Source organism: Lontra canadensis, unplaced genomic scaffold (genome assembly GCF_010015895.1).
Source record: "Lontra canadensis isolate GAN:19392208 unplaced genomic scaffold, GSC_riverotter_1.0 scaffold177, whole genome shotgun sequence".
In the NCBI taxonomy this organism is placed as follows: domain Eukaryota; kingdom Metazoa; phylum Chordata; class Mammalia; order Carnivora; family Mustelidae; genus Lontra; species Lontra canadensis.
The window spans coordinates 290,930-363,018 of NW_022631171.1; positions in this window are offsets into that span (position 1 = coordinate 290,930).

The following is a 72,089-nucleotide window of genomic DNA, read 5'->3' on the forward strand; positions in this document are numbered from 1 at the left end:
CTTATAAATGCAGGGTTTGCATATTTTAGCGCTTATTCATTCCTCATCAGAGATGAAGGAAATGTTCCCCCCTACCACTTTCTTCAGTCAGCAGAGGGCAGAAACAAATATTATTGCAAGAGCCAGATCTTATGCCAGTGACGTTTTAATCTTACATCATCTTTAGACTGACCCAGGGAAGCTAATTTAACTCTTCCCATTCTGCATATGGGAAATGGGCTCAGGGAAGTTAAGGTGGGCAGACGGGATAGTCATAAAGGGCAGAGCCTGCGCCTGTACTTGAATGTCTTTGACTCAACTTAGGCTTTTAGGTCCATCACATATCCTCCCAGTGAGCTTGTGACAGCCTGGCCTCTCATGACTTGACCATGTGGTTTAGGTATTAATTAGGGTAACAATTTAGTCTATTATTTTAAGGGCTACCTACATTCTAATAATAATAATTGTATGGAATTATTTTCAGTCAAATGCTTATATATTATATAGTTACTGTTACTTAGAAATCTTACTGAAAATTTGGTTTTAACTATAAACAATATTTTGTGGGCACAAATTGCTATGAGGTTCACATCTTTTGGTTATATGAAGTACTTTCTGAAGGAAATAAATTTAGGGCAAAACCTGTCATGCCTCTATGGATAACATGAACTTCTCCTTGTTAAGATTTTATTAATCAAAATGAATATAAAATGACATTCTTATATGATTACACATTACAATTGTTACATTTTCTAGTTATGAAATACCAGAAAATGCATAAAAGGAAGTGTTATAGCTTTTGCCCCATTAAATAAATAAAGCTTTGTGCATTAGAAAGGATATTATTTATGTACTAATTTTGAATAAGCAGTGTATCAACTCTTTTTCAGATCGGGTGGTGGTGGGGTGTGTGTGTAGACCTAACATCTCTCCCTGATCAGTTCTTCCTCTTGTCTATACCACATTTTGTATTTGGATGGTTCTTAATACATTAAAATAATAAAGTGCAGCTAAGCAGATATTCAACATTAATGTTTCAGCCTTGTGAAATTAAGAGAATAAAGAAGAAAAAAATGCAACATACTCATACCTCTCCTTAGCTCTGTGAAGTTTCTTTTACCTTGGCCTTGACTTGGACTCAGTTAACTTTCTATCTTTCTTTTTTTTTTTTCTTACTATTTTGTTTATTTATTTGAGAGAGAGAGAAAGAAAGAGAGCACAAGCTGGGGGGAGGGGCAGAGAGAGAAAAGCAGACTCCCCACTGAGCCGGGAGCCAGATGGGGGATGGATTCCAGGATCCTGGAGCTGTGACCTGAGCTAAAGGCAGATACTTAATCTACTGAGCCACCCAGGCGCCCTCTCAGTTAACCTTCAAACAAGTCACAGTCAAATAGTATAGTGCTGTTCCTAACTAGTTATTGAAATGCTTCCCCATAATGTGTTACAAAGGGAGGCTTTTCATTATGTGCTGTTCAGCTGTCAATGTTATGGTGCCCCAGCCTCTCTCTTTGCTGCACTGTTTTTCCCACTGGGTTTCCTTACCCTCATCTCCCCTCCAGATCCACCCCTTTGGCCCATTGCTTATCAAGGTGGTTGATTCTGACCTCAATTTGAATGTGCTTTTTGACTGTAATTTCAGCAGTTGTTCTAGGTCACTACTTACTTTGGTATCTATCTACTGTCCTGTCTTTGATCCACAAACTTAAGTAAACTCTTCTTCAGCTTCCCCGAAATTTTGTGGGACCAGCAACCAGGCCCATCAAATCAGAGAAATGCAATTTTAGAGACCACTGCACATACAATTTCACCAATGCATTTTGATCTTTCTGATCCTGTCTTGATTTAAAATTTTTATATTTTATTCATCATGAATTTTTTGCATTAATTTTATTTTAAAAATATTGTATTCAAATATTATTTATCTTGACTGAGATTTTGGGACCCCCTTAAGGTTTGTGCCTGGGGTCAGTGCTTTATTCACCAGCCCCCGTCCCAGCTGTGTCTGGAATTATTCTAGATCTAAACCACTGTCCCCCTACTCCTGATCTTAGCCTTTTATGCTTTGTAAGCACTTCCTTGTTTTGATTCTACATGGAAACTCTCAACCCTTAGCTGGTCTGTTGTGGTTTTTCTTCAGTTTGAATTTCCTGCTCTTGTTAACCTGGGCTTTACTTTGACACACCTCCAATGCCTCATTTCTCATGTCCAGCCCCTGGCTGTTCTGGCTATGACCCCAGGAAAGAAGCATCGCTGTCCTATACTCAGTTAGGACCTGTAGAGCCATCAGGGTTCAACCAGAGTAACAGAACCAGTAGGAGACAGATGTATTAAGAGATTTATTGCAAGGAATTGGCTTCCATGATTGTAGGATTGACCAGGCTAGTCTAAAATTCATAGGAGTGCAGGCTGGGACTCGGCTCAGGGTGAAGCTGCAGACCACGCTGGATTTTCTTCTTCCTTAGGGAAGACTCAGTTTGAGTCTTTCAACTGATTGAATCAGGCCTACCTAGATTACCTAAAACAATTTTCCTTACCTATGGTCAACTAATTATGACCTTTAATCACACATGCAACGTACTGTCTGACAGCACTTAGATGAGCATTTGAATCGCTGAGGTTATAACTTAGCCAAATTGACACATAAAGTCTAATTGATTAGGCCACGTCTTGTGTGGGGTTTCCTGTAAAAGCAATCACTCTTAAAGTTTAATATAAGTTATCAAAAAATAAAAAGATAAAAATTTCTCAGGGGCTGTACTATGAACATGCTTTAAGTCTCATGAAAGATACTCACATTTATTACTTGTTTGTTTTCTTAACAGCTGCAGGGATAACAATAGTGTGTCCTGAGACTTAATGCTAATTGTTCAAAATTTGGAACATATTTTCAAACAGAAAGGAAAAATAAATGAGAGTTAGGGTTCATTTCTGGTTCCTTTCTCTGTGTAGGACTTGTCCAAATTTCAAATTGTGTTTTCAGGAATTTCTGCATTTCCTTCTTGGTACCTGGGCCCCATGGCCTAGGAACTTGGGGCTCACATGGAATCTCTCATTTTGGTGGCTGTACCCACTGCCACTACTAGAGGGTAGCCATATGGTGCTGCCTGCAACCCATCTAGGACTCCCATTCTGTAGTTCATCTCACCTCCTGACATCTGCCCATGATTCTGGGACCATGGACTCGTCTCCTTTCTGACCCTTGACTTAACTCTAATTTCTCTTCTGCTGGACCTTGCTCATCTGAGGACTTTAGGGGAGAAAATCTCAGTGACCTGAGTGACCTGCCTGGAAAGGTCACTCCCACCCCAGCCCCCTGACCTCTTGCACTAGGAGAACAAAGTATGACTTATTGAATTTTCTTTGTGAACTGGAGCCATCACAACGACTGTTCACACCAGAGTCAGGTAAATTCTGAGGAGGGCTCCCATCCTATTTCTTTACTGGTGCTGATAACAGGATTTATGTAGACAGCAGGCATCACTCAGTGTCTTGATCTGGGTGAGAGTGAGGTGTGTGTGCTGAAGGTGGGGGGTTGCAAACAAATATACCAACACAAGTTCTTATTCAACATTCCATATAATCCAATAGTACATTTATTTTCAAATAGTAATTTGTATTGGTTAAAGTTTATAACTGCTTTGTTGTGAGTAAGTGATGATATATCATTAGAAACAGGTACAAAATTAAGTCCAGTTTTCAAAGTCTCTATTGGCTATCTTCTCTTTCAAAACTGAGGATGTATATTATTATGTATGTATGTGTTATCCCTGTGGCCTCTGACCTGGCCCCTTGATGATCGGCTGACCATGAACCAGACCCTGGTGGTTTTGAGCAGGGCTAAAATTTCTGGATTACCAGTGTCCTCAGGGAAGACAAAGAGAGCAAGATGGAGTAGGAAGCCTAAGAACAAGACAGAGCACACCAAACCATAAACTGCAAGAATAGAACGAGAGTCAGGAGAGGCTTCTGGAGCTTCAAGGGCCTGTGTTCTAAACCTCAGCTCTACTCAGTGTGTGACTGCAGGAAATGAGCAGAGAGGTTTTCTGGTTGTGGTGGTGGTGATGTTTTTCAATCTATAAAATCAGGATGACATTTTACCTTCTTCGTAAAATGTTCTCATGGGTCCAAAAAGATACACAGGTCAAACATCTGCATCAGGTTGGTGTTTTATAAGTGATATGTTTCATTATTATGACTATTAATATGGGTTATGCATCCTCAGACTATGCAAAGTGCTTACTTTGCAATAAAAAAATGAATAATGGCTGCTGGTTTTATTAGTAGAAATAACCACATTACTACTGTAGTCTCCAAGGGAGAAATTCAAGGACATAATATGTAACCACGTTTATGATGTGTGTTTGTGGAGGAGACAGGGCAGATTTGATTGGAAATGGATTTCACTGGTTTGGGGACATGGCCACTGTGGTGTGTACAGAATGAGGTAGTGAGTCAGGAAGGCATGGGGCTGAGCAAGTAAAGGCTTCTTTTGCAGAGTTCCTAAAAATTCTTATGGACTAGTGTTGTTTCCCCAGTTGGTTTATAAAGCCTCTAAAAAAACTGACAACACACTGACATTTCTAGAATGTTGGGTTAAGCTGAATGATGTCAACATGGTGCCAAGGATTTGAGAAAAACCTTTCAGAGAACAGGATGGTTTGCACCAAATTTGATGCAGGAAAACTTAAAAAATTCATGATTTTGACAAGTTCTAAAATGAACACTGCTGAAATGGATGGCATACATAAAACGATTCAATCTGGAGTGACCTCAGGCAGAACTTGTTCTTTGCAGTAAAGGAAAGTATCTTCCTGCCAATGTGTGTCTGTGTTTATATGGGGTGTTGGACCACTTGGGACAGTTGAGGGAAATCAGTCCCACTCACAAATGAATCTCTCTGGCATATGGGAAGGACACCAAGATATCTCATACGGGGAACAGTGTGGCCAAGTAATGTTTGCTTGAGCCTGAAGTAATGTTCAATTGCTGAGAGAAAGCTTGCTGCAGCAATATGAATTCCTCTTCTAAGACAGTCCTGTCCCTACCATCCCCATTTATATTGGTGCATTTTTGCGAAGAAAATAACGCATAGCAAGTTTGCTTATTTCAGCCATGGATGCAAAAACTGAGACAGATATTAAGAATAACTGTTCTCTGGTAGAAAAAAAAAGAATAATCAAAATGCTATAAAAACAGACACATAGATCAATAGAACAGAATAGAAAACAATAATGAACATACAACTACATGGGCAATTAATCTTTGAAAAAGCAGGAAAGAATATCCAATGGAAAAAAGTTTCTTCAATAAATGGTATTGGGAAAACTGGACATCAACAGGCAAAAAAAAATTATACCGGACCACACCAAACACAAAAATAAATGGATGAAAGACCTAAATGTGAGACAGGAAACCATCAAAGTCCTAGAGGAGAACAGAGGCAACAACTTCTTAATGTTTTTGGTGTATGGAAGTGATGGATCACTAAATTCTACACCTGAAACTAATATTGCACTGTATATTCACTAGCTGGAATATAAATAAAAATTTGGGAAAAAATGCTATCATATTTGACAATGAACCTTGACTCTCTACTGAGGAAAAGCATAAATGCAGTACAGTTTCTCAAGACCTAAAAGTGGGTGAGGACGTCAACATTGAAATAGAATAAGTAGATTTTATCCTTCATATAAATTTTAGTATCATCATTTTAATCAAATCCTCTCTGACACCTACAACATTTGACACTATAAATTATTTAGCAGATTTATTAAGAAAACAAAGCTTTCTATTTGTTTTCTTCTTAATTCACTATCAAGTTAGCTCCATGTTTGTGGGATAGGAAACCAAACACTCAATAATGAAATATGCCTTTAAATTTTTATCATGTAGAATTCATATTAGAAATATTTTTCCTTTTGGAAAAAAGTCCCTTTTCCTCATATTTCCCTGAACATACTTCCTAATAATATGATATACCTAGGTGTTTCAGCTAGAGGCAATGGAGATCAATCTATAGTTCAGAACTCTGGGGGCCAGTGCAGGAGGTGGTGGGAGCATGACCCCTGAGAATCTACCTGTAGCAGTGACAGAAGCATTTCTTGAAAGTTTTGATTTTAAGCAAAGAGAGTAGAACACATAAGCTTGGGATAAGAACAGCTCTGAATGTTCAGCACACTGTTCTGTGATTTAGCTCCATGCACACATGCTTGAGCCCATAGAAAGAGAAGCTGACATCTACATAATGTACAGACTAAATAAGCTGCTATCACAGAAGCGTCTTTTGAGCCAGAGTGACAAAAAAGGACAACACTGCCTTGGAACTTATGTCACTGAGTAAAGAACTTATCACATCATGGATGCACTATGTTGTGAAGACCCACAATATCTTCAATGACCTTTGGCAAAGGGCCACCTCCAAACAGTTCAGGGTTAACTCAGCAAATCTATTCAGTAGATCCGGGAGTGAGGTGGCGGGAGCAGGTGACAGGAGCAGCTGGGCATCTCCATGGCCTTTTTGGGGGACACTGAGTCCTTAGCAACAGAATCACCACAAGGATCAGGACCTGGGAGGTTGACAGGGGCCAGATGGTGGGCAGCACGTGGCAGATGAAGGGATATTGATTTTGGAATTTTTTTAAAAATTTTATTTATTTATTTGACAGAGAGAGATCACAAGTAGGCAGAGAGGCAGGCAGAGAGAGAGGGGGAAGCAGGCTCCCTGCTGAGCAGAGAGCCTGATGTGGGGCTCGATCCCAGGACCCTTAGATCATGACCTGAGCCAAAGGCAGAGGCCTCAACCCACTGAGCCACCCAGGTGCCCCTTGATTTTGGATTTTAAGCTAAGCTATGTAAGGCCTGGACATACATCCTGGATTAAAAGGCAGACAATCTGGCATTCTCTTTTGGACTTAGTAATGATAACCAGGTGCCTGGGACCTGCTACCTACCTATGGCTCCCACAATCCTTTCCTTGAACAATCCCACTTTTGCTTTGCACATGCAACTTTCCAGAGGCATACCCAATAGTGTGCTTTATCAGGAATCATCTTCTTTGCCGTCTCTGTAGAGTTTGGATGTGTTGGCCCTCCTTACTTCTGGAAACTTTCCTATTTGGTTTTTGACTCCTGCATTATACAGATTCTCTACCTCTCTTGGTCTTTCCTTCTATCTGCCCTTCCCTTACCACTTTCAAGACACTTTCTCTTTCAGAATTCTCTATTCAGGCAGCTGGTATCATAGGCATTCAGGCACCCAGTCTTTTTTTTTTTTTAATATTTTATTTATTTGACAGAAATCACAACTAGGCAGAGAGGCAGGCAGAGAGAGAGGAGGAAGCAGGCTCCCCACTGAGCAGAGAGCCCGATGCGGGGCTTGATCCTAGGACCCCGGGATCATGACCTGAGCCAAAGGCAGAGGCTTTAACCCACTGAGCCACCCAGGCACCCCCAGGCACCCAGTCTTAAATCTTAGAGTAGTCTGCTACTTGTCCTTTGCCTCTAGTCCTGCACCCATCGTTTTTCCAATCCGACTCTTCCTCCTTTTATACCTACTAATTTAGCATATTGGCAGCTGATGACTGTGCTTCCTGTTGAGTCTCCCTGACTCTAGGCTCCCTCCCCTCCAAAAAAAGCTTCAGACATGTAGGTAATGTGTACTGTAGTGTTTCTGCCTTACACAGCTCTGCGCTTCCCACTACGCTCAACACAATGCCTATTGAAACATAGGCCCTCAACAAATGTTTGTGTAATAAATGGGTAAAGAGAGGTGTGCTGGGCACTTCTGAAGTATGAGTGGCAGCCCAGATAGGGAAGGATTGCAATTGCAATTTATAAATACTCTTCTGTTGAAAATCAACAAGAAGATTAAGCTATAAATATTCTTTCTGAGTAATTAAACATAACAAAAGGTAATAATAGCATAAAATGCAATCATTTTTTAATAGCTCCTGAAAATTAAACAGGCTTTATGGCAGTAAATCTTAAAACACTTCTATTAGCCATAGTTCTCCATTAGAGAACTATAATTCCTGGAGACTTAGAAATGGCCCAGTCCTTTGAATTGCATTGAAATTATTACTATAGAGTCTGAAAGTTACATCCCTGGTATTAAGGAACCAAAGAGAATCATTTAAATATTAAATGGCATCAGGCCTGTCTTTTGATTTCACCTTACTTACTAAGCTTATACATTATCCTGTTAGTGTTTGATGGAAAAAGGCAGAAGACATAAAACTCCTGGGTCAGAGACAAAGGGCTTTATTACTCACAGCACAGCAATTAGTATGATTTGCATTGGTTCCTTTGCCCTCCAAGTCCCAAAGAGGTGAACCACCCAGTGGATGCCTGGACACCTAGCGAGTTGTGTTACAAGAGAGGAACACTAAGCTTGAGAAGCCTTCCAAAGAGCTTGCTCTTTGAGCTGCAAGGAGCTGCAAGGAAGCCTTATCCATCCCTAAGATTGTTCGCTGTAAATACAACCCAGAGAGATAGCTCAAGAGGGCTTTGCATTCTTGGCATTCTCAGCAAGAACCTGAAGGGACACTCAGGGTACATAGATTGCCTCTCCCTATGTCAGATAAGATTCATATTCAAAGCAACAAGGAGACCAGTCTTGGCTCTCAGAATTTAGAACGTTGACTATTAGGATTTCTTGATGAATGTCCTTAGGAAAAAAGAAAAAGTGAACACAAAATAAATGTTTATTAGTAAGACATACAAATACAAATCAGACCATAAAGAAAGGGAGATGGAAGTTATAACTTAATGCTTTTCTACAAAACAGTATAGTAAGCCAAATAAAATTCTCTAACTTTACCACAAGAATTGAGACTTTTGAAAAAATCTTTTCCTTGCTATGTATTATTCTTAAAAGTGCATGGCTCTTTTACTGCGGTAGAATCTGACATTATCCCAATTATCCTAACATTTGACCTCTTTACTGAGTCATGCGAGTTATGTTAGTGATACATATTCAAAACAGAATTCAAAACTAGTCCTCTTCCTTAAAAGACAGACAATTGAGTTTGGTCACAGGCCCTATCGTTTATTCTAGTATTTGAGCATAAAAAGATGTAGTAAAGCATATTAGTAGCTCATGAAATCCCTGAGAAAGCCTGACAAGCAGCTAGGGGTGCCACACTACCAGAAGACCCGCAACAAGGAGAAACCCAGCCAGGAAAATGCCCAATCTCATGAAAGGCTGTTGGGCAGAAACAAGACAGCAGCCACAGCCCATGGCTTGGCAGCTATGGTGCTCAGATTAGACCCTAGGCCTTTCCCACAGCCGCTCCAGGAAACAACATGCTTGTACCACCCATGGCTGCTAGAGAATCTTCTTTCTGAGACTGCTTCTTCCACATTACCTCTTCTACTTCTAGGTTGTACACTGTGCAACCTGATGGCAGGAGACTGATCTCAGACAGAACTTCACTACAAAGGACTCAGGGGAAATGACATTTTAGCTTTATAGCACTTCAGGAAGACAGGATGGAAGGGTGATTGGAATTAAGTAAGCCAGCCTTTACCCTTCTCCACCAGTATATAGTATATACAAATAGTAAATCACAAGCAGTTATTAATGGTTGGTAAAGAAAGGACTGCAGTAATATATGTAGAAGCTTATTGAATGTGTATAGATCAGTACCATCCATTAGAAGCATGGTATGAGCCACCAGTGTGAGTCTTATATGTGATTTTACATTTTATAGTGCCCATAACAAAAAGGTAAAAAGAAGCAAGTGAAATTAATTTTTTACCATAGTTTAACCCAATAGATCCAGAATATTATCATTTTATCATAGAATCTCAACATAAGATTAAAAATATTTTAATTCTCCTGCACATGCGCTGCTCCTCCATTCTGTGCCAGATTCTCCTGTTCCTCTGTCTTCCAGCCACCTGGGTGACAGGCACCCACCACTGCCAAGACCCAGCCACCACCCACCAAGTGAAGTCCTAGCTGGACGAGGAGAATAAGAAGTACAGTATTTTTAAGACTGTGGAGTTTAAGAGCCATGTGGTCTTGGGAGGACCTCTTCATCCAGGTTCAGGTTGATGAGGACTTCCTGTACCTGTGAGTATTTGAAAGTACCCTATACAAAATCAGGCCACTGGCCTCATCCAGCCATGAGATCCACAAAGCCAAACATGACCAGCTGATTTATTTCTAGGTCCCAGTTTTGAGTAGGGCTTATCACCCATGTGGTATAAATATACCTTTTGTTTTGTTTTGTTTTTGTTTTTTTTGTCTTTATAGATATAAATAAAGAAAGCTGGAAACCTTTAAAGAAAGGATCAAGGAATGCCAGAGTGGTGCAACAGATATTCCTTGAAAACTGGTACTCAAATCTTTGAAATGTTAAAATTACAGAGTTTGAAATTGGAAAATAATATGGAAAGTGTTAAGGTTGGTTATTTTCAAAGGTCTCAGAAGTCTTCACAGACTGGTTGCCCTTGCTGGGTTTGCCAGGGCTGGAAACTGACCCTCAGGAACCTAATCCTGTGAACACAGTGAGTTCTTCTCATAGAGGCAAATGCATAGTAGCCAATCTCACAACACTGATACATGAAATCAAAGCACCAATTTTTAAAATTACACATTTTTTAAAAAGATTATTTATTTATTTATTTGACACACAGAGAGAGATCACAAGTAGGCAGAGAGGCAGGCAGAAAGAGAGGGGGAAGTAGGCTCCCCATTGAGTGGAGACCCCAATGTGGGACTCAATCCCAGGACCCCGAGATCATGACCTGAGCTGAAAGCAGAGTCTTAACCCACTGAGCCACCCAGGCACCCCAAAATTACACATTTTTTGAGATAACTAAAGATTGACATGTAGTTGTGATAAACAAGACAGAGAGATCCCATGTACACTTTTCCCTCTTTCCCTCAATGATAATATCTTGCAAAACCATGGTCCAATATCACTACTAGGATATTGACATTGATACAGTCAAGATATAGAGCATTTTCATCACCACAGGATCCCTCATGTTGCCCCCCCTTTTTTTTAATATTTCTTAATAAGCTCTCCAAGTAATTTTATTTATTTTTAATTTATTTTTCTTCAAGCAATTTTAATACGAAGCTAGAGTCATGAACCAAAGGGTTGGCATACAGTTCTCTCAGAGGCTGTAGGAACAACTAGGATGGAGGAACTTAATAGTATGCTTGCCCACAGCAGGCCTCATGTTGCCCCTTTATAGACCCATCTACCTCCCCTCTGCTACCACAGCCTTGTTTTTTTTTTTTTTAATGCTCAACATCCACTAAACTGCTCTCCATTTTGTAATCTTGCCATTCCAAGTATATCATGCAAATGGAACCTTAAAGTATTATAACTTTGGGGCTGGGTTTTTCACTCTAGAGATACATCCAGGTTGTTGCATGTATCATAGTTTGTTCTTTTTTATTGATAACTAGCATTTCACTTATATGAATGTGCCACTGTTTCATCCATTGAAGAAACTCTGGGTTGTTTATCATATTTTGATTATTGCAAATAAAAGTGCAACAAACATTTATGTACAGGTTTTATAATTACTTGTTTTTGTTTTTGTTTTAAGGAGAGGTCCATTCTAGGAACTACTCCTTTATCTTATCCACTACAATGCAGAAAACCCTTATGTAAAGGCTTTAGCATAAACATAAATTTCCATTTCTGTGGTATTAATACCCAGGTGTTCAATTGCTGGGTTGTATGGCTGTGGTAAGTTTAGTTATTAGTGAAACTGTCAAACTGTAGTCTAGAGTGGCTGTACCATTTTACATTTCCAACAGCAAAGTATGAGCAATCCAGCATCTCCACATCCTCATCAACATTTGGTATTGTCATGATTATTTATTTTAGCCATTCTGTGTGGTGGGTAGTGATATCTCATTGCAGTTTTAATTTGCATTTCCCTAATGGCTAATGATATTGAACACATTTTTATGTGATTATTTGCCATCTGTATATCCTCTTCAGTGAATTGTATCTCCATGTCTTTGAACAATTTTCTATTTTGATTGTCTATTTTTTTACTGTTGAGTTTTGATAGTTCTTTATGTGTTCTAGATACCAGTCCTTTGTTGGATACACAGTATGCAATTATTTCTTCCCCATCTATAGAGGCTTGTCTTTTTATTCTCTTGACAGATCAAAATTATCATTTTGATGAAGTCCAATGTAGTAATTTTTCATGCTTTTGGTATCTAAGATGTCTTTTTTCTACTAGATCCCCAGATGTTTTTCTAGTTTTTTTTCCCCCTTAAAGCTTTATGGTCTTAGGTGTTACATTTAAATTGGTGATACATTTTGAGCTAATTCTGGTATATAGTGTGAAGTATAAGTGAAGGTTCATTTTATTTTGCCTGTGGATGTCCAGTTGTTTCAGCACCATGTGTTGAAGTCTATCTTTACTCCATTGAACTGCTTTTGAACTTTTTCCAAAAAGTTGGTCTTATTTGTGTGGGCCTACTTCTGAGTTCCCCATTTCACTGGTTTATGTGTCTATTGCTCTGCCAACTGGACAGAGAAAAAGAGACATCCTTGCTTTGATCCTGATGTCAAGGGGAATGATTTTAGTCTTTTAGCATAATCCTAGTGATAGGTTTTTTGTAAGTACGATTTTTCTTCAAATTTTTATTTAAACTCTAGTTAGTTGGGAGTCTAGAAGACTCAGTCGGTCATGAACAGGGAGTCCTGGAATGGAGCCCTGAGTCTGGTTCCCCATTCAGCAGGGAGTCTGCTTCTCCCTCCGCCTCTCTCTTGCTCATTCTCTCTCTTTCTCAAATAAATAAATAAAATCTTTTAAAAATTTTAAAATAAACTCTAAGTACTTAACATACATTGCAATATTGGCTTCAGGGGTAGAATTCAGTGATTCATCACTTATATACACTACCCAGTGCTCACCATAACAAGTGCCCCCTTTAATACACATCACCCATCTAGCCCATTCTCTACCTACTTCCCTCCATCAACCCTGTTTGTTCTCTATCATTAAAAGTCTTTTATGGTTTGTTCCCTCTTTCTCTTTTTTCCCCCTTCCTGTATGTTCATCTGTTTTGTTTCTTAAATTCCATATATGACTTGAAATCATATGGTATTTGTCTTTCTCTGCCTGACTTATTTTGCTTAGCATAATACATTCTAGATCCATCCATGTCATTGTAAATGGCAAGATTTTATTCTTTTTGATGTTTGAGTAATATTCCATTGTATATATATACACCATGTCTTCTTTATCCATTCGTCTGTCAATGGACATTGGGCTCTTTCCATAGTTTTGTTATTGTTGATAATGCTGCTATAAACATCAGGATGCATGTACCCCTTTGAATCTGTATTTTTGTATCTTTTGGGTAAATACCTAGTAGTACAACTGCTAGGTCATAGGATAGTCTCCTTTTTAAAATTTTGAGGAATCTCCATACTGTTTTACACAGTGGCTGTTCCAGTTCACATTCCCACCAACAGTGCAAGAGGGTTCCTCTTTCTCTGCATCCTTGCCAACAGCCTTTGTTGTTTCTTGTGTTCATTTTAGCCATTCTTACAGGTGTGAGGTGGTATCTCATCATGGTTTTGATTTTTATTTTCCTGATGATGAGTGATGTTGAGCATCTTTTCATGTGTCTGTTAGCCATCTAGATATCTTTGGAAAAGTGTCTATTCATGTCTTCTGCCCTTTTGGGGGCACCATCTCCACTCGTGTCTTGCCCCCTGTTCTAGTTCCCCACCTAGGGCCCCTGGCCCAGCCCAGGCTGACAGGTGAGGGAAGGGGAGGGGTGGGGCAAATCTCCATCCCCCTTTCCTTTTGACAAGGTCCTAGAGCTGAGGTTTCAAGCCAGGGCTGGAGGGTAAAAGTCATGACCTCATCAGCCACCTGTGAGGTCATGCAACCTGAGACCAGAAGTCACAACCCCCACAAAATCAAGCATCAGGTGGACCTTGGGGTCACTGGGAAGGCAGAGGTTATAAACCTCTAGAGAGAGGGGTATGTGTGAGTGTGTGTGTCTGTATACATGAGAGTTGAGAGTGGGGGTCATGTCAGAGGTCATAATTCATGACTTCCTGAGGTACACCATCACCTCTTCTGAGGGTCCCAAGGCCCTTGGCCTCACTTCCTAAGGGCTTACTAAGCCAGAGGCCAAAGTCCCCCCCTCCTCTTCACCTAGCACCCAAGTTCTCATGCCCTCTCAGGGCTTGGGGAGGAGGGGCTAATAGAAGGGGGATTCCATGTACATATTTATCTCCCCTTCCACATAGCCTCCCAGACCCTTTGTACAATTTTACAGAGGTGCCCCTCCCAATAATCCCCCTTCCTGGTTAATTAAATCCTCAGACTTATGCTGTGAAAAAAATAATTTCTTAACTGAATTATTTGGTTTTTTGGATATTGATTTTGGTAAGTTCTTTACAGATTTTGGATACTATCAGATATGTCATTTGTGAATAACTTCTATTCTGTAGTCTGCCTTTTAATTTTGTTGATTGTTTCTTTTGCTGTGCAGTTGATTGTTTCTTTCACTGTGCAGAAGCTTTGATCTTGATGTAGTCTCAATAGTTTATTTTTGCTTTTGTTTCCCTTGCCTCAGTGATGTGTCTAGTAAGAAGATACTATGGCAGAGGTCAAAGAGGTTGTTGCCCATGTTCTTCTCTAGGAGAGCTGTCTCACAGTTAGATCTTTAATCCATTTTAAATTTACTTTTGTGTATGGTGTGAGAAAATGATCAGTTTCATTTTTAGCATGTTGCTGTCAAGTTTTCCCAACACCATTTGTTGAAGAGACTGTCTTTTGTCCATTGGATGTTCATTCCTGCTTTATCAAAGATTAATTGACTATATAATTGTGGGTTCATTTGTAAATGCTTTGATTAAGTTGAGGAAGTTCTCCTCTATTCTTATTTTTCTGAGAATTTTTATTACGAATGGGTAGTGTTTTATCAAATGCTATTTCTTTACCAATTGATAAGATTATGCATTTTTCTTCTTTAGCTTGTTAATATGGTAGATTACATTATTAGCCATAGTGTATAACTCCTTATAAGTGGATAGTGTAAAATATATTCACATTTACTGTGAAGTAGATCTACAGGCCTTTTTTTCTTCTTGCAAATCTGGAATTCTATATCTATTATATAACTTCCATTTTTTCTCTCTCCCCAGCCCCTGGTCTGTTTCTGTAAATTTAACTACTTCAGCTACCTCATATAATTGGAATCATACAATATTTGTCTCTTTATGACTGGCTTATTTTTTAATTTTTTTAATTTATTTGACAGAAAGAGAGAGAGAGAGATCACAAGTAGTCAGAAAGGCAGGCACAGAGAGGTGAAAGAGGCTGAGCAGAGAGCCCGATGCGGGGCTTGATCCCAGGACCCTAAGATCATGACCTGAACAGAAGGCAGAGATTTAACCCACTGAGCCACCCAAGTGCCCCTGTGACTGGCTTATTTCACTTAGCATAATGTCCTCAGGGTTCATCCATGTTGTACCATGTGACAGCAATTTCTTCTTCTTTTTTTTTTTTTTTATAATTTTATTTTTTATAAACATATATATATATATATTTTTCCCCCAGGGGTACAGGTCTGTGAATCTCCACGTTTACAAACTTCACAGCACTCACCATAGCACATACCCTACCCAATGTCCATAACCCCCCCTCCAACCCCCCTCTGCCCAGCAACCCTCAGTTTGTTTTGTGAGATTAAGAGTCACTTATGGTTTGTCTCCCTCCCAATCCCAACTTGTTTCATTTACTCTTCTCCTACCACATTAACCCCCCATGTTGCATCTCCTCTCCCTCATATCAGGGAGATCATATGATAGTTGTCTTTCTCCGATTGACTTATTTCGCTAAGCATGATACCCTCTTGTTCCATCCATGTTGTCGCAAATGGCAAGATTTCATTTCTTTTGATGGCTGCATAGTATTCCATTGTATATATATATACCACATCTTCTTTTTTTTTTAAGATTTTATTTATTTATTTGACAGAGAGAGAGAGATCACAAGTAGGCAGAGAGGCAGGCAGGGGGTGGGGGAGCAGGCTCCCTGCTGAGCAGAGAGCCCCATGTGGGGCTCGATCCCATGACCCTGAGACCATGACCTGAGCCGAAGGCAGAGGCTTAACCCACTGAGTCACCCAGGCACCCCAATTTCTTCTTTTTTAAGGCTGAGTAATATTTCATTGTGTGTATTGACCACATTTAGTTATTCATTCATTGTTGACAGACATTTGGGTTGTTTCTATCTCTTGGCTATTGTGAATAGTGCTGCTATGAACATGGATGTGCAAGTATGTCTTTGAGAACTTGCTTTCAATTCCTTTGGATAAATTTTCAGAAATGGAATTGCTGGCTCTTATAGTAGTTCTATTTTTAATTTTTTGAGGAAAAAATAGAATAAAAATAGAGGCTATTTGGCAAACTCACCAACAGTGTACAGGGATTGCAATTTCTTCACATCCTCACCAACATTGGTTATTTTCTGTTTTTGCTAGTAGCCATCCTAATGAGTGTGAGGTAACAGTCCCTGCTCCCTCCACCTTCTTTAATACCAGCCACTCTTGCAGGGGCAGGTAGGTTGGGGCACACTGATACCCCATGTGGTGAGGGTGTAGGTCTAGGTTGTTCACTTGGCCTTTGCTGATGGGAAAGAGTTTTTTTAATTGCTTTTAAACCTTTGGTTTTTTTTTAATTTGGTGTTGGCCATAGTAAAATGGTTATTGTCTAAAAGTTTTCTGCCTCTTTCCTGGTCTTTTTTTTTTGTTTTTCTTTTGGTCTGTACGCATTTGCATCTTTGAACTTCCAGCTCCTCCAATTCTCAGTCTTGGGTACAGGAGGTAAAAAGAAAATGCAGATAATTTGCCACCATATTGTTTCTTGGATCCTAAGATTTCTCTATTTCAGAATCTTATGTTTGTTTCATATAATCTCATAATATATTTATATAATATATTACTGTATTTAGTGGGAGGGATACAGAAAAGGTCTGTTTTTTTTCTTCTAGGCTAAAGGGCCAGTTTTAAAATTTTCTGATAGAAATGTGATTGCCATGGAGACCAGAATATCTAGTTTGTCTTAATATTGCTAGCATATTCTCTTGTGTAGGTTGTCCTATGTGGGAAGACAAATTGTAATCAGGAAGTTGTTGAGTAAGTTTGGAATTAGGGCATAGGTTTTTAGATGCAAAAACAAAGCTTAAAGGCACACAGTAATGCAGCACAATGCAATCACCTTTTCCAGCAAGACTACATTGCCAACTTATGCATCTTTCCTCTGTATCAAACCAAGAAACAATATAGCCTGGTCAATAGTAGCATGGACTAGGGCAAGGTTGGCTGGCTTTGAGTTCTGGCTCTGCCTCTGATAAATTTTATTGTCTTGGGCAGATCATGTAGCTTTTCCATTTCTTTACCTGTGAAGTAAACACAACCAAACTACCTGTTTCATACAGTTGCTTTGAAAATGAAATAGTTAAAATGGTAAAGCACTCAGAGAAGTCTCTGGCATGTATCAAACAATCAAAACAATTTAACACTCATTAATTCTTACCAAGCATCCTGAAAGACATGATTGTTTATTAAATATGTTAATAGAATTACAGGATAGTCAAGTCTTATTACACTTTGGTTCCTTCAGGAAATCTTTGCCTCCCCTTTGATTCATTTATGTTGACTTCATGATTAAGCATCCAGAGAACTGTCCCATTTCCTCATTAACAAGTTCTTACATTTTAGCTATCAAGCAACCCGAGTACACTGACTGTAATACCTGGACCATTGGCAAGAGGCAGAGCGCTTTTCAGGTGAGTGAAAATGTGAAACGAAACCACTTAGAGTATGAGTGAGCAGGATTGGTACATTTGAATGGATTGGGTTCATGACGGGGAGAAGGGCCCAATTATCACAAATCTTAAATTTCATTTTAAGAATTTTTCTTTTTTTAACAATTGGAAAAAATTAGGCAAATTTGTCTGGAACATGAATTCTTACTTTTTTTTTTTTAATCTCATTATACCCTTAGTCTATCTAAGAAAATTCATAGACCTTCTCAGAAAAGCTTTTTAGATAAGAACATAGGATTACAAAGGAAATAAACTATAATGACATAGTTTCAACTATTCAAGTTAATATATTATGTACTTCTTCAATAGTAGATAGCAAATCTGATAATTATAATTTCAATGTGCTGAGAAGTATAAACATTATTTTACAATATTCACAAGAATTAATATGATATAAAAAAATCACTGATTTCTGTTGGTCACAAAACCATTGGTACTGAGAAAATGATTTACATTTGTGATTTGTTGCTTACATTCATAATTGAACAAAAATGCTAAATTTTGTTACAGGGTAGTGAAAACAAAGTTGCTTTTTGTCCTTCCCCATATAAATTTATGACTGTGGATCCTACACTTGAACTTCTTGCAGGTCGGTGGGCCTCTGGTTAAAAAAAATCTCTGGTCAGTGGGCCATTTGGTTTGATTCATTAAGCCTATAGAAGAGCGCAGATGTACCCAGACCTCCTATCTTCCACCTGATTGCTTCAAAAATAGAATAACTGGAAAATGTTAGAAAGTAAAGAGGCATAGTGCCATCTCTGATTTGGATGAAAGTAGGCTTTACAACGCAATAAGTAAACAAATAAATGTGAAATTTTACATGTAGAATTTTTGACAAATTTATTAGACATTTATTTTTTTAACTTTAAGACATCAAATTTAAAAGTAAAGAATGGAGGGATAAAACTACACTTAAAAGGCAGCACTAAAGCACATGATTTATTTATATAAACTGAAATAAGCCCATCAATAATTGTGTGTTAACTCAATGCTTGGCACTCAGAGAGGAGAAAAAAAGTATGTCCTGAAACCAAGATTGAACAAGTAAATTATTGAATGATTCATGTAAGTTGACATCCCTAGCTCTTGCCTGGACACCAGCACTCTAAATTGATGGCACCCATCCCCTGGTGACTCAGAAAACTTAAATAAAACAGAATCAAGCAAATTTAAGTGTAATTTGAGGTTATACTTTCTCCTAAAAGATTGGTCACTTGTTTATTTAAGACATCAATTCTCTGGCTACCCTTCCCCCTTCCAGGGAGCTTACTCTCAGTTGATCCAAAAAGAGCTAACTATACAGACCCAAATAAAATTGGGAGGGTTGTTTACAAGTCAGAGGAATAAAATTGTCAGAGTGGTCTATACATATATGTATTTGCTATTTATGCAAGCTTACAATTTTCATCATCAAAATCAGTAGTGCTAAGGGGCTTTTTGTTAGGAAATGTTCTATTCATATATTCAGAAGTGAGAGCAACTTTTAGCTATTCAGCATGATTTTCTACCTATGTAGGCAGATTTCCACTGTTAGCTAATGTTTATTGAACATTTAGTACACTTCAGACACTGTTTTAAATGCAGACAGTAATTTTTCCAATCTCCTTAATAACATTAATGTATTATTTTATAAAGAAGAAAAATGAGGCAGCAAATTGTCCAGTAACTTGCCCACATGGCTTGTAAGAGGGGCTTTGGGAGTTTAAACCAGACTCCAGAGTTTGCACTCTCCAGATTACCAAGTAATTACTATGATCTCATGCCCTCTTCAGTAGAATATAAATGTTAGATGCAAGCTAATTCCTATTGTTTTCTATAATATAATAATTTGTAAGGTTGGAGCTAGTATTTTTGACAAAAGTATATGAAGAAAATGATGAATATTTAGGTATTCTTCCCCAGAAAATTCAGGTAATTAAAAAGAGAGAGATAAATTACAGATACAGAAATTTAAAATGATGCAATTTTTAGGTTTTGGAAACTTTGTATTTTTTAATTCTCAGATGGAATATTTCCCGCTAAAAAGTCATAACCAACATGTCAGAGGTTAATTAAGAACATGAATTGACCAAAGCCAAGAGAAATATTGATTTATTCATCTTGATTTATCTGAGGGTCCTGCTAAAATATTTGAATTCCTACCAAGCTGAACATTTGAATAAGAAGCATATGATCAGCATTTGAAAACTTTAACTTTATCATTTGTTTGTTCTTTATAGACTTCTAGAGCAGAGAGTTGAGTTAGTTATACTCCTGAGTTCATGGAACATGTCTTCATTTGTGCAAGGTGTCTTGGATAGTCTTTCAGATATTTTTTTTTTTCCTTTCACACCATGTCCCTCATTCTTATTCTCCTCATTCTTTTTCACAAGCACAGATTCTAATATCTTTAATGTGTCCTTGAAAGATAAGCTCTGTTGTTTTGTGTTTGTATACAAAATATGATACTATAGGGGAGGAGTTAAGATGGCAGAGAAGTAGCAGGCTGAGACGACATCAGGAAGCAGGAGATCAGCTAAATAGTTTATCAAACCATTCCAAACACCTACAAATCCAACAGGAGATTGAAGATAAGAAGAGCAACAATTCTAGAAACAGAAAATTGACCACTTTCTGAAAGGTAGTACTGGCGGAGAACTGAATCAAAAGCAATGGGAAGACAGACCGCAGTGGGAGGGGCTGGCTCCCGGCAAGCGGCAGAGCAACGGAACACAAAATCAGAACTTTTAAAAGTCTCCTCCACTGAGGGACATTGCTCCAGAGACTAAACCGGGGTGAAGCCCACGCAGGGACAGCATGGCCTCAGGTCCCGTGGGGTCACAGAAGGATCGGGGGTGTCTGAGTGTTGCAGAGCATGCAGGTATTAGAGCAGCTACAGAGACAGAGCAGAGGAGTGAGCTCTCAACTCGGGGTTACCTTGAATCATAATCTGTGGCACAGGCCACTGCTCTGTGAGTGGGGTCCCTACAAGATCTGGGGAGACCCCCCCCAGAAGAGCTTAGGGATCTGCAGGGTTAGGAGACTCCAGGTGGAGCTGTGCCAGAGACAGAGATGCTTGGTCACAGGCTGGGTGAGCTCTGAGTGCAGCTGGAGGCCAGGGAGACGGGAGTGATTAAGCGCTTGTCTCTGAGGCGCACTGAGGAGTGGGGCCCCGAGCTCTCAGCTCCTCCAGACTGGAGATTGGGAGGCTGCCATTTTCATTCCCATCCTCTGGAACTCTACAGAAAGTGTTCAGGGAACAAAAGCTCCCGAAAGCAAACCCGAGCAGTTACTTAGCCCAGCTCCTGGTAAGGACAGTAATTCCGCCTCAGGCAAAGACACTTGAGAATCACTACAACAGGCCCCTCCCCCAAAAGATCAACAAGAAATCCAGCCAAGACCAAGTTCACTTACCAAGGAGAACTGCAGAATTCCAGGGGAGGAGAAAGCAAAGCATGGAATTCATGGCTTTCGCCCCATGATTCTTTAGCCTTGCAAAGTTAAATTTTTTTACATTTTCTTTTCTTTTCTTCTGCTAAATTTTGTTTTAACTTTTACCCTTTCATCTTTTAACATTTTTTAACTAGTTTATCTTAACAATACCATTCATAAAAAAAAAATCTATTTTGAACCTTCATTATTATAGTCATATTTTATCCTTCATTGTATCTAACTTTATTTTTTGTATACACATAGGGTTTTTTCTTTTAAAAAATTTGCAGTACAACTTCTTTTAATCGATCAAAATACACCCTAAATTTAGCATCAGGCTTGTTCTAATTTCCAGCCCTAGCAAATTCTCTCCACCTTCTTTTTCTTTTTTCTCCCAATAAACTTACCTTATCAACTCGTTTTTTAGAAATTAAAAAATTTTTTTTCATCTTTATTCATATTCCATCACTTCATCTTATATACCATCATATTCCATCATATTCCATCACTCATATTCCATCACTTCATCTTATATACCCTTATATACATTTTTCATTTTCATCATATTCCATCACTTCATCTTATATACCCTTATATACATTTTTCATTCTTTAAAATTTTGGGAGGTAGTTTCTTCTATGAGACCAAAATACTCCCCAAATTAAGTGGGTGACCCTGTTCTAGTCACCAGTCTAATATATATGTATATATTTTTCTTTTTTTATACTTTTTCTTTATTTGTTTTCTTTTTTTAATTTTTTTTGAACTTTTTATCCCCTTTCTTCCCCCTTCTCCCCATGGTTTGGGGTCTCTTCTGATTTGGTTAAAGCACATTTTCCTGGGGTCTTTGCCACCCTTTTAGTATTTTATTTGCTCCTTCATATATTCTTATCTGGACAAAATGACAAGACGGAAAAACTCACCATAAGAAAAAGAACAAGAGGCAGTATGGAAGGCTAGGGACCTAGTCAATGCAGACATGGGTAATATGTCAGATCTAGGGTTCAAAATGATGATTCTCAAGGTTCTAGCTGGGATCGAAAAAGGCATGGAAGATATTAGAGAAATCCTGTCTGGAGAAATAAAAACCCTTTCTAGAGAAATAAAAGAACTAAAATCTAACCAAGTTGAAATCAAAAAAGCTATTAATGAGGTGTAATAAAAAATGGAGGCTCTTACTGCTAGGATAAAGGAGGCAGAAGAAATAATTAGTTATATAGAAGACCAAATGACAGAGAATAAAGAAGCTGAGCAAAAGAGAGACGAAGAATTCCTGGACCATGAGGGGAGAATTTGAGAGATAAGTAATACCATAAGATGAAACAACATTAGAATAATAGGGATTCCAGAAGAAGAAGAAAGAGGGGAGCAGAAGGTATATTGGAGAGAAGTATTATAGAGAGTTTCCCTAATATGGCAAAGGGAACAAACATCAAAATCCAGAAGGTGCAGAGAATCCCCCTGAAAATCAATAAGAATAGGTCCACACCACATCATCTAATAGTATAATTTACAAGTCTTAGTGACAAAGAGAAAATCCTGAAAGCAGCCTGGGACAAAATGTCTGTAACATACAATGGCAAAAATATTAGATTGGCATCGGACTTATCCACAGAGACCTGGCAGGCCAGAACGAACTGGCATGATATATTCAGAGCACTAAATGAGAAAAATATGCAGCCAAGAATACTATATCGAGCTAGGCTATCATTGAAAATAGGAGAGATAAAAAGCTTCCGGGACAAACAAAAGCTGAAAGAATTTGCAAATACTGAACTAACTCTACAGAAAATTTTGAAAGAGGTCTTCTAAGCAAAGAGAGAGCCTAAAAGTGGTATATCAGAAAGGAATAGAGACAATATACAGTAACAATCACCTTACAGGCAATACAATGGCAGTAAATTCATATCTCTCAATAGTTACCCTGAATGTAAATGGGCTAAATGCCCCATCAAAAGACACAGGGTATCAGAATGCATAAAAAAAAAAAAAACAAAACCCATCAATATGCTGCCTATAAGAAACTCATTTTAGACCCAAAGACACCTCCAGATTTAAAGTGAGGGGCTGGAAAACAATTTACCATGCTAATGGACATCAAAAGAAAGCTGAGGTGGCCAATCCTTATATCAGATCAATTCAATTTTAAGCCAAAGACTATAATAACAGATGAGAAAGGACACTGAATCATATTAACTGGTCTGTCCAACAAGAATATCTAACAAATTCAAATATCTATGCCCCTAACATGGAAGCAGCCAATGATATAAACCAATTAATAAAAAAATCAAAGAAACTCATCAACAATTATACAATAATAGTAGGGAACATTAACACTCCCCTCACTGAAATGGATCATCCAAGCAAAAGATCAACAAGGAAATAAAGGCCTTAAATGACACACTAGACCAGATGGACATCACAGATACATTCAGAACATTCCATCCCAAAGCAACAGAATACACATTCTTCTCTAGTGCGCATGGAACATTCTCCAGAATAGATCACATCCTGGGTCATAAATCATGTCTCAACTGGTATCAAAAGATTGGGATCATTCCCTGCATATTTTCAGACCACAATGCTCTGAAGCTAGAACTCAATCACAAGAGGAAATTTGGAAAGAACCCAAATACCTGGAGACTAAACATCATCCTTCTAAAGAATGAATGGGTCAAAAAGGAAATTAAGGAAGAACTAAAAAAATCTGTGGAAGGAAATGATAATAAAAAAAACCACTGTTCAAAATCTGTGGGACACAGCAAAGGCAGTCCTGAGAGGAAAATATATAACAATACAAGCCTTTCTCAAGAAACAAGGTCTCAATACACAACCTAACCCTACACCTAAAGGAGCTGGAGAAAAAACAACAAAGAAAGCCTAAACCCAGGAAGAGAAGAGAAATCATAAAGATCAGAACAGAAACCAATGAAATAGAAACCAAAAACAAACAAACAAAAACAAATCAATGAACCAAAAGCTGATTCTTTGAAAAAATTAATAAGATTGATAAACCCCTGGCCAGACTTCTCAAAAAGAAAAGAGAAAGGACCCAAATAAATAAAATCATGAATGAAAGAGGAGAGATCACAACTAACACCAAAGAAATACAGACAATTATAAGAACATACTATGAGTAGCTCTACACCAACAAATTTGACAATCTGGAAGAAATGGATGCATTCCTAGAGACATATAAACTACCACAACTGAACCAGGAAGAAATAGGAAACCTGAACAGACCCAAACCAGTAAGGAGATTGAAACAGTCATCAAAAATCTCTAAACAAACAAAAGCCCAGGGCCAGACGGCTTCCCAGGGGAATTCTACCAAACATTTAAAGAAGAACTAATTCCTATTCTCCTGAAACTGTCCCAAAAAATAGAAATGGAAAGAAAACTTCCAAACTTATTTTATGAGGCCAGCATCACCTTGATCCCCAAACCAGACAAGAATCCCATCAAAAAAGAGAACCACAGACCAATATCCTTGATGAACACAGATGCGAAAATTCTCACCAAAATACTAGCCAATAGGATCCAACAGTACATTAAAAGGGTTATTCACCATGACCAAGTGGGATTTATTCCAGGGCTGCAAGGTTGGTTCAACATCTGCAAATCAATCAATGTGATACAACACATTAATAAAAGAAAGAACAAGAACCATATGATACTCTCCATAGATGCTGAAAAAGCATTTGACAAAGTACAGCATCCCTTCCTGATCAAAACTCTTCAAAGTGTAGGGATAGAGGACACATACCTCAATATTATCAAAGCCGTCTATGAAAAACCCACTGCAAATATCATTCTCAATGGAGAAAAACTGAGAGCTTTTCCGCTAAGGTCAGGAACACGGCAGGGATGTCCGTTATCACCACTGCTATTCAACATAGTACTAGAAGTCCTAGCCTCAGCAATCAGACAACAAAAAGAAATTAAAGGCATCCAAATTGGCAAAGAAGAAGTCAAACCATCACTCTTCGCAGATGATATGATACTATATGTGGAAAACCCAAAAGACTCCACTCCAAAACTGCTAGAACTGGTACAGGAATTCAGTAAAGTGTCAGGATATAAAGTCAATGCACAGAAATCAGTTGCATTTCTTTACAGCAACAACAAGACAGAAGAAAGAGAAATTAAGGAGTCCATCCGATTTACAATTGCACCTAAAACCATAAGAAACCTAGGAAAAAAACCTAACCAAAGAGGCAGTGAATCTATACTCAGAAAACTATAAAGTACTCATGAAAGAAATTGAGGAAGACACAAAGAAATGGAAAAATGTTCCATGCTCCTGGATTGGAAGAACAAATATTGTGAAAATGTCTATTCTATGTAGAGCAATCTACACAATTAATGCAATCCCTACCAAAATCCCATCCTTTTTTTTTTTTCAAAGAAATAGAACAAATAATCTTAAAATTTATATGGAACCAGAAAAGACCTCGAATAGCCAAAGGAATATTGAAAAAGAAAGCCAAAGTTGGTGGCATCACATCACAATTCCAGACTTCAAGCTCTATTATAAAGCTTTCATCATCCAGACAGTATGGTACTGGCACAAAAACAGACACATAGATCAATGGAACAGAATAGAGAGCCCAGAAATAGACCCTCAACTCTATGGTCAACTAATCTTCGACAAAGCAGGAAAGAATGTCCAATGGAAAAAAGACAGTCTCTTCAACAAATGGTGTTGGGAAAATTGGACAGCCACATGCAGAAAAATGAAACTGGACCATTTTCTTACACCACACATGAAAACAGACTCAAAATGGATGGACCTCAATGTGAAAAAGGAATCCATCAAAATTCCTGAGGAGAACACAGGCACCAATCTCTTTGACCTCAGCCGCAGCAACTTCTTCCTAGGAACATCACCAAAGGCAAGGAAAGCAAGGACAAAAATGAATTATTGGGACTTCATCAAGATCAGAAGCTTTTGCACAGCAAAGAAAACAGTCAACAAAACCAAAAGACAATCAATAGAATGGGAAAAGATATTCACAAATGACATATCAGATAAAGGACTTGTATCCAAAATGTATAAATAACTTATGTAACTCAACACCCAAAGCATAAATAATCTAATCAAGAAATGGGCAGAGGACATGAGCAGACATTTCTGCAAAGAAGACATCCAGATGGCCAACAGACACATGAAAAAGTGCTCCACATCACTCGGCATCAGGGAAATACAAATCAAAACCACAATGAGGTAGCACCTCACATCAGTTAGAATGGCTAAAATTAACAAGTCAGGAAATGACAGATGCTGGCGAGGATGCAGAGAAAGGGGAACCCTCCTACACTGTTGGTGGTAATGCAAGCTGGTACAGGCACTCTGGAAAACAGCATGGAGTTTCCTCAAAAAGTTGAGAATAGAGCTACCCTATGACCCAGCAATTGCACTACTGGGTATTAACCCTAAAGATACAAATGTAGTGATCCTAAAGGGCATGTGCACATGAATGTTTATAGCTGCAATGTCCGCAATAGCCAAACTATGGAAAGAACCTAGATGTCCATCAACAGAAGAATGGATAAAGAAGAAGTGGTATATATATACAATGGAATACTATGCAGCCATCAAAGGAAATGAATCTTGCCATTTGCGATGACGTGGATGGAACTAGAGGGTATTATGCTTAGCTAAATAAGTCAGTCAGAGAAAGACAACTATCATATGATCTCCCTGATAAGAGGAAGTAGAGATGAAACATGGGAGGTTTGGGAGGTAGGAAAAGAATAAATGAAACAAGATGGGATCCGGAGGGAGACAAACTGTAAGAGACTCTTAATGTCACAAAACAAACTGAGGGGGGTGGGGGGAGGGGTGTAGGGAGAGGGCGGTGGGGTTATGGACATTGGGAGGGTATGTGCTATGGTGAGTGCTGTGAAGTGTGTAAACCTGGCGATTCACAGACCTGTACCCCTGGGGCTAATAATACATTATAAGTTTATAAAAAAAAAATAAAATAAAAAATATGATACTGTAGATATTTGTTATATGTATTTCACACATTATTATTTTTAAGTGTTGGGGTTAATGGAGAGCATGAAATCAGCTATAGTACCTAGCTTGCTAAAATTTAACACAGAGGCCATTGAGGGCAGGAAATATTTTAGAGTTGGGCATGGGACTTTGGAATGCTTATCACAATGTTAAAAAAAATAGAACTACCATATAATCCAACAATCACACTTCTGTGTATTTGTCCAAAGGAAATGAAAACCCTAACTTAGGTATCTGCTTCCCCATGTTCATAGCAGCACTATTTACAATAGCCAATACATGGAAATAACCTAAGTGTCTAGTGATGGATGAATGGATAAAGAAGGTGTGGTATATGTACACAATGGAATATTATTCAGCCATAAAAATGAGGAAATCCTACTATTTGCCACAACATGGGTGGACTTCAGGGGCATTATGCTAACCGAAATAGGGCACACAGAAAGACAAATACTGTGTGATCTCGCTTCTATGTGGATATATAACAAAACAAAACAGGGCAAAACAAATCAAAACAAAAGTCCCACCAAACTCATAGAAAAATAGATCAGATTTGTAGTTACCAGAGGTGGGGGGGATGGGGAAATGGAGAAAGTGAGTGAAAATATATAAACTTCCAATTATATGATTAAAAAGTACTAGATAAATAATGTACAACCTGCTGACTATAGCTAACACTGCTCTAAACAGGAAAATTGTTAAGAGAGTACATGCTATGAGTTCTCATCAAAATGATAGATTTTTTTCTTTTCTTTTTATCATATCCAAATGAGATGATGGATGTTAGCTGAATCTACGGTGGCAATAATTTCTTAATACATGTAATTCAAACCATCATGCTGTATGCCTTAAAGTGGTACAGTGATATTTGTCAATTATTTCTCAATAAAACTGGAACAAAAGACCCTGTTTTGGGAAATAAATTTCTTTTAGAAGTGATTTCATTCCTGGCATTTTCCTGTAAGCTATAGACACAGTATCTTTAATTTTTCAAGTCACAGTTTTCTAAGAGACATGGTTTTTAGGGATGATAAGCTTTGAAATTTTTAATTAAATAATCACAAATGAAATAAATATAATTTTCAATTTCTTCCCCTAAACTTTTTCTAGATATACATTACATATTGAGGAAGAATTCCTTTTTAATTAATCATATGTATGTACACAGATATTAGGAGGAAATATATTTTTTTATTTAACAACTTTATTATTACAAAATTTACATAGCACACAATTCATACTTCTAAGGTGTACAATTAAATGTTTTTTATTATTTTCACAGAGCTGTGTAGTTATCACCACAATCAGTTTTAGAACATTTTTGTCAAACCAAGAAAGGAACTTCCTTCCCATTAAAGTCATCCCCATGTTAGACAACTACTAATCTACTTGCTGTTTAAAGACTTGCCTATTCTGTACATTTCATGAACGGAATCATATAATATGTGGTCTTTTGTGATTGACTTCTGTCATTTAACAAAAATTTTTCAAGGTTATTGATGTTATAACATGTATGAGTGGTTCAGTCCTTTATATTATGAAATAATATTCCATTGTATGGTTGTACCACATCATATTTATCTGTTTGCCTCTTACACACTTTTTCCCCCACTTTTTGTTCTATTATAAATAAAACTACTATGAACATTTGTGTACAAGTTTTTATGTGAACAAGTTTTTATATATCCATTTTCCTGGGTGGATGGCTGGGCCATATGGTAATTATATTTAACTTTTTGATTAACTGTCAGGCTGTTTTCCAAGGCAGCTGCACTAGTTTACATTTCCACCAGCAATGTAAAAGGGTTCCAATTTCTCCACATCCTCTGCAACCCTTGCTATTATATTTCTTTTTGATCAGAGTCATCACAGTGGATATAAAGTGGCATCTCAATGTGGTTTTAATTTGTACTTTTCTAATGGCTAATACTAGTGAGCATTTTTCATGTGCTCATGAGCCACTTTTGTATCTTTGGAGAAATGTCTATTCAGATCTTTTACCCATTTTTAATTGGGTTATTTGTCTTTTTAATTTAGAGCTGTAAGAGTTCTTTGCCTATATTCTAGATACAAGTCCCTAATTAGATACAGATTTCACAAATATTTTTTCCAATGGTGTGACTGTTTTTCACTTTTTTGATGGTATTCTTTGAAATATGAGTTTTTAATTTTGATGAAGTGAAATTTTCTATTTCTTTTCCTGTTGTTTGTGCTTTTGGTATTTCAAGATGACCAAAATTTATGACTATATTTTCTTGTTAGAGTTTTACAGTTTTAACACTTATATTTAGGTCTTTGATTCATGTTGAGTTAATTTTTATATATAGTATGACTTAGGATATCCAATTGTTCCACATCATTTGTTGAAAAGATGAATCATTCTCCATTGAGATGTTTTGAGAACCTTGTTGAAAATAAATTGACCATAAAGGGGACTGATTATTTCCAGGCTTTCAGTTCTGTCCATTATTATGTTAGTATCACCCTGTCTTGATAACTAAGATCTCCAGTTAGTTTTCTAATAAAACTAGGAAGTGACGCTCCTACAACTTTTTTCCAACATCACTTTAATTATTTGCAGTTTCCTAAATTTCTTATATATTTAGGATAATTTTGTCAATTTCTGCAAAAAAAATTATTATCTGGGATTTTGATATGGACTGCATTGAAATCTGTCAAACAAATCAGAGAGCATTGCCATCTTAACAATATTAAATGTTCTAAATCATGACCATAAGTTGTCTTTCCGTTTACTTAAGGTTTATTTTTTAAAAATTCAACATGTTTTGTACTTTTCAGAATATGTTTTGTTCTTCTTTCATTAAATTTACCTAAGTATTTTATTATTTTTGATGTTATTGTAAATATAATTCCTTTTTTATTTTCATTTTTTTGGGTAGTTTGTTGATAGTGAAGAGATATACAATTTATTTTTGCAGATTGATCTTATGTCCTAAAATTTTGTTGCACTCATTTTTGATTTTTCAAATCAATTTCTTACCATTTTTTGTATATAAGATTTTGTAACCTGTCCATAGGGATAATTTTGTCCCCCACCCCCCAAAATAAAATAGTTTTACTTCTTTCCTTGTTTTCCCACTGCTGGGAGACTTTATTTATTTAATTATTTATTTCCTTATTAACAAGTAAGGTATTATTTCTTTCAGGGGTACAGGTCTGTGATTCATCAGTCTTACACAACACCTAGTGCTCACCACAACACATACCCTCCCCAATGTTCATCTCCCAGCCACTCCATCCCTCCACCCCACCACCCTCCAGCAACCCTCAGTTTGTTTTCTAAGATTTTTTTTAAGACATTTTATTAATTATTTGACAGAGAGAGCACAAGTAGGCAGAGAGGCAGGCAGAGGGAGAAGGAGAAGAAGGCTCATCACTGAGCAGAGAGCCCAATGCAGGTCTCAATCCCAAGGAGACTGGGATCATGACCTGAGCTGAAGGCAGATGCTCAACTGACTGAGCCACCCAGGTACCCCTTGTTTCCTAAGATTAAAAGTCTCTCATGGTTTGTCCCCCTCTCTGGTTTCATCTTGTTTCATTTTTCTTCTCTTCTCCTAAGATCCTCTGCCTTGTTTCTTAAATGCCACTTATCAGTGAGGTCATATGATAATTGTCCTTCTCTGATTGATTTATTTCACTTAGCTTAGTACCTTCTAGTTCCACCCACGTCATTGCAAATGGCAAGATTTCTTTTTTTTTGATGGCTGCATAGTATTCCATTGCATATGTACACCACAACTTCTTTATCCATTCATCTGTTGATGGACATCTCGGCTCTTCCCACAATTTGGCTATTGTGGAGATTGTTACTATAAACATTTGGGTGCATGTACCCCTTCAGATCACTATATTTGTATATTTGGGGTAAATACCCAGAAGTGCAATTGCTAGGTCGTAGGGTAGCTCTATTTTCAACTTTTTGAGGAACCTCTATGCTGTTTTCCCACCAACACTGTAGGAGGGTTCCCCTTTCTCTGCATCCTTTCCAACATCTGTTGTGTCCTGACTTGTTAATTTTAGCCATTCTGACTGGTGTGAGGTTGTATCTCACTGAGGTTTTGATTTGTATTTCCCTGATGCTGAGTGATGTGGAGCATTTTTTCATGTTTCTTTTGGCCATTTGTATGTTTCCTTTGGAGAAATGTCTGTTCATTTCTTCTGATCATGTCTTGAATGGATTATTTGTTCTTTGGGTGATGAGTTTGATAAGTTCTTTATACATTTTTGATGCTAGCCCTTTATCTGATATGTCATTTGCAAATATCTTCTCCCATTCTGTCTTTTGGTTTTGTTGACTATTTCCTTTCCTGTGCAAAACCTTTTTATACCAATAGTTGATTTTTTCCCTTGCTTCCCTTTCTTTGGTGAATGTCTAGTAAGAAGTTGCTGTGGTCAAGGTCGAAGAGGTTGCTGCTTGTGTTCTCTTCAAGGATTTTGATGGATTCCTGTCTCACATTGAGGTCTTTCATCCATTTTGAGGCTATCTGTGTGTGTGGTGTAAGGAAATGGTCCAGTTTCATTCTTCTACAGGTGGTTGTCTGTTTTTCCCAACACCATTTATTGAGGAGACTGTTTTGTTTTGTTATGTTTTGTTTTTCCATTGGAATTTCTTTCCTGTTTTGTCAAAGACTAGTTGACCATAGATTTGAGGGTCGATTTCTGGATTCTCTACTCTGTTCCATTGATCCATGTGTCTCTTTTGTGCCAGTAGCATACTATCTTGATGATTACAGCTTTGTAGTAGAGCTTTAAGTCTATAATTGGGATGTCACCATCTTTGGTTTTCTTTTTCAACATTTTCCTGGTATTCAAAGTCTTTTCTGGTTCCACACACATTTTAGGATTATTTTGTTCCAGTTCTGTTAAAAAAAAGTTGGTGGTATTTTGATAAGTATTGCACTGAATGAGTAGATTGCTCTAGGTAGCAGACATTTTTACAATGTTCTTCCAGTCCATAAGCATGGATTATTTTTTCATCTCTTTGTGTCTTCCTCAATTACTTTGATAAGAGGTCTATAGTTTTCTGGGTACAGATTCTCTGCCTCTTTGGTTCAATTTATTGCCAGGTGTCTTATGGTTTTGGGTGCAATTGTAAATGGAGTCGACTCCTTAATTTCTCTCTCTCCTGTGTCAGTGTTGGTGTATAGCAATGCAACCGATTTCTGTGCATTGATTGTATATCCTGACACTTCACTGAATTCCTGTATGAGTTCTAGCAGTTTTGGGGTGGAGTCTATTGGGTTTTCCACATAAAGTATCATGTCATCTACAAAGAGTGAGAGTTTGATTTCTTCTTTGCCTATTCAGATGCCTTTTATTTCTTTTTGTTGTCTGATTGCTGAGGCTAGGACTTCTAGTACTATGTTGAATAGCAGTGATGATAGTGGACAATGCTGTCATGTTCCTGACCTTAGGGAGAGAAGTTCTCTGTTTCTCCCCATTAAGAATGATATTCACTGTGGGTTTTTCATTAATGGCTTTTATGATATTGAGGTGTGTACCCTCTCTCTGTACAATGTAAAGAGTTTTGGTCAAGAGGAGATGCTGTACTTTGTCAAATGCTTTATCAAAATCTACTGAGAGTATCATATGATTCTTGTTCTTTCTTTTATTAATGTATTGTACACACTGACTGATTTTTGGATGTTGAACCAATCTTGCAGCCCAGGGAATAAAACCTACTTGGTCATCATTCTCTTACACCGTACACAAAGATAAACTTGAATGGATAAAAGACCTCAATGTGAGACAAGAATCCATCAGAATCCTAGAGGAGAACATAGGCAGTAACCTCTTTGATATCAGCCACAGCAACTTCTTTCAAGATATGTCTCCAAAGGCAAAGAAACAAAAGCGAAAATGAACTTTTGGGACTTCATCACGATCAAAAGCTTCTACACAGCAAAGGAAACAGCAAAACAAAGAGGCAACCCATGGAATGGGAGAAGATATTTGCAAATGACAGTACAGACAAAAATCTGATATCCAGGATCTATAAAGAACTCCTCAAACTCAACACACACAAAACAGTTAATCATGTCAAAAAATGGGCAGAAGACATGAACAGACACTTCTCCAATGAAGACATACAAATGGCTATCAGACACATGAAAAAATGTTCATCATCACAGCCATCAGGGAGATTCAAATTAAAACCACATTGAGATACCACCTTACACCAGTTAGAATGGCCAAAACCAACAAGACAGGAAACAACATGTGTTGGAGAGGATGTGGAGAAAGGGGAACCCTCTTACCCTGTTGGTGGGAATGCAAGTTGGTGCAGCCACTTTGGAGAACAGTGTGGAAATTCCTTAAGAAATTAAAAATAGAGCTTCCCTATGACCCTGCAATTGCACTACTGGGTATTTACCCCAAAGATACAGATGTAGTGAAAAGAAGGACCATCTGTACCCCAATGTATATAGCACAATGGCTATGTTCACCAAACCGTGGAAAGAACCAAGATGACCTTCAACAGACAAATGGATAAGGAAGATGTGGTCCATATACACTATGGAGTATTATGCCTCCATCAGAAAGAATGAATACCCAACTTTTGTATCAACATGGATGGGACTGGAAGAGATTATGGTGAGTGAAATAAGTCAAGCAGAGAGAGTCAATTATCATATGGTTTCACTTTTTTGTGGAGCATAACAAATAACATGGAGGACATAGAGAGATGGAGAGGAGAAGGGAGTTGAGGAAAATTGGAAGGGGAGATGAACCATGAGAGACTACGGACTCTGAAAAACAATCTGAGGGTTTGAAGGGGCGGGGGGGTGGGAGGTTGGGGGATCCAGGTGGTGGGTATTATGAAGGGCACGTATTGCATGGAGCACTGGGTGTGGTGCATAAACAATGAATTCTGTTATGCTGAAAGGAAATTTAAAAAAAAAAAACCTACTTGGTCATGATGAATAATCCTTTTAATGTGTTGTTGGATGCTATTGCCTAGTACTTTGGTTAGAATTTTTGCATCCATGTTTATCAGGGATGTTGGTCTGTAATTCTCCTTTTTGATAGAGTCTTTGTCTGGCTTTGGAATCAAGGTAATGTTGGCCTCGTAAAAACAGTTTGGAAGTTTTCCTTCCATTTCTATTTTTTGGAACAGCTTTAGAAGAATAGGTATTAATTCTTCTTTAAATGTTTGGTAGAATTCAACTGGGAAGCCATCTGGCCCTGGGCTTTTGTTGTTGGGAGATTTTTAATTACTGGTTCAATTACCTTACTAGTTATGGGTCTGTTCAGGTTTTCTGCTTATTCCTGGTTCAGCTTTGGCAGTTTATACATCTCTAGGAATGTACAAACTGCCAGATTGTCTAATTTGCTAGCATATAGTTGCTCATAATATGTTCCTATACTTGTTTGCATTTCTTGGGTCTTGGTTGTGATCTCTCCTCTTTCATTCATGATTTTATTGATTTGGGTCCATTCTCTTTTCTTTTTGATAAGTCTGGGCAGGGGTTTTTCAATATTATTAATTCTTTCAAAGATCCAGCCCCTAGTTTTGTTGATCTGTTCCACTCTTCTTTTGATTTCTGCTCTGATTTTTATTATTTCTCTTCTCCTGCAGGGTTTAGGCTTTATTTGCTTTTCTTCCTCCAGTTCCTTTCAGTGTTGTGTTAGGTTGTGTATTTGAGTTCTTTCTTGTTTCTTGAGAAAAGCTTGTATTGCTATATACTTTCCTCTTAGGACTGCCTTTGCTGCATACCAAAGATTTTGACTAGTTGTGTTTTCATTTTCAGTTGTTTTCATGATTTTTGAAAATTTTTCTTTAATTTCCTGATTGACCCATTCATTCTTTAGTAGGATGCTCTTTAGCCTCCATGTATTTGAGTTCTTTCCAACTTTCTTCTTGTAATTGTGTTCTAATTTCAAAGCATTGTGGTCTGAAAATATGTAGGGAATGATCCCAAACTTTGGTCCCAGCTGAGACCTGATATTGTGACCCCAGATTTTATCTATTCTGGAGAATATCCTATGTGCACTAGGGAAGGACATGTGTTCTGTTGTTTCGGAATGGAATGCTCTGAATTTATCTGTGAAGTCCATCTATTCCAGTGTGTCATTTAAAGCCCTTATTTCCTTGTTGATCTTTTGCCTGGATGATCTGTCCATTTTAGTGAAGGGCAGTGTTAAAGTCTTCTACTATTATTCTATTATTCTCACTGTGTTTCTTTTGATATTGTTATTAATTGGCTTATATAATTGACTTATCCCATGTTAGGGGCAGAGATATTCAAAATTGTTAGAACTTCGTGTTGGACAGACTTGGCTTGATTTTATTTAATCCAGAGAGGGTTCTCTGGTATCTTCTATGCTTTTTTAAAACCCAACTAGTATGTTTATAATCACCATTCTGAATTCTAATTCCAACAGCTTACTAATGTCCGTGTTGATTAGGTCCCTGACAGTCAGTACTGCCTCTTGTTCTTTTTTTTTTTTTTTAGGTGAGTCTTTCCACTTTGTCATTTTGTCCAGAGAATAGTAGAGGAATAAGAGAACAAAATACTGAGAAGGGTGACAATGACCCCAGAAAAATATACACTAAACAAATCAGGAGATCTGAAACTGTGAGGAAAGAAAGAAAAAAAGAAGATAAAGAATATGATCAGATAGATGAATAGAACAGAGCCACGCACTAGATTTCAGGTGCATTTTTGTCTGTTAGAAGAAACTGCCTCCCAAAATTTTAAAGAAAAAAAAATATGTGTGTGTGTATATATATATGTATATATATATGTGTGTGTGTGTGTGTGTGTGTGTGTATACACACACATATATATTTTTTAGTATATAAATATAAATATATATATATATTTTCGTGTGTGTATATATATATGTGTGGGTGTATATATATACACACACACGAAAATAAGGGTGACCACAATGAAGGGATGGAATACGGCTGTAAAAATGAAACTTTAAAAAGATTTTAAAAAAAGAATTAATAAGAAGTTGGTTGATAAAAGAAAGAAGAAAAATTTTAAAAAAAAAAGAGAGAGAGAGAATGTGATCGGGCAGGTGAACAGAACAAAGCCAAACACTAGATTTAGGGTATATTTTGTTCTGTTAGAAGCAATTGCATCCCAAAATTTAAAAGAAAGATTAATTTAAAAGAAAGAATATATACATATATATATATAATCTTTCTTTTAAATTTTGTATATATATATACACACACACACAAAATATAAGTTAATTACAATGAAAAAATAGCATATGACTATAAAAATGTAAATTAAATAAGATTTTAAAAAAGGAATTGATAAGATGTTAGTTGAAAAAAGAAAGAAGGAAAATTTTAAGAAAAGAAATAGAATAATAAAAAATAAAGAAAATTCAAAAAATTAACTTTGAAAGATTAAAGAATCATGGGGGAAAAGCCATGAATTCTATGTTTTGTAGTCTCCTAGCACTGGAGTTTTGTAGTTCTAATTGATCGGTAAACTTGGTCTTGGCTGGATGTTCTTGGGGATTTTTCTGGGAGAGGGGCCCATCCGGTGATTCTCAAATGTCTTTGCCCAAGGAGGAATTGCACCACCTTTGCCAGGGGCCAGGCTAAGTAATCTGCTCAGATTTGCTCTCAGTAGCTTTTGTTCCCTGAACTCTTTCTGCAAAGCTTTAGAGGATGAGAATGAAAGTGGGAGCCTCCCAATCTCTGGCCCCAGAGGAGCAGAGACCTCCAGGTCCCACTCCTCAGTGAGCCCTCAGAAAACAGTGGTCAATCACTCCTATCTCCCTGATCTCCGGTGGCACTCTGTGCTCACCCAGCCTGTGGCCGAGCATTTCTATCTCTGGCACACAACCCTGTTTTGAGTCTCCAAACCCAGTATATTCCTACAGCATGTCCCTGGGCTGCTCCTCCTGGGGGACAAGGGGAGTCTCCCCAGATTGGCTACTTATTCAGCCCCTGCACTGAGACCCCACTCCTCACCTCCATCTTTTCAGCTGGCTTCCCTGCACTGATATCTGGGAGCTCTGCCACAGTCAGGCACCCTCAGTCTCCCTGTAAGGGTCCTGAGACCACACTGTCACAGGGTTCGACCTCCCACTTAGCCACTGGAGTGATGTCCCTCATCACAGCAGACTTCTAAAAGTTCCGATTTTGTGCTCCACTATTCTGTCACTTGCCAGTAGCCAGCTGATGGAGCACCCCCCGCCACGCCCCATGGTCTATCTTCCCAAATATAGCCTCGGATTCACTTCTCCACAGGTCCTACCTTCCAGAAAGTCATCAATTTTCTGTTCATAGAGTTGCTGCTATTTTTTTCTTCAACCTCCTGTTGAGTTCATTGGTGTTCAGAATGGTTTGATAACTATCTAGCTGAATTCCTGGGATGAGATGAAATTTAGTTCTGTTACTCCTCTGCCATCTTGCTCAACTCTCCTGACCAAGTGGGATTTATTCTTGGGCTGTAAGTTTGGTTCAACATCTGCAAATCAATCAATGTGATACCCTACATAAGTAAAAGAAAGGACAAAAACCATATGATACTCTCAGTAGATTTTGAAAAAGCATTTGACAAAATACAGCATACTTTCTTGATTAAAACTCTTCACAGTTTAATGATAGAGGGAACATACATCAATATCATAAAAGCCATCTATGAAAAACCCACAGTGAATATCATTCTTAATGGGGAGAAACAGAGAACTTTTCCCCCTAAGGTCAGGAACATGGCAGGGTTGTCCACTATCATCACTGCTATTCAACATAGTACTAGAAGTCCTAGCCTCAGCAATCAGACAACAAAAAGAAATAAAAGGCATCTGAATAGGCAAAGAAGAAGTCAAACTCTCACTCTTTGTAGATGACATGATACTTTATGTGGAAAACCCAATAGACTCCACCCCAAAACTGCTAGAACTCATACAGGAATTCAGTGAAGTGTCAGGATATACAATCAATGCACAGAAATCAGTTGCATTGCTATACACCAACACTGACACAGGAGAGAGAGAAATTAAGGAGTCGACTCCATTTACAATTGCACCCAAAACCATAAGACACCTGGCAATAAATTGAACCAAAGAGGCAGAGAATCTGTACCCAGAAAACTATAGACCTCTTATCAAAGTAATTGAGGAAGACGCAAAGAGATGAAAAAATAATCCATGCTTATGGACTGGAAGAACAAACATTGTAAAAATGTCTGCTACCTAGAGCAATCTACTCATTCAGTGCAATACTTATCAAAATACCACCAACTTTTTTTTTAACAGAACTGGAACAAAATAACCCTAAAATTTGTGTGGAACCAGAAAATATCCTGAATAGCCAAAAGAATATCGAAAGGAAAACCAAAGTTAGTGACATCGCAATTACAGACTTCAAATTCTATTCTAAAGCTGTGATCATCAAGATAGTGTGGTGCTGGCACAAAACAGACACATAGATCAATGGAACAGAGTAGAGAGTCCAGTCCCTCAACTCTGTGGTCAACAAATTTTCAACAAAGAAGGAAAGAATGTCCAGTGAAAAAAAGACAGTCTCTTCAACAAATGGTGTTGGGAAAATTAGACAGCCACCTGCAGAAGAATGAAACTGGACCATTTCCTTACACCATACACAACAATAGACTCAAAATAGATGAAAGTTTTACTTCTTTCTATGTAATCTAGGTGCCTTTCATTCCATTTTCTTGCCTTACTGCCATAGCTAGAATTTCCATTATAATGGTGAATGGAGTGGCAACACTAAACATCCTTATTTTTTACTTATTTTAGGGGGGAAGCATTCAGTCTTTCTCATTAAATGTGATGTTTTGATTTTTGTAGATAGATAGTCTTTTTCTTATGATGTCTATGTCTGCCTTTGGTATCAGGGTGATTCTGCCTCATAACATGTTAATAAGTGTTCTCTTTAATTTTTTTGGAAGAGTTTGAAAAAGAATGGCATTATTCTTTAAGTGTTTAGTAAAATTGACCTGGCAGACAATCTGGTTCTGGGCTTTAGTTCATTGGGAGAGTTTTGATTCCTGATTCTATCAGCCCATAGGACTTGCCCCCTCCACTTCTTTTATGACTTTATTTAAATGTCACCTCATTAGAGTTTCTCTCTGTCTATCCTTCACATAAGAACATTTCTCAACTCTCCCAGCATTGTGTATGGTCTTGCCCTGCCTTATTCCTCTTAGAAACTTTAGTAAACACTGCCATCACATACACATGTGTAAGTATTTGTGTGAGCTGGACTTGCTCCCTGTTTTGTCTCCAGTACCTGCTATGCAAGGCACACAGAGAGTGCTTGATGGATGGTTGTGAATGAATTGGCAGGGCAAATGTGATCTCGCTACATGTGGTAGAGCTGCCAGAAAGCAGTTAGAGGGACTCACTCTCATCAATGTGAATGTTTAGGTGATACATTATTTGGATAATAACCTCGCCATTTTGAATTTTATATGGAAATAATTCCAGTGAGAGAAAAATAACTTTTTTACCTTTTGAGTTCCTTTAATAACTGAATAGCTTAAATACAATTTTTAGCGAGAAGACTTTAAATAAATGTAAGTTAAAGTGATTAGTTAACTTACCCCCCAAGCTCTAACATTTTTTTTTTATTTGAGTGGGTTTTACTGGTTGATGTTAAGCACTTCTGAAAGACTTAGTTCATAGTGCAAACAATATCACATCAGAGAATTTATTGCAAATTCTCGAGCAAAGTCTGGTCTTTGGAAGCAGACACACTTCTGTAAATCCTATGCACTGTCACCTCTGGGGTCTGTGATCTGGGACAAGGTACAATGGGAGTAGGGGTATTTATTTGACTTCAGCTTTAACTTCATTCAACTTCATTCTTTGTAAAAAGGACATTATTATAATGCTCACTTGCCAGATTCAAAGATTAGACAATACAATGTAGAAAAAACACTTGACACAGTGACACACAATAAATATGAGCTCTTGTTATTACCCAAACACAAACAATAAAAGAACTCAGTTGCCATAAGGGCAGGGCCAATGACTATATGCAACATTCACTAATATGTGCTAAGGACACAGCACTTAATAGGCACACAATAATATCATTAAAAAAGTGAATATTTTACTGATGAATTTGAGCTTTTCTTTTTAAAGTGTCTTGTTACTTATTTTCTTTGTATATGACAGTTATGACATTAAAAAAAAATTAAAAACCTGCCAAAAATTTGGACTCATCATTTTAGTTCACTGGGAGAAAGACAAGAATAGAGCTAGTGGGGTGCTACTAATATGTTAAGATTAAAAAAAAAGGCAGCAGCAGAATTTGGCACTACTCTTAATACCTGGATTTTTTTTTTAATATGGAAGAAGGCAGACATTCTGTTAAGAAATGCAGAAATTGTATTGTATCAGTGGTTCTAAGACATTTTTGAGTGTCAGAATCACTTTGGAAGCTTAACAAATTCAAATACCTGGACTCATTCTCAGAGATTGCACAATTCAGTCTGGGGGCATGGGGTCTGGCCATCTCTTGAGATGAGGCAAACACATATCCGGGTCCAGGGAAGAGATGATCCACTGTAAGGCTCTATCATTGTCTCTGGGCTATCTCCAGAAGACTGTTTGAGAGTGTTTTCACCTGAATATAAACATCCTATAAACATATAAAGTTCATAGTTTTAGAGTTTATAAGGATAAATGGCTAAAAGTGAAATATATTTATTTATTTATTTATTTATTTAAAGATTTTTTGTTTATTTGACAGAGAGAGAGATCACAAGTAGAGAAAGAGAGAGAGAGAGAGAGAGAGAGAGAGAGAGGAGGAGGCAGGCTCCCTGCCTAGCAGAGAGCCCGATGTGGGACCCGATCCCAGAACCCTGAGATCAGGACCTGAGCTGAAGGCAGAGGCTTAACCCACTGAGCCACCCAGGCAGCCTAAAAGTGAAATATATTTAGCAAAAGAGTTTAATCTTCTATGTCTTCTTGGATGGCATGGAAATGAGTTGAAAGAGTCAGAGAGTATCTCTTTTAGAGCTGGGTACTGTGGCCTTGTAAGTAGATCTGAGCAAATTAACATTTCTCTGAAGAACATCATATGGTCTCAAAACAGTGGTGGTAGAAGAAAGTGATACACTTGGTATTGATTACTGAAAGTAATAATTTTAAATACATGTTTGTTTTTGCAATAGTTATTAAATTAATGTGTTTCATTTAAAATTCTAAATATGGGGGTGTCTGGGTGGCTCAGTGGGTTAAGCCTCTGCCTTCAGCTCAGGTCATGATCTCAGGGTCCTGGGATGGAACCCCACATCAGGCTCTCTGCTCAGCAGGGGGCCTGCTTCCCCCCCCCACCCCCGCCTGCCTCTCCACCTGCTTGTGAACTTTCTTTGTCAAATAAAAAAATAAAATCTTTAAAAAAATAAAATAGGGTGCGTGGGTGGCTCAGTCATTAAGCATCTCCCTTCGGCTCAGGTCATGATCCCAGGGTCCTGGGGTCAAGTCCCGTATCAGGCTCCCTGCTGAGCGGGGAGCCTACTTCTCCCTCTCTCCCTGCTTGTGTTCCTTCTCTCACGGTCTCTCTCTGTCAAATAAATAAAATCTTAAAAAAAATAAAATAAAATTCTAAATATGAAATTCCACTTGTTGCAATAAGCCACACTTCCAATCAAGTTGTAGGCAGCCTACTCAGCTAAATAAGAAATATACAGCAATTGATTTGGATTGTGATTCATTTTATGCATTTCACATAAACTTTTATTCTGATGATGCCAAAGCAACATACAAAATTGTTATTTTTAGTCTGAAGCTGAACAGATATAATTTTGCATAACATATAGCTTGCTTTTCTATGGAAGAAGAGAACAGTGCCTAACAAAATTAAAAATGGTTTCTAATTAGACTGTCACAATTTTAAGCACTTATCAACTTCTTTTTAGCTCCTAGTTTTTTGATGCTTTGTCATAGCTGTTCCCATCAACAAGGCATGAAATTAATGCATTGTTGAGAGTGTATGTGAATGGAGGCATAAAGCTGCAGAAACATGGGAAGGACAGTGAGCAAAAGGAGAGGGTAACTAAAAACACATATTACGAACATCTTCCCCCAGCAAAGTTCAGGAAATAGAAATTATCCTGAATGTCAGGGATTAAAAAATAGGTTCTTAGCACCAACAACAGAAATGTGGGGAAGAAAGAAATATTTAAGGAGAAAAATCAGTTGATTGGTATTTTGTAGTGAATTGGCAGTGACATTAATCATTCAAATAAAAATGCCTAAAAATTAACCAGAAATAGACAACTAGACAAATATTAAGCTAGCATACACATAAACTTCTCCAAAGAAGGTACAAACACCTACTAGGTAAGCAGAAGAAATTAAAGTTATTTTTCTTGCTTTGTGTTTGAAGGTCAGGCAGATGGATACATTTCAAGGCTGTTAGTCAATGTTTTATACTTCTTCCTAAGACAGTTAAAAAATATTGAGAGTTTGAATCTACACATGGAGGAGTGTACCTGTTCTCTAGCAGCTTAATTTGTGGATTCAAGACAATAATTGGCAATACTATTAGTCAAAATGTTAGATGGAACTGTTGGAAAAAAAGGAATGATCTATCATTCTTCTAAATATATTTCTTCTTAGTAGACATAAAAAGGAAAATGGGCTGGGATTTCAAAGTTGATACCTTTTTTCATAGAGGATAGAATATAAAATTAATTGATAGTTAATTTATTAATCTAGAACTATCCTGAGTGTTCATTGGGAAACAGGGACTCTGCTGGGTATTGAGGACACAAAGTTGCTAAAACAGATCTGATCCCTGCCCCCTAGGAGTTCCCAGCTCACACTGGGATTGGAAGGCATAAATAGATACTAGCAACATACGGAGTTGGCCCTTGAACAACATTGGTTTGAATCACACTCTCTTTTTTTTTTTTTTTAAGATTTTATTTATTTATTTTGACAGAGAGAGATCACAAGTAGGCAGAGGCAGGCAGAGAGAGAAGGGGAAGCAGGCTCCCTGCTGAGCAGAGAGCCCGATGCGGGGCTCCACCCAGGACCCTGAGATCATGACCTGAGCCGAAGGCAGAGGCCCAACCTACTGAGCCACCCAGGCGCCCCTGAATCACACTCTTATAAGTGAATTCTTTTTCAATGAATAGAGCACAGTATTGTAAATGTATCTTCCTTATGATTTTCTTTTTTTTTTCTTAAAGATTTTATTTATTTTTTTGTCAGAGAGAGAAGGAACTTGACAAGCAGGGGGAGCAACAGGCAGAGGGAGAAGCAGACTCCCCGCTGATCAAGGAGCCCGACGTGGGACTTGATTCCAGACTGGGATCATGACCTAAGCCGAAGGCAGACATTTAATTGACTGAGCCACCCAGGTGTCCCTTCCTTATGATTTTCTTGATAAGATTTCCTCTTTTCTATCTTTACTGTAAGAATGTAACTTGTAACCTGTAACATAGAATATGTGTTAATTATTTATGCAATCAGTAAGGCTTTTAATCAATAGTAGGCTATTAATAGTTAAGTTCCGGGGGAGGTAAATGTTATATGCCATGACTCCTGTGTTGTCCAAGTGTCAACTGTATTATTTCTTAGAAGTCTGGACACATTCCAAACATTTTTTATCATGCAAATTTTCTTTTCCTCTTAGGTCTCTTATTATTATATTTCTGGTCTGTCTTTCTTTCTCTCTTTCTTTCTTTCTTTCTTTCTCTCTTTCTTTCTTTCTTTCTATTCTTATTTCCACCATCAAGTTCAGGCATTCAACATCTTTCACATGGATTATAACAAAATTATCTGAACTCTTCTCTCCCCAGTTCACACCCCTCTTTCAGTACCTTCAGAAGTACACCTGGGATTGGCTCACTCCATGCTCAAGAATTGAAATGGCTTCCCATTGCCTTCTCATGAAATCCACACCTCCCAGCAGAGCACTCTGCTGTGGTGATCCAAACTCAAGCGTAGAAAGCCTCCCTTTCTTTACAGTCTTCTATAGAAATTCTCCCCACTGCAAATGTTTCTTCCCCATGCAGGTTTCTGAATGCCATGTGATTCAGATTCCCTCAAAAGTCTCTTCCTTCTCTCATCTCCAAGTATAGTTGGGTCTCTCAGGGAATGTTTCTTGAGGTAATCTCTCCCTTTTGTAGTATATGGACACTGTTTCCATGATTGTTTTCTGCATTATTGTGGGGACAAGTATGTATTTCTTATCTTCTCTCATAGATTATAAGGTCCCTGAGAGCAGATCTATTCATTCATATATCCATTCATGTCATGCAGGAGGTGGGGGAGGTGGGAAAGAGAGAGAGGTATGAATGAAGCAGATGGGTGTTGGGAGTTCTGGATGGTCAGGAGAAGTCTGAGTAGGTGATATCTAAGAGTGAGTAAAATTCATCTGGATTTGGAGTGAGAAAATGGGATATTTAGAAGAATCTACTAGACTCTAATATCTGTATAGATATTTAGTTCACCATAACATTTTCAGCCTTGAATAGAGCAGGTAGCTTAATAAATATTTCCTACATGAATGAATGAATGAATGAATGAGGTGAAAAGCAGTGTGATTGGTGCCAAAACCAGCAGCCTTCTGGTGGCCTGAAAGTATGAAGTGAGTCAGGAAGCAATACAATTACACGAGTAATGGGTTGAGTCCCTATCAAGGAGACATGCAGCCCTACCATCATAGCTGATGCTGTTCCATGGAAGGGTGGCTGGAGGACCATGGCAAGGGCACAGCAGTTCAGAATTTGTGTGAAGGTTAGAATTGAGCAGGAAGAGTGTAATGGCAGAAAGAATGATAATAAATTTGTTGAAATAGAGGAGGCCTAAAAATGGACAATTGGTTGGAAAGGTCAGGAACTTGAGAAAATCAGTACATTTTGATAAGTGCTTAGCTCTAGATGAGGGGGGGTAGGGGAAGTGAAGTAAACAATGATCACTTAAGAGATGGTTTCATTAAGTTAAGAATATAAAAAGAGGAACACTTTTATGGGAGCAGATGATAAGCTTGCCTATGAAGATACATAGAAGGAGATGTTTGAAAGTTGCTAAGGGAGTGGATCTTAAAAGTTTTCCTCAAAAGGAAAAGAAATTTTGCACCTATGAGAGAGTGGATGTTAACTTACTGTGGTGATCATTTCATAATATATCCAAATATCAAATCATTATTTTGTACACCTAATACTAATATAATGTTATATGTCAATTATATATCAATTTAAAAAGAGAAACTTACCTAAGTTAGTGGCTACAATACAGTCAGTGCTCAATAAATGCTTGCTGACTTGCATTAGATTAGAAGGAAGAGATTTTCTTTACCCTTTTTTTTACCAATGAGTCACTTGAATCAGTTAAGTTCTTGGGGTGCAGAGCCAAAATATGCTCATTAAAATAAACACTTTAAAGCAGGTTTTGATGACATTAATGACAGGATTTTGTACGTAACACCTTTAAAGTAAATGTCAGAATGTGTGCTTAAATGTAGTCACTTAACGGATCAGAGATAAAAATGCTGCTTGATATATTCTCCGTGATTGCTTCAAAGCCGTGCAGGTCAGTGGCTAAACAGCGAAGAGCCCAGCTGATGAGGGGAGCACATTACTCTAACTGTCCTTGTACAGGGCAGGTAGATTGTCATCAAACTGACAAACAGTCTCAATTTCCTTTTGGAGGCCTAGAAAATAGACTCATTAACTTTATTTGTAAGAACTTTTTTTCCTTTGTAACCTTCAGAGAAATGCCAGTAATTATAGAGAAGGGGAACCTACAGACCAAACAGCTTGAAGACTACTGAACATTGCATCCTCAAGAACCTCTGGAGGCATAGACTTTATCACAACTTAATACAAGAATTTAGATATGCTTCCATGTAAATAATATTACATGCATTTTGCTAATAACTTTCAAAATTGAGATGTCAAATTCACCTGCCTTTCTGCAAAGGTAAAAATTAAAATATGAAATCATTTTCCAAGCCTACAACCATGTGACCATAACTGAAGACAGAGAAATGCATATATTGCTGATGATTTCAACAAACTCTAAATGCTAGACTCCCCTTGGGCATTTAGTAGAAAAATAAAGCACAACTAAAGTGAAATAAAATGAAATGATGCACATTTATGAGTGTTCTTAGAAATTTACACAGTTTTGCAAATGTGCTTTGCATTACTTACTTGTGCCACATTTAGGTAAAGCACATGAAAGCAAATATATGGGCAAAACATTTTACATGCCTACAAGTTTTACCATTAAAATTAGCCCTCACAAAATGATTTTATTTCTACTTAACCTTTTAAGAAAACTTGATTTAAAAGGAAAAGGAGTACAGCACTGAATAACCTAGAAAATGCTAGCTTAAATGATAATTTACTGTTAGAGGAATAACTGAGTGGACCAGCTGGCTAAGTGTCTGACTCTTGATTTCGATTTAGGTCATGATCTCAGGGTCATGGGATCAAGCCCAGTGATGCAATCTGGACTGGGCATGGAGCCTGATTAAAATTCTCTCTTCCTCTCTCTCTGCCCTCCTGTCCTCCTCTCCACTTCATGTGTACATGTGCTCTCTGTCTCTAAAAATAAAATAAAGTAAATAATAATAATAATAGTAATAAATTTGCTACTAGAAAAGTGAAACTTTATGTTTTGCAACAACACATAAAGACATTAATGTGCAATGATCTTTTGTAACTCACCTAGTATTCTCCTCTCATTTTATGAAGAAGTTTAAAACCTGATCAAGTTAGTGTATAAACCAAGACTGAAAGCTGGATATCTTATCCTCTGAATTCACTGTATTTCCACAATGAGTTTTATTCATAATACGACTCCTACAACTCATTCTAAAACATGTCTAAATTGTTATTTTAAAAAAAACCTATAAATGCTTATTTTTGCATCATGACCTCTCACTAATGGATACAGTCAAAATGCATCATTGCAGGAATGCCTTTCATCTCTGACCTTGCCCAGCCTACCCCTCCCTTATTTCTCTCTTACTGATATTCCTACTCTCTAGCCAAAGCAAATTCTTTCCATTTCCTTGCAGTGCATCAGGGTTTTTCTCTTGCCTTAACCCATTCTGTTTTCTATGTGTACAGGGCGTTCCCTCCTTCCGTTCATCCAGCAGCTCCAAGAAGCTTTTTCCAGCCCCTCCAGGCAGTCCCTCCCTGGTGCTGCTCTAACCAGGCCTGTGTTTTATTACAGCACTCATCACTGTGCTTTGTACATGTCTGTCTGCTCTGGTCCCTTACCAGACTGTGAGCTCCTCCAGGATCTAGTGGTAGTGGCTGAATGACTGAATGAATAAACAGGTTACAACACTGTGCCCTCTTTGCATTCTGATCTCTTAATCATGGGCATGTGGGCGTATGAATGATTGTGCATAATTATCTTTGTGAGGAAAAATTTCACACTGCAGCTAGCTGTTCCCTGTTACTGTGGACCAGGAGCTGACTGCACTGGGAATGTCCACAGTTTCATCTACTCTGCACAAGTCTCTAATGAGGCTGGCATTGAGACTGTGCTCATTTTAAGGAGGAGGGTACTGAGACTTCACAGTGTTCAATCACTTGCCCCAGGTCACATCTAGTGAAGCCAGTGGCAGGACTGGTTCCCAAGTCTGTTTCTCCCCCCAGTTCACATCTTCGGCCACACTGTTATACTGATATTTCTACTTTTAGTTCATTCTCTTACAGCCATGTTACTGCTTTCTTTCTACTGTGGCTGAATAATTTTATTAAGCAATGACACTCTGAAAGAGGAAGCAGCTATTTTCTGGATCAAAAAGTGGATTATAGATGATAAAACTCAAATTATAGGAAAAAGGCAGTGACTCATTAAATTCTTTATTTCGATTTGTCAATTCCTTGGACACATAATTTGCTATGATGATAACCACAAGTCATTTCCAAAAGAGACATTCGAGATAGAGTGGCACATTCCCTCAAAGCCAGTGACAATTTGTGGTGTCATTACATGGTACATTGTGGGCCTGTACCAGAGAATGACAAAATAGTCTGAGGTTCAAATGATCTTCTCCTCACTTGGCTTTAGCCAAAGGGTTGGAAAGAAAAATTACACAATTGTAACCAGAGGGGCCTTTCCCTAGCCTGCTCCCCAAACTGGAGTTCTGCTGTTGAATCCCTGACAGAATTGGTTACCTGCCAGTTGCTTGTCTAAAGGTTGCTAGGAGTTCATGAATAAAAGAGCAGGAATAAAAATCTGAGCTCCTTGTCTTTACCCATTAAAGTTTATGTTTGAGGGTATTATTTCCCTCCTCCCTCACCCATAGTCCATTTTCCAGACTTATCACAATGAACCCCAGAGAGATTTTTGGATATTTTACAGGCTGAATTGTGTCCCCAGTCTCCTACTCATATATTGAAATTCTAACTTCCAGTAACTTATTATGTGATTGCATTTGGAGATAGTCTTTAAAGTAGAATAATTAGTGGGCTCTAATATGATTGGTATCCTTGTAGGAAGAGATTAGAACACAGACAGGAACAGAGGAAAGACGATGTGAGGACACAGGGAGAAGATGACCATCTACAACCCAAGAGGAGAGGCCTCAGAAGAAAGCAACACTAATGACACCTTGCTATTAAACGTTTAGTCTTCAGAACTACAAGAAGATAAATTTTTGTTCCTTAGGCCACCCAGCCTGTGGTATTTTGTTATGGTAGTCCTAGCAAACTAATACATATATAAAAGCCATCCATTTTCTCGACTTACAATGAACCTCAGAAAGATTTCTGGATGCCATTTTCAAATAGCTAAGTTAAGATGTGAGTCTCCACTAAAGATAATCCTTCTAATTGCTTAGGCAAGAAATTCTATTCTTTAAGGAATGGTGGCCATTTTCTATCCTAGGAGATCAGAACACATCTGGAAGAAGGCATTCATCATTGGGTACCACATGTTAAAAGAGATATATTAAAAGGGCACTTGTTAAAAATGACAATTACCTGGGTGTTGAAATAGTTATGTTTTATTAGGTGGAAGAATTTGAGATGTTTGATCTGGAAAGGAAATGACTCATGAGGTGGGGACTTGCCCTCTCTAAGCATTTAAGTATTTAAAATATTTGCTTTTATTATATACTTCAATAAAAAAAGAAAACAAATAAAAATTTTTAAAAAGTATTTGCTTCTACAACTACAAAGTATTGAGCAAAAAATGATGGAGAAAAATTTTCATTTAATATAAGAAAAATGTGTCTGAGCCAGCCGTTTACAAAGATGAAATGAACTAATAGGGAAGGAATGAGTTCTTTATCACAGGTGTTGGCCAAACAGAGGAGTGCTGACCACCTGTGGAAGATGTTGGAGAAAGGTTGTGTCCACCAGGAAAAAAAAAACAATTTCAGTCAGTGGCAGTTCAACATGGTCAATTAGTTGAAGGCCCGTGGGAAAGATGACAGATTTGCAAAGCAGCAAAGATAAGGTTACTCAAAGATTAGAAACTCCAGGGCTATTATGCAAAGAACTTGAGGGCCACATGTTGTGGCCCAGTCACCAAGAGAGCTGGCCATGGAGGCTACCACTGCCATTTTACTCATTGGAGGATTCTGAGTTTGTGAGGATGACTTAATATTTTGCCCCTAGCTGGTCAAATCTAAACTCAGTATTGCTCTCCTTACATCTTGGAGAGAGAAAAGGAAAGTCTAATCTCTATGACTAAGGCACATATGCTTGATGGAGAGGGTTGGACAGTCACTGCCCAGCACAACCTGGTGCAGGACATATGCAGATAGCTCTCTTCCCTGGGCTCCCCACCTGCACTAGTTCCAGGGTGACTCAAGAGCAGATAGGAACTAATGTACTAATGCAGACCCCTGACTACCCTTCCCAATTTTTAATTATTCATTCATTCATTCATTCACTCACTCATTTAGTGGTCAAAGTGCAGACCCTGAAGAAAATTGCCTTTGTCTGAATTATAGTTCAGGAAATTACCAGCTTTGTGACCTTGGGCAAATCAGGTGCCTCTGTTTGCTCATCTGTGAAGTGGGTATAATTGTGATATCTACTTCATAATGTGTGGTCAGGGTTTAAAGAAGATAATAATACACATGAAGCTCAATAAATTTTAGCAATCATTAGTAGCAGTTACTTGTAGGAGTAGAAGAAACACCCAGACTTGTTAATCAGCTATAGCTGGGGGGTCTGGGATATAGTGTAAAGAAATGAGAGATGAAGACCACAGTGAAACATCCAGATCAGACTGTGCAGATCACACTGTGCAAGTCTTCTGAGATGCTCAGAAGCTGGAGGGAGTTTTGAATGAAGACTGGGTGTTAGTGAGGTCAAGGATGTGGGCAAGAACAATCTCCCTACCCCCACCTTCAAGTCTAGGGATAGGTTGTGCTAGAGAAGAGCACATTCCTGGCTTGTCATCTTCTAAACTTTTTCTTTTATGTAGAATTGAAGTTTCAGTCCTTCTGAATGATATAGTTCTGTGACACGGAGAGGGAATAATGGATTCATTCTGAGGACATCATTGTGAATGGAGGGCACCATGTCTCCACAGTGGAGTAATTCACATCTTCTCTTTACCGGCAGCAATGTCAATGCCATATATCATTTTTCCTTCCAATTTGGAAACATGACACACTTACCAACTTTGTCATGTGATTTCATAAAAATTTAAAAGCAAAAAAAACTGTCAGTTTTATAGGGTAGCAAGTTATTTTTATAAACACAGAGAATTTATTACCCAGTATGGAGTTTTATTTGGATTTGATATAATACTTTCAATCTAAAAACCATCAGCCATTCTCTTGTTCTCTCTATAACAAATAAAATCTTTAGAAAAGGAGGCACATTGGTGGTTCAGTAGGTTGAGCATTCAACTCTTGATTTCAGCTCCAGTCATGATCTCAGGGTCATGAGATGGAGCCCCGCATAAGACTCCATGCTCAGCACAGAGTCTGCTTTTTCCTCCCCCTCTCTCACTTGCATTCTCTCTCGTTCTCTCTTTCTCTCTCAAACAAATAAATAACTATCTTAAAAAATGGAAATCATCAAACTCTACATTAAAATAAACATTGATTTATAGACACAAAAAGAAGTATGTAAATATGATCTAAGAACCACCAGGAGAACTGACAACTCTTCAACAACAAAAACAACAAATCCTCCAAATTCTAAAATCAGAAACTTATTGGGCATATGAGAATCTTGAATGTTCCAAACTCAGTAGGATATATACATCTTTTTATTTCTCTATAGTTCCAAACTGTATCTTGTAGACTCCTTAATGATATTTGGGGTAGATTCCTATGGGTTTCTGGCTACATTGAGTTATTATTAGTCCATCTGATTTAAAACTACATCTCGTAACTGATTCAAAGTTTTCACCTTCCCATTGATGGTAAGTTTGTGGTTTGAGCGATATGCAATGAAGACACACTCACAGTGTGTTGTTCAGCTCTCTTCTTAACATCTTTTGCCTAGAGGGGGACCTCTGAGATGCTCTCCCCACCCTTCTTCTAAGTGTCACTACCAGAGTGTTGAGGCTGGGAAGAGGAAGAGGACAGGAGGCCCTCCTATTTAACTGCCATGGTTGAGCTCCATTTCCCAATGGTTGTGCATCTTTCTTGGGAAATCCTACCTGGCCCCACATGTTCTCTATGTGTAAAGGGTCCAAATGCTGGCTTTCTTGTTACTTGTACTTGTGAGTTTTCCGGGGACATAGCAGAAGCCTCTGTCTGCACATTTCTCTGATCCGGATCTATCATCTCTGGCTCTTCTGGCTCCCTGCCTCCCCAGATGCCCCTCCTTCAGTTAACTCAAACTTCTTGCTATTGGGTTCATGCTTTGTAGCTAGCTTTCTGAGGCAGCAGCAAATAGCTCAAGCCTGGTTATTTTCTAAAATGTCTGCTGGAATCCCTTGGCATACCAAATGGTGTTGCTGCAGCTGTGCCATGGGGTCCCTCTCTCCTCACCACAGTTTTTCTTCAGTTCTCCTATCTTAGTGTTCAGGTAGGTAAAATCTAGGCCAAAGAGTCTCCTAAGAAGATACTAAACCAGCTAATAAGATGAGAATTTTCCTTTTTGAATGAGCTCTTCCAAACTTTACAATGTTTCTTTTAGAGTCCTCCTCAAGAACCCTTTCGCCTCCTGCTTGTCCAAAGACATAGGACTGATATTCCATCCCCTCCCTCTCCTGGGGATGTTGGTATTGGTGGGCTAGTAATGGGAAGGCAGATTCTACTTCCCATGGCAACATGTCTGACTGTTTCTAGTTAAGATATGAGGTCATAGTGCCTCTTTATTTCCTATAATTGGGCCCTAGTATAACAAAATTCCTACTTAATATCTTGTTATACTTTCATTGACCCCTTCCTCTTTACAACTTTGAATAAATTGTGGATTTTTCCAAGGTTCATTGCCTTCAGGTATGAGAACAGCAGATGTAAGTTCAGATATAATCAAATATTAAAACAGATGTAAATCTTTTGGGCAATTCATCAAGACTGTGGCAGGGTATACAGCTGGTGCCACTGTAGGCATGGCAACATCCCTTATTATTTATTGGATCTTCTTTGGTTTTTTGCACATGCCCTATCTTGTTCTTTATTTTTTTAATTGTTATTATTTTTATTCATGTACAATTAACATACAGTGTTATGCTAGTTTTAGGTGTACCATAGACTGATTCAATAATTCTATACATTTGTCTGTCAGTACTCATCAGGATAAGTGTATTTTTAATCACCTTCACCTGTTTCACCACTTCACCACCAACCTCCACTCTGGCAATCACCAGTTTGTTCTCTGTAGGAGTCTGGTTATTTTGGTCTCTTTTTTTCTCTGTTTTTTTTTTTTTTTCATTTGTTTCTTAAATTCCACATAAGAGTGAAATCACATAGTATTTGTCTTTCTGTGACTTATTTCACTTAGCATAATACTATCTAGTTCCATTCACCTCAATGCAAACGGCAAGATTTCATTCTTTCTTATGGCTGAGTAATATTCCATTGTATATAGACACACCATATCTTCTTTATCCATTCATCTATGGGTAGACATTTGTGTTGTTGCTTCTGTATATTGACTATTGCAAATAACTTGCAATAAACAAGGGTGCATATATCTTTTCAATATTAGCCATTCTTTTAATATATGTCCACTGGCAATAAATTCTCTTAGTTTTGCTCCTTTTGAGAATATCTCAATTTCTCCTTCATTCCTAAAGGATGTCTTCCCTGCACAGAGGCAATGAGTTGGCAATTCTTTTCTTTTGGCTTGTTATTTTCTGTTAGCCTCTTCTATCTGGCCTCCATGATTTCTGAGGACAAATTCACTGTCATCACATTGTTTTTCCCCTGCAGGAAAGGTGTCCGTTCTCTCTTGCTGCTTTAGAGAGTTTTAGTTTTGTCTTGAGTTTCAGAAGTTTAATTATAATGCATCTTGACATAGTTTTCTTGGATTCATCCAGTTTGGAGTTCACTTAGCCTCTCGACTGTAGATTGATGTTTGTGTCAAATTGGAGAAGTTTCCAGCTATTATCTATTGAGGACATTTTCAGCCCCACCCTTGTTCTTCTCTCTTTCTCAGATAAGAGGAGAAAAATATTAGAGCTTTTGTTCCTGTTCCACAGGTCCCCATGGTTCTGTTCACTTATTTGTTTAGCCTATTTTCTCTTTTGTCCCGATTAATAATTCCTACCTTTTCACTTTTCAGTGTGTTGATTCTTTCCTCCGTCCCTTCTTTCCTGTTATTGAGCCCTCACCTAAGCTTTTTATTTCAGTTTCTGTATTATTTAAATTCTGAATTCCCACTTGGTTCTTTTTCTTTGCTGAGGCTTTCTATTTTTCAATTATTTCAAGTGTTTGGTAATTGCTCATTGAGCTATTTTTAACACTGCTGCTTTTATCTTTGTAAGATAATTCCAGTATCTCTGTCATTTTTGGTTTTCACTTCCATTTAGTGTCTTTTATTCTTTCAGTTTGAGATCTTCTTGGTTCTTGGTATGAAAGTAATTTTCTATTCAAAGTTTGACATATATATGTATATATACATATATATGTATATGTATATGTATATATATAATCTCTGGATCTTATTTAAATTCTGCTAAGTGGAGGTAGAGGTCCAGGTGCCCCACTTAGTCTCCACTGACACCCACAGTGGGTGGGGTCTCCTGGTTACTGCTAGGTGGGGTGGGAGTTCCCAGTTGCCTATATGGTCTCTTCCGATACCCTGGGGAGGTGGTCCATTACCTCTGGATGGTGGTAAAATTCTTAACTCATAACTAGACCTCCTCTGACCCAACCTCAGAGGGACAAGGGAGGTGCTTTGCTACTGCTGAGTGAAGGTGAAAGCCAAGCCTCTCCATGTGATGTCTAGAGACATCATGTTTTGGAGTCTCATTACCTATGGGCTGTCATGAAAGTCTTGGTTTCTATGCCCTTTTTGCTCTTTCCACTTAGGCACCTTAATCTATTGTGAGATTCAACAATTAGTAAGAAGTCATATCTTTATTTTGATCTACTCTAACACTAAGTTTTAGTGGAATTTTGATACTCAAAAATTTCCCTCTCCATTTCATCTTATATTATTTGGAATAAAGAACCAGTTAGCTCTTCCAACTCTGCAAGAACTCACATTTCTAAAATCTCTCTATTCCCCTTCATTTCTGCCTCTAAGCTTGTTTCTTTCTGAGCTTCTCTTGTTCATGTAATATTGTGCCCCATATAGTTGAATTTCTTTATACATACTATTAAAATTATGTTTCTATTTTCTTCCCTAGAGTTACATGTTCATTAAATACATAATCTGCCTCTAAGGTTTCTCAACTTCACAGATATATATAATATGGTTTCCTGCCTTCTTGCTACTAAGTCCTTGCCAAACCCCTTTGAGATACTTGTTAGATCAGCTTTCAGATCTTGCTGGCAATATTTTTATCAGTCAGAATGAAGTTGGTTATGCTATAATACAAGCACCCTGAAATTTCAGTGGCTTAACACAACAAAAGTTTTTTTCCTCACATACATAGAATCTGCTTTGAGTATCTTGGTGACTTGACGGCAGGGCTCCTCCACACATTGGTTCAGCTTTAAAAATGTTTTGATATTTGACATCTCCACCTCATGATGAAGATTCTGCCATGACAAGCAGAACAGGAGAACAGAAGGCATAGAACAGTGCTCCAGTTCCTTAGTGCTACAACCCAGAATGTGTAAAAACACATGATTTTACCTTTTAAATAGATCATCTCAAAGGACTATCATTCACCCATATAGACCCAGGGAGCCTGGGAAGTGTATTTTTCCCTGTGTCCCAGGATGGAAAGAGAACTGGAGGTAGTGGGCATTGAGGAGAGCAAGCAGGACAGTGACCATGGTAATGTCTGCCACAGATACCAGCATTCTGGTTAACTCAAATATAAATCCAAAGTTGAACAAAATTTTCATCTTCAGTAACTGGAGTCATTTGCTCCAAAATTTAAAGTAGTTATTCAAAGCAACTGAGGTCAATTTGAAATGTCTTTGTATCTCAGACATTCAAGTGTCTGAAATACAGACATTTCATCATCCTTTTATTATTCTTTACCTTCTTTTCAGATCAGAAAGCTTTAAGAAAAGTTTATAGTTTGATGATCTTCCAAACCGTATACATTTGATTGTAGGAATTGGTGGTGTAAATGCTTCAGAAATCATATTTTTTGGCATTAGCGTGCGTGCTTCTTTTTTTGGTAGCATTTTAGGATGTATGGTTTATTTTATTTAAGTTGATATGAAATATTTCATGAAACTATTACTATTAATAATATGAAATATTAACATAGTAAGGAATATGAAAGACATTTGGTCTGACTTCATGCACATTTGCATTCCTATAGTATATACTAACTGGATGCAGGAAAGTGAGGGTGGTCCTCTAGAGAAATTGTCCAAGGAAATAAAATTGACCACTGACTATCTGTACCAGATCATCTTCAAACCCTGGAGAAGATAATGACATAAGTCCTTCTATGAAGATGCCACTGGTGACCAAAAAAGAGCATTATGTAATTTTGAGTTATGTTATCAGGAGTGGGGATGGATTGCCACTTTTATCTATATGCTCTCATTTTATTATTTTATTAGTTATAGTCTGCTTAGCTCCCAAATTATTTGAGGTGGGTTATAATAAACACAAGTGTGGTGGACTTCTACTTCTGGCAATTGAGAGAGTATGAGATTAGTCCTCTTCCTATAAATATCTATAAAAGTGGAAATGTGTTTTCAAGGTTTTGGACAATGGCATTACAAGACTAATCTGAGGGAAGGGAAACATACAAGGGGAGTCCCCCGCCCCACCATCATTTTTCCAGGTCTCTGCCAGGGGTGGTGTTCCAATAGCATCAGAACCAGGTGAGGCCAAGCAGAGCCCAGTAGTACTCCAGGGTCAGGAAGCAGAGACCTCACTGAAGGCAGTGTCCCTGATGCCACGGAACAGGCTCAGCAGGTCCTGCACAAGTGACCTCAGGTTTGTGCTGTCTCAAACAGATTTTCCTCAAAACCCACCTCCAAAATTTTGATTTCTTTTCTTATGCAGTTTATTTTTTAGAATTATTTTTATTATTTTATTTTTTTCTTATGCAGTTTGTATCTGTGATACCTTAAATTGACATGACTTTCAGAGTTTTAAGTTTTTCTCTCCCTCAGCCTGCTGAGTAACACTTTAATTACATATATTAGTCATACCCCTGAAATTGTCTATCAGACACTAGGTGCTCATTCAACTTCCAAATAAAAGGTCACCTTTCCTGAACAATATCCTTCCTTAGACACAGCTCTACAGTTACAAGTTCCTGCTGCTATAATGTGCTAAAATACCTAATTTCTGATAGAAGTAAAGGATAAATGCTCCTTTTTAAGGAAAGTTTTATCTTAAAAATGATATTTAAAAAGTCTACTCTTCTATCAGATGTTGATATTTATCAGAACTTATCTACTTATTTTTTTCTCTGCTTTCTTTATTCATATATGGTCCTTATTTTTACAAGTTGCCACTTTTTTATACTTATTTGTCTCCTATTTTTGTGCTAATTATTTCTCAATAACTACCGAAATGGAGCCATGTTTCCCTGGTAGCTGATTATTATTAGAATCATTTGCTAAGCTTATAAAAATGCAGATTCCTGTGATCTCTGCAGGTCCAATGAAACAGACTCCTCTTGGAGAATCCTCAATATATATTTTAAACAAGTCCATAACTGAATCATATCATCAGTCCAGTATGGAAAACAGATACACCTCAAAGTTGGTCTCCTGTAATTATTGATTAAACATCTGTAGAACTTCCTTTACCTTCCTCAGTCATCATCAAGATTGGCATGTGGACCTGGGAGCCATGGTATGATTTCATTATAATCATCTATCTACTTATACTCAATCATCTATCAGATTTGAGTTTGAAATATGCTATAAGCATCCACATTTATTTGTTTTATTGCCTATTTACTTTCCAGAAAATTATAACAAGACAGCTTTTTTTGAGAGACTTTGTATTATTTTCTTATTTGTGATATAACCTAATAGTATCTGACCATAATTTCCAACTTCAGCATCTGCACTTAGAGAAGAAAGATCTGTGCTGTAGATGGACTATTTTTGTCCTTTCAAAATTTATATATGGAAACCTAATTCCCAATATGATGGTATTTGGAGATGGAGACTGGGAGGTGATTAGGATGGGATTAGGGCCCTTGTAAAAGAGGTTCTAGAGAGATCCTTCACCCCTTTGACCTAATGAAGTTACAGCAAAAACATCCGTCTACAGGCCAGGAACAGGGTTCTCACTAGACACAAAATATCAGAGCCTTGATCTTAGGCATCCCAGCCTCCAGAACTGTGAAGAATACATTTCTGTTGTTTCTAAGCCACCCAGTATATGGTGTTTTTGTTTAAGCAGCCCAAATGGACTAAGACAATCTGCTTTGGTTGTGAATCAACCAAATTATTTCTTCAGAAAGAAAGAAATAATTGCACAACTCCTAGCATTGTTCTAAGCCTTACAGTTACTATAGTGAATGAAAGAGGCAGAAGTCTCTGCCTTCAGACAGCTCACAGTTATTCCATCTCTTACCTACTGAACTGTGTAACTCAAAGAGAAGAAAAGAATGAGCCCATTTTGAATTAGAAATACATTTAACCAGTTTGCCTTCAAATAATTTTATATTTTCTTAAGTGATATAATTGTAGTGAAAATAAATCAAGAGAAATTTGGCTTATATTTCATGAAGCAATTTAAGTAGTTTTCAATTATTTTCCTGAGAATGAGGATTATTAATCATCAAATGGGTAATAAGGAAATAAGATTAAAATCTCCACTTACAAATGCATTCATTTTGATAACACATTTCAGGTAAAAGCCTAAAATTCTTCCTTTTATAATAGAGTTTATGAAATCAAGTATTTTCATCAGGATTTTAACAAAGCAAATCTTATTTTAAATCAGTAAATTAGTAGCTCTGTTCATGTGCATCATCTTATTTCTTCCCTAATTTTTTATTCACACTAACTTCATGCACATAAAAGTTATGTAGACTTCAGATCAAAGTAAGAAATCAGAGAAGTTGAAATTATAGGAACTGTTCTCCAAATTAGTTATGACACAGGAGAAAAGATAAATTTGCCTTTAAAAAAATGTGGATGTTAAAATTGCTATTTTCTTTGTGAACCCTTTGTAAAAACTTCTGAAGGTTTCTGTACCAACCACATGGATGCATGATAAAGTGGAAGAGAAGCCTTGCTTGAAAACCTTTGTAGTTGCCTGGTTAGGTTTAAAGAATACTGTGTAGCATTAGAATTATTTCCTCAGAGAGTATGCTACCTACATTAAAGTGCTACCATTTCCAAAACTTCTTCATTAAAATTTTCATATTTACTTATGGGAATTTTAGTGTATGGACAAAATTAAATATATGTGATATTTACAAATATATAATAAAATGTATTTCATACTGTTAAAGGTACCTTGTGTTATATTGCAATTTTTTGTACAACTTGGAAATGGGAGAAAACATATATATAAAAAAAGAAATACTATTTGGTACTATTGAAATAAAATGGTGATTTAATGAGAAGAAGAAGAAGGTAGAGAATGGAAGACTTCCTCCCTCTCCCAAATATTTTGACATTTGGAACGTGAAAATTTCTATGAGGTTTGGGCCTGTTAAATTTTGTTAATTTCACTTAATTGAAGTTTTAATAGTAGAATACAGGCAGGGAACAGTTGGATTCTACTCTGTCATATTCTTTATACATATTCTAATTGGTATACAATAATAAAGAGAACCATAATACTGAGTGTAATAGCTTTTTCATAATTGCTGAGGGCTTTTTATACAATTACATTCACATCGATTGAGTACTTAGCACAGACAGTGCACAAAGTGATAGCAAAGTAACCCTTTTCTTGGAAGATTTTTATCATTAGCGGTTCAGACCTGTCCTCATTTCAGGCTGATCAGGAGACTGTATACATGGACTTGGCTAATTTGTGTGTAATGGGAGTAGGAGTTGGGAAAAGAACAAAAAATATCTTCATGGCAAATCATTTCAAGTACTTCATAATAACATGTTTATGCTATTTTTTAAGTGTGAAAAGATCCCTTTAGGTAAATATGATGATTTATGAGCTAAAGTTCCTTTTAAAATTCAGTTCATACCATAAATATGCTGAACTGAATATAACCTAAAATTTTCAAAAGAACATGTTTTAGAGTACCCTATCAATGATCAGGTAATATATATTGTCTAGTGGATAATCTTTTTTATTACCATCTAAGCATGCAATCATATGATTCATAGGTAATTTATAATTACTTAATTGTGTGACTGCTGTTTTTATAAAATAGAAATAAATGAATATAAATTCCTTTGTTACTGTTTGGGAAGGGTCTGAAGAACACTGAATCTAGGTTTAAAAAACTAAAAATGTAAAAATGAAAACCAATGGTGTAAAGTTAGAAATTGTAAAGGACATAAACATTGTTTATTTCATTGTAGTAGCCCTTAATTTCTTAACAATGGCTATTACTTTATGCCTGATCAATATAAATATACAAAATATTATGACATCCAATTTAGGGTTAAAAAATATAATTGTTTAGATAATGAGACTGCAGAGTTACTTTTTATTTACCAGCTTTTTGACTGTAAGGTTACTGATAAATTCATTATGGTTGTGACATTGGAAGTAGAGTGGAAATTGATAGAAAGATGGAGGTGAATAGAGGACAAAACATGCTTGAACTGTCTTTCAGCCCATCTTCAAAGCTAGTTTATAACACTAACTTTTAAATAAGGATTCTAGTTATTCTTTCTTCTAATAGAAATAGAAAGACTGGCTCAGAATCCTTTTGTTTAGAATGCTTCTTGACTCTCAGGAGTACGGTCTATTTTTTACTAAATATGGACATTGACAATTTTCTGTATATATTACTTAATAGCGGATGTATTACCCAGACAGCTTTGAAATTTGTTTAAGAATTGCATAAATTACCACTAGATTAGGTTGCCAGTGGCAATTTAGTTAAGGACCAAATAATTATAGTTCTTTTGGAATTAGTTTTATTGTCTATGTCACCTACACTCTTCAAGTAAGAAAAATCTTCCTTTAAGAACCCAAAACAGAAAACCAAATATCTAAGAATATCTTATGTAGCAAGATACATTACTCCAGTTAAGAGTACCCCTGTATAGATAGCTTAGGTAATTGCCAACATGGGGTCCTTTCTCTGATACTTGTAAAGTTTACTTCTAGTCCCAGTGCCAAATGGGAAATGTTATAATGACCTGCCTACTCAGCAATACCAATTGGTTGGAGCCTCCTGGATTCAAGCATATATGGGTCCTTCAAAGATGTGCACTAATCTCATTATCATCAAAATATTCACCTATGTTTTCTTCTGGCTTCTTTATGATATATTTACTCTTCAGTCTATCTTTTTAGAAAACAATTAACAAAATATTTATTGAGGTTATAATGAGAGACCTTTAGACATTTAGACCTTTGGGTTTTAACTTTCATGGTTATGCACATATATACAATTTATTGAGTATAAAATTCTTGGATCACAAATATTTTTTCTCAGTATTCTTTAAATCATGATACATTTTCTTTTTAATTTAACATGGATGAAAATCGTTGCATCAAAATGATCATTGCATCTCTTATCTGCCTGGATGCAGAATTTTATATATCTTTGAAGTAACAATAAATGTTAGAAAGACAGGAAAAATCTAGATGTTAGTCTCTTTCATTGATTCTGCATCATGCATGGTGAGAACTTTTGACTTGTAAACTAAGATATTTTGAGTTTGATAATTGTTTTTCTAATCTATCTTGAATTGTGTGATAGATGGTGTGAAGAAAGGATCCAGCCTTTTTGAGGGAATTGAGGGGACCAAAACAACATGTAGTAAACACTCTTCATGTTTATAACAATAAAGATAAATAAATAAATAAAGATGGGCATAAAAATATATGAAACATTTATGTTTACTAATGGTAAGCATAAACAACCATAATATATGATAATATGGGTGTGGTCTTATTTTGCTGTCAGTCTATCTCTATTAAGGATCTCTTCAGCCATTGATACTTAACAATCAATGTTTTTGTGCTGTTTCTTCTTTGAAGGGGCTCTCACACTTCCTTTGTACCAACTGGTTCAATATACAAATCAAGTATTTCCTGTGTAGATAGTTTGGATAATTGTCAACATGAGGTCTGCCAGATTATTGGCAATTGTAATTCCTGCTTTATTAATTAATTTAAAAGACATGAACTGAGTTCCTGTTATGTGCTCTTTAGAGGATATGTTACTTGCTCTCAAGGAATTTAGAGTCTGGTCTGAAAACCAGATATGTTAAATAAATAACATTTCATACAATCAAGGGTGTCACAGAAGGAGCAGTGAGAGAGAGATCAGGACCTAATCTTGCTAGAACAGTAACATTGTAGGTCTTACATGTTTATGTGTTGTACTACCCAATCCACTCAATTGTTCATTTATCATTTACCTAGCACATGGTTTTCAGGAAATGTCATGGGAAAATTATACCTTACAAACAACAGTTATATTTCTCATTTTACACATACATCTTACTTTCTTCTAATATGTATTTCAACTGTTGCCTGTGCTATTTTAAACTATTTTTGATGTTTTCATTCATACTTTGGGAAAAGTACAGTATTAGCAAAATTATTTAAGTATGGGAGACAAAATATTTTGATAACTTTTTTCAAACATTTCAACCTAAAATTTGTAGAATTATTTTAATTTAAAAACAAGAGGAAATTAGAAGAAAACCAGAGAGCGAGACAAACCTTAGAAGACTCTTAATCATAGGAAAACAAACTAAGGGTTGTGGGAAAGGGGAGAAGGGAAAGGGGAGGAGGGATGGGATAACTGGGTGATAGTTATTAAAGAGGGCATGTGTTGTAATGAGCACTGAATATTACATAAGACTGGTGAATCACAGACCTGCACCCCTGAAACCAATAATACATTATATGTTATTTTTGCCTCCCCCTTCTCCTCTGCTGTTAGCTGCATTATACACTTTTCCTTAATTCTTACTTATTTTTATACCTTTCATTGTCTTTCTATTAAGACCTCTCAAATTGAGTGTGTTATTTGGTTATGGCCTGTACTGGAACACACCCTAAAGTGCATCAAAAATCCCTGATGGGGACTCTCTAAAGTATAACTTGAGCAAACTTGAAGTTTAGAGAGCTGTATTTCTTAGATTTAGAGTATTTCAAGTAAAAAGAATATTCTAATTATAATGAAGAAACTCTATTTCCTTAGAACTATGGTCTCATTACAAATTCATGTACCCAGAGTTTATGTCTTAACTTCTTTTTAATTTGAAATAAATTCAATTATTTAGAACTTTCCTAGTAAGATCATAAAATATTAATGTGAAAAGTTATTTCACATTGTGTTAATATTGGTAACTATGGCTGACCCATATCAGAATATCTGACACTCAATAAATTCTTATTAAACAATGAATCATTTGTAGTATAAAAGTACATATTCTAACTTTCAAGAGAATGTATCTACAAAAGAAAAAAGATCTTCAGAGTGAGGAGGAGGAGCAAGATGGTGGAGGAGTGAGGGGAATCCATTTCAATAGGTCCCCTGAATTTAGCTGGATATCTACCAAGCCAGCCTGAAAACCCATGAAGTCAGCCTGAGGTGTCTGGATCTCTATGGGAGCAGAAGATCTTTATTTGAGGGGTACAAAGGACGGAGTTGGGATTGCACAGACAGATATTGGAGGATAAACAGGAGGGGAGGCAGCCACCAGAAGCTACCCACTGGAATGTAAAATAATAAACCAATGTAAAAGCATCCTGCACTTGGAGACCAGTGATAGCTTGCAGAGCAATGGTGGTGGGACAGGAAGTGCCAGATAACAGTGCTCAAACAAAATCCAGGAGCTTAAAGGGAAAATGCCAGAGACTAGTGTGGCCACTTGTGGGGAACTGTGCCTGCAGACCTGGGGGACTGGCCACTTCAGCAGCCACTGCAGCTACTACTAGCACCTGTCCAGACCAGGATCACTCACAGTTTTGGAGGCACAGGGGGCAGAGACCACTGGGGGCCTGGATTGACCACTGAGAGTATCACCGGGGGCATGTACTGCCTGTGGGAGGCTGCGGTTTTCAGCAGTGCTTATGGAGGGGAGAGACTGTGTATTCTGGAGTGTTCAGAGAGGAGAAGACTATGGCTTCTCTCCTCCTCTGAGGAGGTCTGGGTGCGGACATTTTCTTCTGTCCTGAGCCTCCAAAAAGGTGCAAAAAGCTGCCAGAGAACAAAACCTGCCAAAGAACAAAAGCCCCCCAAAAAATGGTTTCCACAAAGCCCAGTGCCTTGATAATTGGGCAGGGGAACTCTGACCAAACAGGACTGACTGAAAAACAATGTGGCAGGCCCCTCCCCCAAAGACAAGCTGGAAGAACAAGAAGATGAAAACCTGAGGATCCCCATAAAATTGTGAAACCCCAACAACAAGGGAAAATAGTATACTGAACTCCTGATGTTGCCTCATGGCCTCTGTATTTCTCTGATACAACTTTTTTATTCTTTCTTATATTTCTTCTCTGTTTTTTCCTTTTTACCTACTTAGCATTTCAACTAGGTGCTTAATACAACATATTCCATAGTAACTTTTTAACTTCTACTGTTTCACATATATTACATTTTCTCTTTTTCTTTTATATAAATATATAGATATAAGCTTCAAATTTGTGCTTGGTTTTTTTTCCCCTATCCAACACTACCTTTTGTATATATACTGGTTTTAATTCAATTTTGCTGTAACTCTGGGAAGTTGAGTTCTCTAACAAAGAGAACAAAATACACCCAGGAAGAACTGAAACATACTACCTCACCCACATTAAGACATTATAACACAGCCCCACTCCCCCCTTTTTTCCTTAACTTTATAAATCTTATTCTTGGGTTTCACTTTGGCTGGTTTTTCTTAGTGGTGGCTTCAAATCACTCCAAACTTTCCCAGGGTGCACCTTGTCTGGACTGTGGTTGATATTTATGACTCTGTACATTCCCTCAACCACCTCTCAACAGAATGACTAGGAGGAGGAACTCCCAACAAAGAAAAGAACCAGAGACAATGGCCTTTCCTACCGATCTAATGAATATGGATATAAGCCAGGTGTCAGAAATTGATTTCAGGGTAACAGTTATGAAGACAATAGCTAGACTGAAGAAAACATTAATGGCATCATAGGCACTCTAAGGGCAGAAATGAAGCTAATCCAGGTGAACTTAAAAATACTATGAATGAGAAGCAATCCAAGCTAGTTACTCTAACAGCTGGGGTAAATGAGGCAGGAAAATGAATTAGTGATCTAGAAGACAAACTGATAGAAAGGAAGGAACAGGAAGAGGCCTGGAACAAACAGTCTAAAATCCATGAAAACAGAGAAATAAATGACACCATGAAATGTTCCAATGTCATGTGAGAATTATTGGGATCCCTGAGGGGGTAGAGAGAGAGAGAGGGCTAATGGACATATCTGAGTAAATCGTAGCTGCAAACTTCCCTAATCTGGGGGATGAAACAAGCATTCATGTCCTAGAGAGAGAAGACCCCTCCCGAGATCAAGGAGAACAGACCAACACCCTGACATGTAAGAAAAAAACTCTCAAATTCTAGAACCAAGGAAGCCATTTTAAGGGCAGTTAGGGGGAAGAGATTCCCTACATACAGAGGGAGTAATATCAGAATAATCTCAGACCTGTCCACAGAGACCTGGCAAGTCAGAAAGGACTGGCAAGAAATATTCAGAGTACTAAATAAGAAGAACATGCAGACAAGAATATTTTATCCATCAAGGTTGTCATTCAGAAGTGATGGAAAGATAAAGAGCTTCCAGGACTGGCAGAAACAGAAAGAGTATGCAACCACTAACCCAGCTCTGCAAGAAATATTAAGGGGATTCTATAAAAGGAGAAAGACTCCAAGAGTGATACAGAACAGAAATTTACAAAGACAATCTATAGAAACAAGGACTTCACAGGAAACATGATGACAAAAAAAAAAAAAAACTTTCAATAATTGCTATCAACGTGAACAGCTTAAATCCTCCCATGAAACAGGAGATTTCCTAATTTCAATTTCAATTTCAATAATTTCTATCAATGTGAATGGCCTAAATCGTCCCATGAAATAGTTGCAGATTGCATAAAAAGTTAGGACCCATCCTATGCTGTTTACAAGAGACTTATTTGAACCTAAAATGCACCCAAACTGAAAGTGAAGGGATGGAGAATTATCTTTCATGCCAACAGACCACAAAAGAAAGCTGGGGTAACAATTCTCATATCAGATAAATTAGATTTTAAGCTAAAGACTGTAGTCAGAGATATAGAAGAATACTATATCATTCTTTTTTTAAAAAATTTTATTTATTTATTTGACAGAGAGAGATCAGAAGTAGGCAGAGAGAGAGAGAGAGGAGGAAGCAGGCTCCCTGCCGAGCAGAGCCTGATGCGGGTCTTGATCCCAGGACTCTGGGATCATGACCTGAGCTGAAGGCAGAGGCTTAACCCACTGAGCCACCCAGGCACCCCACTACATCATTCTTAAAGGGTCTATCTAACAAGAGGATCTAACAATTGTAAATATCTATTCCCCTAACATGCAAACAGTCAACTACATAAGCCAACTGTTAAACAAAATAAAGAGACATATAGATAATAATGCATTAATAGTAAGAGACCTCGACACTCCACTCTCAGCAATAGACAGATCAACTAAGCAGAAAATCAACAGAGACAAGAGCCTTGAATGATATACTGGACCAGATGGACCTCATAGATATATACAGAACATTCCTAAAACAACAGAATACTCATTCTCCCTGAGTGCACATGGAACTTTCTCCAGTATACACCACAGACAGAGTCACAAATCAGGTATTAATTGATGCCAAAAGATGGAGATTATTTCCTGCATATTCTCTGACCACAATGATTTGACATTGAAACTCAATCATAAGAAAAATTTGGAAGAAATTCAAACACTTGGAAGTTAAAGCCCACTCTGCTTAGGAATGTTTGGGTCAACCAGGAAATCAAAGAAGAACTTGATCAATTCATGGAAACCAATGAGAATGAAAACATATCAGTCCAAAACCTATGGGATACTACAAAGGCAGTTGTAAGGGGAAAATGCATAGCAATCTACTCTTCATTCAAAAAAATGGAAAAATCATGAATTCACCAACTAACTTTACATCTTAAAGAACTGGAGAAAAAAGCAACAAATAAAACCTAAGCCCCACACGAGAAGATAAATAATTAAGATTAGAGCAGAGATCAATGAATTAGAAACCAGAAATACAGTAGATCAGATCAATGAAATTAGAAGCTGGTTCTTTGAAAGAATTAATAAGACTGATAAACCATTGGCCAGACTTATCCAAAAGAAAAGAGAAAGGACTCAAATTATTAAATTATGAATGAAAGGGGAGAGATCACGACTAACACCAAGGAAATACAGAGTTATCAGAAATTATCAACAACTATATACCAATTAATTAAGCAAACTGGAAGAAATAGATGCCTTTCTTGAAACCTGGAAATTACCAAGACTGAAACAGGAAGAAATTGACAACCTGAATAGACCAACAACCAGTAATGAGATTGAAGTAGTGATCTAAAACCTCTCCAAAAAAGACGAGTCCAGGACCTGGTAGATTCCCTGGGAAATTCTACCAAACATTCAAAGAAGAAATAATACCTATTATCCTGAAGCTGTTTCAAAAAATAGAAACAGAAGGAATACTTCCAGACTATGAGGCTATAATTACTTTGATCCTGAAACCAGGCAAAGACCCATCAAAAAGAATTTCAGAAATATCCCTGATGAATATGGGTGCTAAGATTCTCAACAAGATCCTAGCCAATAGGATCCAACAGTACATTAAAAGGATTATCCAACATGACCAGTGGGGTTTATCCCTGGGATGCAAGAATGGTTCAACATTTGCAAATCAATAAATGTGATAGAACACATTAATAAGAGGAGAGAGAAGAACCATATGGTCCTCTCAATTGATGCAGAAGTATTTGACAAAATACAGCATCCATTCATGATTAAAACTCTTCAGAGTATAGGATAGAGGGAACATTCCTCAACTTCATAAAAACCATCTATGAAAAGCGAATATCATTCTCAATGGGAAAAAGCTGAGAGCCTTTCCCTTTAGATCAGGAACACAACAATGGTGTCCACTCTCACCACTGTTGTTCAACATAATCCTAGACAGCAATCAGACAACAAAAAGAAATAAAAGGTATTCAGATTGGCGAAGAAGTCAAACTCTCTCTTTGCAGATGACATGATACTTTAAGTAGAAAACCCAAAAGACTCCACCCCTAAATTACTATAACTCATACAGCAAATCAGTAATGTAGCAGGATAGAAAATCAATGCACAGAAATCACTTGTTTTCCTGTACACTAACAATGAAACTATAGAAAGGGAAATTAGGGAATTGATTCCATTTACAATAGCACCAAAAACCATAAGATACCTTGGAATAAACCTAATCAAAGATGTGGAGGATCTATACTCTAGAGACTATGAAAGAAATCAAAGAAGACTCAAAAAGATGGAAAAATATTCTATGCTCATGGATTTGAAGAATAAACATTATTAAAATGTCTATGTTGCCCAGAGCAATCTTCACTTTCAATGCCATCCCAATCAAAATACCACTGGCATTTTTCAAAGTGCTGGAACAAACAATCCTAAAACTTATATGGAACCAGAAAAGACCCTGAATCACCAAGGAAATGCTGAAAAAGAAAAACAAAGCTCAGGGTATCATGTTGCCTGATTTAAAGCTATGTTACAAAGCTGTGATCACCAAGACAGCATGGTATTGGCACATAAAAACAGACATATAGATCAATGGAACAGAACAGAGAGCCCAGATATGGACCAACTCTATGGTCAACTAATCTTTGACAATGCAGGAAAAAATATGCAGTGGAGAAAAGACAGTCTCTCGAATGAAATGGTGCTTGGAAAATTAGACTACTTTATACAGAAGAATGAAACTGGACCATTCTCTTACACCATACACAAAGATAAATTCTAAATGGATGAAAGATCTCAATGTGAGATAGGAATCCATCAAAATCCTAGAGGAGAACATAGGCAGTAACCTCTTTGACATCAGCCACAGCAAATTCCTTCAAGACCTATCTTTAAAGGGAAGGAAAACAAAAGCAAATTGAACTTTTGGGATTTCTTCAGGATAAAAAGCTTTCCACAGCAAAGAAAGAAGTACCCCACAGAATGGGAGAAGATGTTTACAAATGACATTACAGATAAATAGCTGTTATCCAAGATCCATAAAGAGCTTCTCAAACTCAGTACCCAAAAAACAAATAATCAAGTCAAAAAATGGGCAGAAGACATGAACAGACACTTCACCAATGAAGACATACAAATGGTTAACAGACACATGAAAAAATGTTCATCATCATTAGCCATCAGGGAGATTCAAATCAAAACCTCATTGAGATACCACTTTACACCAGTTAGAATGGCAAAAATCGACAAGACAAGAAACAACAAAAGCTGGAGAGGATGTGGAGAAAGGGAAACACTCTTACACTGGTGGGAATGCAAACTGGTGTAGCCGCTTTGGAAAACAATGTGGAGTTTTCTCAAAAAGTTAAAAATAGAGCTACCCTATGACCCTGCAATTGCACTACGGGTATTTACCTCAAAGATATGGATGTAGGGAAAAGAAGGGCCACATGTTCATAGCAGCAATGTCCACAATAGCCAAACCGTGGAAAGAGCTGAGATGTCCTTCAACAGATGAATGGATAAAGAAGATGTGTTCCATATAAACAATGGAATATTACTCAGCCATCAGAAAGGATGAATACTGAACTTTTACATCAACATGGATGGAACTGGAGAAGATTATGCTAAGTAAATAAGTCAAGTGGAGAAAGTCAATTATTATATGGTTTCATTTACTTGTGGAACCTAAGGAAAAGCATGGAGGATATTAGGAGAAGGAAGGGAAAAAGGAAGGGCTGGGTGGGGGTGGAACACAGGGGTAGATGAACCATGAGATACTATGGACTCCAGGAAAAAAAAACAGAGGGTTTTAGAGGGGAAAGGCATGGGGTGATGGGTTAGCCTGGTCATGGGTATTAAGGAGGGCATGGATTGCATGGAGCACTGGGTGTTATACGCAAACAATGAGCCATGAAACACTGTGTCAAAAACTAATTATGTACTGTATGGTGACTAATATAACATAATAAATAAATAAATAGACAAATAAATAACACTAAAAAAAGAAAAAAAGAAAAATCTTCAGAAAATTAAATTTCATCACAGAATTGAAAATTAACAAGTTTTAGAAAAGCCGACTTATACCTATAAATCAGCAGTAATCTCTTCCTGAAAAGTGAAAATTGAGAAAGCATAATGAATTGAATAGCACCATAGTTTTTATGTCATTTCTTGGTTTATCACAAAATGGCTTGAAGCAATCTGGATTCAAGATGGTTACTATGTTACTGACATACTACCAAGAACTATCAAGGCACTATAAAGAACTGAAATTTTAAGTAATGGCTTAGTTGGTTGGCAAAAATGTTTACAGTTTGTAAAAGTACTAGGTAAACTGGCCAGTTCTATTGAATCTAATTCCTATGTTTTGTTACATAATCAATACTTTCATTAATTCCAAAAGTTTCCCTTTGAGTTATTTATTAGGATCTTTTGGTTATCATATTTTGTTTCCTGGTTTTTTATGGCAATCACTTAAGGGGAAATGAAGTTTGGAAGAGTGATCAGGATCAAGGGCTCTGGCATCAAATGGTCTGAGTCTGAACTCAACGTGATCTGCTTACCACTTTGTGATCTTCAACAAGTGACTCACATTCTCCATACCTTAGTTTTCTTATCTGGAGGATGGGGGTGGCATAACAGCACCAACCTGAGAATTAGACAAGTTGAGATAGGTACACCACTTAAAACAGCACCTTCACAAACATTCAATAAATGTTACAAGTGATTTTTCTGCTCGTCTGCCTCCAAGCTTGGCCACAGCAAGAAGTGAAATAAAAGTATGCATCTCAATTTCAGTAGTCAAAAATGTAACCATTTTCTTCACATGAGCTAGTCTTTAAACAGGGCAAACATTAGAAAAACATATTTTATAGGAAACTTTGATTCAGACTCCCTAGGACACCTACAGTGTGAGTGGGAAATGCTGGCAGTCCTCACATGTTTTCTTAATAATACCATTGAAATCATTTTGGTTTTTCAGAGTGCTCTTACATATTTCAAGTACAGTGTTGTCTTCTGACAATGTGCTGTGGTGCTCACATGTCTTTAGGGGTCAGCCAAGGTCTTGTGTTCTGGCACCATCTTTGATTCTTCAGAAGCTATGCAGTATTTTAAAAGGTCAGTGTTGTCTGAGGAGAGCCTACATAGGGAGCACAGCATCATAACTCTTTCTAATCACAACAAAGAGGGAGGAGGAAAATCCCTTATTTTTAGACATGGTAAACTCTGAGTAGTAATTTACATATAACAATGGTTATTATGCCATATTCCACTGGGATATACTCCCAGTATTATATTATAAGTACCTAAATAAGAACCTCATGAATTATCAATATTACCTCTGTGTTTCTCACATAGAACCATAAAAGAAAGCAGATGAATGATAACAGCCTTTAGTGTTTTTTAAAGTTCTGTGACCTTTAAGTTGTAGGAACTTGGACCATACATAAATTTCCTGCAAGCCAAGATGACAGAGTTAAGCTGTAAAAATGGTCAATTATACAGACAACCTCATAAATTACTAGGCTGGCCAAGGATAATGATGGAAAAACTATAAATAATGATGCACATCTAGGACAACTTCTAAATATATACAATAAAAACAGCACATAGTGGCTTGATTTGAGAGCCAGAAGAGGCATTCTTGTATCAAATATTCTTAAAATAGCCAGTTCAATAACTGAAAATTTGAAAACTTTCCTTGGGTTGAAATACCTTTTTTTTTTTTTTAAATACTTTAAACAACAAGAATTACCTGAGAAGGTTCATAATTAACTCAGTAGCATCCTTTAGTATAGTAATTTGAGTTTATTGTTTCATTCATTAAACATTTATTGAGCACCTATCATGTGCTTGTCATTGAAAATACAGAGGAAGGTAGCTACACTCACCTCTTTCAGTCAGCACCCAGTCTAGTCAGAAATGTGGAAGAGTAATTAAACATCAGAATCTAGGGTGCAGAAGGCTATGAAGAAGTTGTTCAAATGCCATGGGGACACAG